Source organism: Magallana gigas, chromosome 9, assembly GCF_963853765.1.
Source record: "Magallana gigas chromosome 9, xbMagGiga1.1, whole genome shotgun sequence".
Lineage (NCBI taxonomy): Eukaryota > Metazoa > Mollusca > Bivalvia > Ostreida > Ostreidae > Magallana > Magallana gigas.
In genome coordinates this window covers 40827517-40890274 of record NC_088861.1, presented here as the reverse complement: position 1 = coordinate 40890274, position 62758 = coordinate 40827517, and the positions used below count along the sequence as shown (strand labels likewise).

Here is a 62758-nt window from a genome sequence, read left to right as displayed (position 1 = left end):
TGTAAAATAAATAATAACTGTAAAGTGTTTTTTTGGTCAGGAGTTATCGTTACGGATAAACTTATAGATACAGATGAAAATGGAAAGAAATGTACAAGTAGATTGCTTTCACAGATACGGAAAGAATGTGTGTGAAAAGTAGCATTGAGTTGTATACAAAAATTTGAGATGGAAATTGAACTTGCAATATTACCCTAGTTATTGAGGAAGAATTTAATAATTGAAAGCTTATCTTGGTCAAGTGATAACAAATATGAGCTTGGTTAACACCAAATGAATATGATAAACTGTGAAATCTTACCCTTCTATGAGATCGTCAAACTACACAGCATTACAGTAGTTCATTACTGCGAACAACAGTAAATCTACCCTAGCAACAATAATTTAGTTTCGTTTTTCATATGATGCCATTGTGAAATTATTGCTAATTATAAAACCATTAATAATTAATAAACGAGGTTAAAAATCCTTGAGCCAGTTATATAAGCAGCGGTGACACTGTATTTGAAAATTAAAACGTTTATTATGTACAAGTACCACTCATGAACTTGCAATTGATTTCTTTCTACGATTTTCAGTGAAACTCTAAAGACCAGCGAAAGACCCCTTTTACCTCAAATCAAAGATAAATCCTATTACCGTAGCCTTACATTGTCTATAATGTGCAGTGTATAAAACATCAAACGCTTATCGAAACTTTTTCCTAAAAAAAACAACAAATGTAAACGTTCAAAATAAATTAAAATCAGGTTAAGAAAAGAGTATCTGCATTGTTCTGCCTAATTGTCTGTTGCCGTTGTCTGTAGCCACTATCTGTAGCCGCTGTCTGTAGCAACTGTCTGGAGCCGCCATCTTTAGCCACTGTCTGAAGCCGCTGTCTGTAGCCACTGTCTAGAGCCACTATCTGTAGCCACTGTCTAGAGCAACTGTCTGTAGCAACTGTCTGGAGCCGCTGTCTGGAGCCACTCTCTGGAGCCGCTGTCTGGAGCCACTATCTTGAGCCACTGTTTAGAAGCCGCGTGGTTCTGTCCTATCAGTAGCCGTTTTATAACACAAATTAAATACATGTATATTTTAGGTATCCTGTGTTACGGCATGTTTTGGTTTTTTTTTACGAATTTACAAACCGTGCGCTGTGAATGGATCGACAATAATCTAAATTATTTTGTATATAATCCTCTATTGGATAATCATGAGATAACCAACGATCAATATTCGACTTTGCTTAACTCGCATTGTTCAATATTTTAACGAGATATGACATTTTTTTGTCTCGATCATAAAATCACGACCATGCAGTTTCCTTCTTCGCAATTTTGTTAAATTATAGTCCTGGCCTGAATTTTAGAATTACTAGTAACTTATCATATACCAGGTCAAGCTGCATAATTGTAAAGAAAAATCATGAATATCAGCAATGTGATATTGTGATATTATTTATATTATTGAAATATATCTGAATATAAACGATACAGGTGTATATATTCAAATATAATTTTTATATATTGTAATCATTTAGAAACAAGACGTATATCGTCACTTTAGGATATGTGAACCTGACATGAAACTAATTGAATAATTGAAAAAATTGTTTAAACAGACTCTAATCGATTTGTTTTTGTCAAAAAAGACATTTTAAGCATATGTTCGTGAGTTCGTTTCCATGGCAACGACCTTCAAACTTACCCATGTTCAAAAAATTAGAACGAGAAAAAAACCCTAAATGCAAATTAAAAATGTCATAAAAGACATATTTACAACTAACTATAAAACTTTTCTCACCAAAATATTAAAAAGGTTAATAAAATACTCTATTTATCTGAAAATGGATAATAAGAATTCCTTTTATTTAATCCGCTATTTTAGTTTGAATTTCCTCTGACCACTAAAATAGTGACATTTTTTGACGTGACCAGAGCTAGAAAAATTGCAAAAAATACTATTTCATATAATTACACTCTTATTTTTTAAATGTAATTTTGAAGAAATGATAAATAGCAAAAAATTAATAATAAATAATTGGCATGTTGGTGAATTAGAAAAAAAGATAATAACGTCTGAATTTCCTCTGACCTCTATTGAAATAGAAGCTACAAACCCTACATGTGTGGTAGTGTTGATTTTGCGTGTGTTTGTTTATTAAATCAAAAGATCAATATGTGTGTTTAAATAAAATAAAATATGTGTTCATGTTCATGTTGTTTTCATCAAATCATCATTTCATTCTATATTCATCTTCTTCTTTTGCATGTTACTATTAATAACTAAACGACCTGATCGACGAGACAGTTGTATGTAAAAATATCAACGCATTTGATTGGCCTAGCCACTTTGGCGGGTCGTGCATTTTATAAAAACCAGTTAACAGGTTCTGAGAGTGACCAGACCAGTTACGACTCAGGGCGTAGGCAGAGCATATTCTAGCCACTACGTACATATAAATAGTTTCATACAGAACGCACAGTAAGTAGTTTTTATCTCCTACTAATATTTCCTCTTTTGAATGAGTGAATGAATGAATAGTTTTATAGTCTGCCAGACGTATATATTAATTTAGTATTCTGATAATTTTACTTTATAAATAATGAAAACGTAATGTTGAAGTTTACTTGTAACGCTGTATTCTATCCTCTAATATTTCATGTACTTTTTAATTGAAATACGGCACTGTTCCAGGTATATGTGACAGCTACATTGCCCAGATATAGTTAGATTAGATTCAGCTCGATTCCATAAATCGGTACGATATCCTTAGATATGCACATTATTACATTTATATTCTATGTAATTCTAGAGTACTATTTTATAGCCAATTATAGCAAGTAACTGAGTATATAGTTGCTGATATCATTTTAAATTATCAAGTTCAATAACATAAACGTAATTATTTTATTACCAATGTTAGAGGCTGTGGGACTGTGTGTTTTACTTATATAACAAATACATGTTAGCGTGCAAATGAAATTATTGTTTGTCATATTGTATATTAATATTTATGTTGACTATTGTAGGGCTGATCCCATATATAATATAGTCCTGGGGTCAGGCAATAAAGTGAGATAACCCACAACCGGACTTGTTTTCCTTTATAAAACACCGGCTACACATGCTGTTAAAAAAGACGTATAATTCAGTTTTAAATGGCAATTTCTTTCAACTAGTTATACTGCGAACCTGCATAAGTTCTTGAAGAAGAAAATCAATGGAAATGTGTTGCAAATACTACAATTAATTGAATAAAAAAGGCTGAAAATCCGAATTTCCTCTGATCTGACTTTTACAAAAAAAACACTCTGCGCGCTTCATGAAAGTCAACACTGCCATAAAAGGTTGTATTTCTAAAAACCAATCATATAAAGAGGAAATGATTCTTTCATTTAACAATTTTTTCACTTCCTAAAGAGTTTATTTCAATGGTAATTAACATTTTTTTCACTTCCTAGAGAGTTTAAACAGAGTGTCATAGTTGTGCATCTGATATAATCCAGAAACTCTAGTTTCTGTACACAAAAAAGAAAAACAAGCATGAAAACTTTAATACACACAATCTTTATGAAGCCTTTGTTGAAAGATTTAAAATACAATCAAACCAAATAAATCACCGGTTTCATAAAAATCATATACTGATTGTAATTAATTTGAATTTCCTCTATCAATCTTTAAAAGTTTTGTCTGATTTGCAAGGTATTGCATTAAAATGGGTGTCGGAAAATAGGAGAATCTTTCAAATGATTACAGATATAAAATGAAATTTGATACTTAATCATTATAATTCTTTAAATCATATTATCTGATATTGGACTTAACAACACTGCAGAACCTGAAATGATTTATGATTTGTCCTTATGTATATACATGATTGTATGCAATCCTATAATTCCTTTGAACTTTGAACCCTTCCTTGGTCCCCATATTGGTCTTGATGCTATTTATAATGTATGATTTAGACTTTATCAAATTGATTATGCAGGGTAATATATTACAATGGTTCAGCCTCAATTTGAACTAAAAAATAGAAAATGTGGAAGGCCACACCAATTAAATTTCTTTTTCATCGGATCCTGCATGCTCGTGTTTAAATAAAACTTTACAAATCATATCATTACAGACCGCCTAAAAATTTCGGCTACAAAAAATAATAATCTTATTATTTTATCGCTCGCCCGCTTGTATCCTTTTCCACTTAATGTCCGACAAGCAAGAAATTATATTGGTGTGGCCTAACTAGGATATGTATATTTTTTTTCATGCAAAAATGATAAAAATATAGATAAGGATAAGTTATAACAAAAATATTCTTATTCACAAAAATCATTTAAAAAAAAATTTAAAATAAAAATTTTACTCAACCATACATTCATAACTCATTCAAAACCTCTGTAATTTAAGAGGACTGATATTTTCTGTGAGGCTTGTTGTATATAAGTGTCATAATGATGATCTCAACTTGATCTACATCAGTAACCTCATCAGGGTTATAAAATAAAACAGACTTCAGACAGATAAATGGATGGACAGACAGACACTAATAGACAGAAATGATGATTTGATATACTATGCAATCATCAAATTAAACATAATTATAAACATAAGACATATATTTTAAAAACCAGTTTCTCCACATGAACAGTATATAGCCATTACAAACTTCATTACTGCACTTGGTCAGTATAAACACCTTTTGATATCTATCAATTGTATTTCTTATAGCATATGCATTATCATAATATATATTCTTTTACAATAGTAATTCTTAATTGTATGCATTATATGTCCAAATTATTCATGACTTTTGGAGTTTCAGAAATGGTTTTCAAATCCAAGTAAATATAATAAATCATAAATGGTAGATTATCACTGGTTTGGTCCAGTTTCATATTTCAGGATATGTTGTGCTGCTTATTAATTGTCTTAGTATTATATCATAAATGTTGAAATAAATATTGTCATCCTTAAATTACCAAATAAATGATCCATGGCATCAATCGGGAAAGGCTTTATCAGGATGTACATAACAGAGACAATAATCTGATTATCAGCTCTTCTCTTCATCACTCATGGTTTCAGTTCTTTACATTAGTCTTATATTTTTCCGCATTGTGTCTTGTATTAGGAATGACCTCGATAACACATACCAGTGATGTTCTCATCTCTTGGAGGTTTGAAAAGTCTGTATAAAAAAAAAAACCCTGATATTACTGGTACTATTACTTATAACATATAAGAAGGACTTATATGAAAGGATGATTTTAAGAAGCTACAAGTAGAAAAATAAAATTCATATAGGCATATTATGAAAGTGTATGCAACATAGACAGACAGAACCTTATATAAATGGATTATTCTATATAAAAATTTGATATCAGGTGAAACTTGTCAACATTTTATTCTAATCTTGAAAATTTAAATTAATGTTATTTAACTTGTCAATTTCATATCTTATATAACTGTGTGTATTTAGAAATCTTGTGTTTTAATGATTTGAAAATAGTGGGGAAAAAATAAGAATTTGTAACAATAATGAACCCAGCACATGAAATCTAAATATGATGTGAGCAATTCTATCAACCGATAAACCATGATATACTAATTTTTCTTTCAACTGTACTTTGATTTTTACAGTTCAATAAAGGTGAATATCAGTCAACTGTTCAAATGTTTTCACAGTACAGAGAATCAACATTATCAGTTATTGTTAGTGAATAAAAGATTAATTCTTCATGTTATGAACTATATGTGCTAAAAAAATCATCAATACAAACATATAACCTTTTCCTTACAAATATACTGTTCAAGCTAATGTGCATGAAAGTGTTGCACTAAAAATATTTTGTGAGTAAATGTTAGTAAATAAGCTTGTCATATGCTAGAGTAAACTCAGGGCCCTATGTTAGTATACTAGTATACGTCCCTGGTTAACCTTACCATTTATCATCAGATGGTTAATTTCATTTAAGAAAATTCGAACTAAAATTGTGATTATTTTCATTACAAACACTGACTGAATTAACAATGAATAATGTTTATGTTTGAACAAATTAGGATTATTGTGTAGCTATTCTGCATATAGGCTAGGCGATATTGTTTTCACGTGGATAATATACGAGCATAATAATCTGTAATGTTAACATAATACAATAGCACACGTCATGATAAGACACCTACCATGCTTACTGCTTGCAAATGGCAGGTTTAGATCACAGGGAACTGGTGTATGGTCTCGTCTTTTTTTCCATTCCCTTTTTATGACACCCGACATCCGTTTGTGTTCGCAATATTCTTCATACACTGATAATATCCATCAGTTTTTGTCATTCCGACTTGTTGTTTACATCGAGATTTGGGAAATTACCGGAAATCGGCGCAAGTATGTCGTAAACTTTAAGTTTGTAAATGATTAAAAAAGTAAAACCTTTTGATGTAAATGTTGATATAAATTATATTTTATGCAAATTCATAAACTTACACATTTTATATCACTGTTTTAAATCTTAAATTAAGCAAATAAACCGTCGATGTGGAAATACGACAGCTCATCGCCAGACAACAGTTCGCGTTGCGCAATGAACTTGTTTTTGTCAGGTTCACATATCCTTAATTTATATCTTTCATTTATTGATTTATTTATTTTGCAACATCAAAGGTTTTGCACTTTTTTTTACACACATACTGTATACAGGGTTATTTTTGCCTTTTCTTTTCTTTTTTGACCTTGTACACTTTTACATGTAACAGGTATTGCCCAGGCTTGAATTTGCCCAGACACAGTTAGAATTATATATTCTTTCTAAAGTTATGCTTAACATGTTTTTAATGCACCCAGACTTAAACTATCTGCTGACAACAAGGGTTAAAAGGGCATAAAAAGGAGCAAATATTTTCCTTTATACAGTGTCAACTTAGTCAACTGAACGGCTTTTTGGTATAAATATATGATGGGATTTTGGAGGGAGGAACATAAATTCTATTGTGAATTTTATAATAAAGAAAAATACGTATCACTATTTATCAAAGTGGTTTATTTAAAACCTCAAACTTAACAGACAACAAATTTACATTAGATATTAGTAAAGCAAATAACACTCAAAATCTGTGGAAATAATAAATAGGGAAATACAAAAAAAGAAAACAGGAACTATGTACACATAATACATTAAAGATAACAAGAAAAATGAAAAAAATTACTGCTATCAAACATTATGTTTATATATATTTAAATGCCATTTAAATTTTGGTTTAATAGATCTAGAATTCGCTTTGCAACTTAAAGAAAACTCACAAGGAGTAAGTGAGTAACACTCAGGCAATAATGCTAAATAATAAGAGCAAACTCTAGAGTCAGTCGATTTAAACGTTCCAAACACTGTCAGTGTTATTATAAAAAATCAAACTCCTCTATAAATCCAGGATTTCCCACAGACCTTTATCTTTAGTTTCTTTGGTATTGTAAGTGCCCGCTATGGAAATACTTCCCAAAAATGATTTCAGGAACAGAAATCGACATGGCCATTTAAGGGGAGACAACACATACTGCGGGGGGCTCTTGTCATTCTCAAACTGGACAATCTTCCACTGTCCCTCAGGTCCCGGCCTGTGTGAGGCGGAAAAACAATTTCCCCCGTCGTGCATGTAAACGTAATGGCCGGGCGACTTTGCTGACCTTATATAAAATACATTGTCCACCCTTCGTTTCTTTAGAGGTTCCATTTGAAACTTACAGTCAGAGGACATATCGCTACCTCCACGAATACGTCCCCCAAGCATTGACGTCCTCTCGAATTTTATCTCCGGCTTTTTTGACGAGCGAATACAATGTGTTTGACGACAGAAGCTTAGATCTTGTCCTATGTTTGGGATCCAGTATTGTTGAATTTGAAGAAAATGCAAGAAATTTTCGTTTTCTGTCGGGTGGAATATTGTGTGAAACACTACCTTTTGGAATCTTGTTTCCGTTACATATCTGACAACTTCCAGGTCTGACTTTTGACCTTCATTTATCATGGCGAGAACCGCTCTAGTACTTGCTTCGTCATAGCCACTTCGCTCTTTGATGCAGAAAACCTGCCACAACACCATCGTACGCAATATTGCCAGTCGGAAATACAGATTGATATAAACCGATGCCCGACGAGCAGATGGTATCTCCGACGTCGTCAGGAGTTCCTGTGCTTTAGCTTTTAATTTTCCCAGGAATCTCACAGTGTCGTTGGTTGGAAACCTTTCTTCCAATCTGATGACAACACTCTCATGGGCATGTTCGTCGATCTCGTTCAAGTAGGCATGAGTTGTGAAAAGTAAATCTTCCAAGCCTACTGCTTCCGCCTTTAGCTCTGAATTTTGATAGCGCAACAAGGCTAAGTAGGTAGCGTCTCTTTCTACAGGGGGAGAGGAAGATTTCAGTTGTGTGCCTAGTATCTTGAACACTACCGATATAGCTGAAAGGGATACATTAAAAGAATTGGGTACAATGGCAGAGCCTTCAGTCAACTTTGATAGCAAATCAACTACATATGTAAGTTTCTGGAAAATGTCCGTAATGTCTGTTCCAGTGAACTCGCTCAGCTCCTTTACGGCTTCTTTCGCTAATTTTTCAGTGTTGCTATTCACAAAAAGCACACGTAGCTCTTTCACTAATTTTTCTTTTGTAGTTTTATCCATTCCTGAATAAAAAAAAAACGACTATAGACTTTTTGCGTTTAAAAAAAAAAAATAATAATAATAATGGTTCGGGATCAAATGACTAAGTTTTCTTTATCTAAGCGTGCCAAGGTAATATTCCCTTTATAGCATATGGACATAATCGTACCTTACGCTTGTATAACAATATCATCTTATCGTGTCAAAACTGGTACCGCTTCGAGGGGCCCTCGTCTCACCAAACCTCATTTTACTGCGTTCTGTAATGAACAAGAAAAAAATTAGATGGATGTAGACTTTTGAAAATGTTCATTATTTACATTAAGCAAACAGGAAGAAAGTTAAATAAACATCTGACAATAATCTATAGCTACAACAATGTGTAATGTAGAACGAATGATCAATATATTGCAATTTAACTTTCTCGTAGCAAGAATGCTCGTTACATAATCAGTTTTCAGTTTCGTTTCATTTACCTATATTTATATCGTAGTTATAATTCCAAAACAGGGCGGGGATCACAAAACAATGGGGTGGGGATGGGGGTGGGGGTTACACAAAACAAGGAGCCAAATTCACATCTAAAAGTATCAATATATACCCCCTCCAAAGAAAACCAAAAAAAAAAAAAAAAATAAATCAAGAAGGAAAACTGGGGGTTTCGCTTCGCTACAAACTTTTATTAAGTGTAAGAGTAGTTCCAGATGTCAAGTTAGACCTAACCATTAAGCACATAGCATCATAGAGGGTTGAGCTCCACACTTTTCTCGCAGGAAAGATATTTGTTGCCAAATTGACCTTCAATGGTATAATAACACCCCCCCCCCCCCCCGGATTAGGATTTTCATGATTTGATTTTTGGAATTACGTTTTTTTAATTTTTTTTTTTGGGGGGGGAGGTTTATTTTGCGTGTCAAGATTTCTGAGGATTAGTCTAGCCCCCCCCCCCCCCCCCCCCCCCACACACACACACACACACACTTTCAATTTGCTACCGACCCCACTGTATTGATTAACAGAGAGAGGGGGGGGGGATTAAGGCACCAACATCGACATTACATAATTTTTTAAAAAGTAACTTACCGGTATGTGTTAATCGTACGTTTAATTATCCCATACTGAATATCTATAGAATGCAGCCTCAATGCAAGGGCGATCGTTTTATCGACGATTTTGTTTTGATGTTTTTACCGGCTTTTCCAGTTCTATAAATAGCTATGGAAAATCTGTTATCGAGTCTGGCTAAATATAGCATGACAGTACTCGGGACTTTGCTTATGCAATAAAATAGATTATTATGAAATAAACAGAAAATAAAGTTGAAATAAGAACAATCCACTATTCCTGACTTTAGTCCCATCTTTCCTAGCCTATGGTTTCTGGGTTTCTGATTCGCTCCGCCGCTTGTCCCACACGATGTGAGGAGTCTTACAGAAACTCTTGACTTGGGACGTACGATGACTCTAACCCCCGCTTACAAGAGATCACCACATGAAATCTAGGATTACAATAAGAGCAGCACAAAAAGAGGGTTCTGAATCAATATGACCCTGGCTCATTTACATAGTTTAATTATTTACACACTCTCTCTCTCTCTCTCTCTCTCTCTCTCTCTCTCTCTCTCTGCTTTACTCATAAAACATGTTGCTAATGGAAAATGACATTAGATTCAATTCATATCAAGTGACTTTCATCTCACAAATACTTCCGCTGCTCTTATTTCCAAAAACAACAGAGTGTGTACATGTATATTCAAAAACCATAATTTACTCATACACCATGCATGTGAATACACGATTCTTAGTTAACAAACTTACACGCACACTTGGGACAAGAAACAGGGATTAACGCTTTGCACATGTTAATTATGCAGATGAAGCTCAAGTTCGATAGTTTACTTAGCAGCCGAGGCCTTCCGAGTGCACTATTTACATGCAATCGTAACTACTCGGTCATTTCCGCTGGCGAAAAAATGAAATGACAGAGTAGTTACGATTGTATTTACATGTAGATCAGCAATTTTTGTGGGTGGATCAAAGAACTTATTTCAATGCGTGGGCTGGTGTGAGGGAATATGTATGATTTTTTATTTTATTACGGCAATCAATAAAGCTTAATGCACTACATTTTATATTTAACATTTTCGCTAAATCGGGATTTTAATAGCATAACGTTAGACTAAGGATTTATAGTTTGGGCCCCTTACCCCCCCCCCCCCCCCCCCCGAAAATATGGTTTTAAAATTTCAAAGAATTGAAGGTTTTGAAAGCATTGTTCTTTAAAAAATTGTGTTGAAAAGGATAGATATCTAACTTTCATAATACAGAATTTGTGTTGGGAAGTGGGTGTTGTAATATCAACTGAGATTTTGCACGGCTTGATATATACATGTATTTATATCAAACAATTAAGCCCATCATTTTACACATATTCCTTATCCTAATATTATATTAAGCACCCTTTTTGCGGTTAAACAAGTTAAGATAAACCACTCCATTTCATTTAATCCGTGTCTATAATTATGAAAAAAAGTTAATGTATATTTTACAAAGAAAAAAAAGGAAAGAATAAATTGACAAAAATTACAGTAATATTTTGTCTGATTTGTAAGGTATTGCATTAAAATGGGTGTCAGAAAATAGGAGAATCTTTCAAATGATTACAGGTATAAAATGAAATTTGATACTTAATCATGATAATTCTTTAAATCATATTATCTGAATGGACTAAACAACACTGCAGATTCTGAAATGATTTATGATTTGTCCTTATGTATATTCATGATTGTATGCAACCCTATAATTCCTTTGAACTTTGAACCCTTCCTTGGTCCCCATATTGGTCTTGATGCTATTTATAATGTATGATTGAGACTTTATCAGAATGATTATGCAGGGTAATATATTACAATGGTTCAGCCTCAATTTGAACTAAAATATAGAAAATGTGGAAGGCCACACCAATTAAATTTCTTTTTTATCGGATCCTGCATGCTCGTGTTTAAATAAAACTTTACAAATCATATCATTATGGACCGCCTCAAAATTTTGGCTACAAAAAATAATAATCTTATTATTTTATCGCTAGCCCGCTTGTATCCTTTTCCACTTAATGTCCGACAAGCAAGAAATTATATTGGTGTGGCCTAACTAGGATATGTATATTTTTTTCATGCAAAAATGATAAAAATATAGATAAGGATAAGTTATAACAAAAATATTCTTATTCACAAAAATCATTTCAAAAAATATTTAAAATAAAAATTTTACTCAACCATACATTCATAACTCATTCAAAAACTCTGTAAGTTAAGAGGACTGATATTTTCTGTGAGGCTTGTTGTATATAAGTGTCATAATGATGATCTCAACTTGATCTACATCAGTAACCTCATCAGGGTTATAAAATAAAACAGACTTCATACAGATAAATGGATGGACAGACAGACACTAATAGACAGAAATGATGATTTGATATACTATGCAATCATCAAATTAAACATAATTATAAACATAAGACATATATTTTAAAAACCAGTTTCTCCACATGAACAGTATATAGCCATTACAAACTTCATTACTGCACTTGGTCAGTATAAACACCTTTTGAATTGATATCTATCAATTGTATTTCTTATAGCATATATGCATTATCATAATATATATTCTTTTACAATACTAATTCTTAATTGTATGCATTATATGTCCAAATTATTCATGACTTTTGGAGTTTCAGAAATGGTTTTCAAATCCAAGTAAATGTAATAAATCATAAATGGTAGGTTTGGTCCAGTTTCATATTTCAGGATATGTTGTGCTGCTTATTAATTGTCTTAATATTATATCATAAATGTTGAAATAAATATTGTCATCCTTAAATTACCAAATAAATGATCCAGGGCATCAATCGGGAAAGGCTTTATCAGGATGAACATAACAGAGAGTCAGAGACAATAATCTGATTATCAGCTCTTCTCTTCATCACTCATGGTTTCAGTTCTTTACATTAGTCTTATATTTTTCCGCATTGTGTCTTGTATTAGGAATGACCTCGTTAACACATACCAGTGATGTTCTCATCTCTTGGAGGTTTGAAAAGTCTGTATTTAAAAAAAAAAAACCCTGATATTACTGGTACTATTACTTTAGTTATAACATATAAAAAGGACTTATATGAAAGGATGATTTTAAGAATCTACATGTAGAAAAATATATAAAATTCATATAGGCATATCATGAAAGTGTATGCAACATAGACAGACAGAACCTTATATAAATGGATTATTCTATATAAAAATTTGATATCAGGTGAAAGTTGTCAACATTTTATTCTAATCTTGAAAATTTAAATTAATGTTACTTAACTTGACAATTTCATATCTTATATAACTGTGTGTATTTAGAAATCTTGCGTTTTAATGATTTGAAAATAATGGGGAAAAAATAAGAATTTGTAACAATAATGAACCCAGCACACAGGGCTCTACATTAACTTTTTTTCCTACTTGTCCATTCGGACAAGTGACCAAAATATTTACTTGTCCGAACTTCAACTTCACTTGTCCAAAAAATTTTCAGTATTAAAGATCAAATATTGTCAACTTGAAAACTACAGTTCTGTATTACTAAAATAAAGTCATTTATCGATTATTCTTGCCATAATTAATAACCTGACTTCTTAAATGGAAACTTAAAGTGTCTTTCCTAAATGTATTGGTTCCATATAACATTAAACATGATTTGTCAGCTGTAGCTTTGTCATGGCAAATTACAAGACATTTTAAATTTTAAAATACATGTAACTCTTAAATTGATTTCTCATCTGTTTTTTAAACTAAACATAAAAAGTCTTCATAGTCTATCAATGATGAATGAAACCTAATATAAATTACATTTCTTTCCATAATCCTTTTAAGTTTATCTTTGCTACCTATTCTTCCTTTCTTTTTGATAACATGTGTGTTTGGTACTGTGTAAGAACTAAGATCTACATCTTTACAGATCAATATTGAAAGTTGTTTGTAATTAGTGAACTTCAATCCCGATCAAGAGTAACTTCAATTGATTCAATTTGAAGTCGGGATCAAATTCAAAATAACTAATCGATAAACTTATAACGGGACTACAGATAAACTTATCACAAAACTTTCTTTACTTTTTAAAATGTTGGAGACTTCTTTACATAAAAATGCACTTGTCCAGTCGGACAAGTGGCAAGCAATATTCACTTGTCCGTATATTTTTTTAACTGGTACCGGACAAGCGGACAAGCGTTAATGTCGAGCCCTGGCACATGAAATCTAAATATGATGTGAGCAATTCTATCAACCGATAAACCATAATATACTAATTTTTCTTTCAACTGTACTTTGATTTTTACAGTTCAATAAAGGTGAATATCAGTCAGCTGTTCAAATGTTTTCACAGTACAGAGAATCAACATTATCAGTTATTGATAGTGAATAAAAGATTAATTCTTCATGTTATGAACTATACTGGCGTGCGACCAGTTCTCGCCGAGTACCATTTCTCGCCAGTATATTGTGACGTCATTTTTCGTCTATAATTTTATGTGTTGATAAAAAATCATCAATACAAACATATAACCTATTCCTTACAAATATACTGTTCAAGCTAATGTGCATGAAAGTGTTAGACTAAAAATATTTTGTGAGTAAATGTTGGTAAATAAGCTTGTCATATGCTAGTGTAAACTCAGGGCCCTCTATGCGGTCAACCTTACCATTTATCATCAGATGGTTAATTTCATTTAAGAAAATTCGAACTAAAATTGTGATTATTTTAATTACAAACACTGACTGAATTAACAATGAATAATTTTTATGTTTGAACAAATTAGGATTATTGTGTAGCTATTCTGCATATAGGCTAGGCGATATTGTTTTCACGTGGATAATATACGAGCATAATAATCTGTAACGTTAACATAATTATACAATATAGCACATGTCATGATAAGACACCTACCATGCTTACTGCTTGCAAATGGCAGGTTTAGATCACAGGGAACTGGTGTATGGTCTCGTCCTTTTTTCCATTCCCTTTTTATGACACCCGACATCAGTTTGTGTTTGCAATATTCGTCATACACTAATAATATCCATCAGTTTTTGTCATTCCGACTTGTTGTTTACATCGAGATTTGGGAAATTACCGGAAATCGGCGCAAGTATGTCGTAAACTTTAAGTTTGTAAATGATTAAAAAAGTAAAACCTTTTGATGTAAATGTTGATATAAATTATATTTTATACAAATTCATAAACTTACACATTTTATATCACTGTTTTAAACCTTAAATTAAGCAAATAAACCGTCGATGTGAAATACGATTGCTTGTCGCCAGACGACAGTTCGCGTTGCGCAATGAACTTGTTTTTGTCAGGTTCAGAAGGATAAAACGTACGCTCAACTAGGACCCCAGGTCACCTGCTTATTCACAACTACCAAATCTGTGCACTCCGCTACAAAATGTAGTGCATTGCAACCGCAAAGTGAAAGTAGAATAACTAGTACCACTACTTAGCATTTAGAAATGATATACAACAAGCAGAAATGTATTTTTATTAAAGAATACCCCTTTAACTTTTGGAAGTACACTATAGAGGATGAAAAATTCAACATTGACTGTTATTTGAAAGATATATGATATACGTTTTATAGACATAAGGTGACCTGTGGTCCCCCTAAGGATATATATAAGTTAAATGTAACACAAAATCCTCCTCATTAAAATATCAAAGTACTTCACCTTCTTACTCTGTATACGTAGGTGTAGCCTGTAGAAAGAAGTAGTTTTGCCCCCCCCCCCCCCAGCCACCCACCCATATACTTTTTACTGATACTTTAATATAATTGTAATGATTTGATAATAAATTACAATAAATGACATCTGGTTTCCGTAATGGATGCATGCCAAAACAGTTTTGTATAAAAAAAATATCTGACATTTTTGAGCCCGTAAGTGATGAGAACTGTGTGATTTTTTTTTCCATACAGAACTGTTTTCGGCATACATCGTACTAAAAACACTGCTATTGAATTTCATTGTTGAATTACCTGAGACAGTCTGATTTTGAAGGATATCAGTACTGTAACCACGAGTAACGGTCTTATTTTAAGAAGCTCACTAATATCGGACTGTACATGTAAAATTTTAGACTGCTGGAACAAAGGAATGACAAAGGCAACCTTATAAACTTAATACTCTAGCTAACATCTGGTCTCTTTATTGTCATTACGGAGTAGGTGTTCCCCTGTCTACAGATGTTGCATGAGGGTTGGAGTTCACCACTCCCCCCCCCCCCCCCCCCTCTCCACCTACCACTTCCCTGGACTGGATTTTCACTCATCAAATTAAAAAAAATATATTTAAATTGCTTTGTGAATTGCATCTAAGAAATAAATGAGGACGAGCAAATCGTCAACCCCTTTACCCCCCCCCCCCCCTCCTAATTTCCTTTGACGACAAAAAATAAGGAATAAATGTGATCGAAATGTGTACCGTTTTTGCTTATTTATAAAATCAAATCTGAACTTTTGTGTTTAGTAGATTAGAGTATAATTTTTCACACACCACATTTTCAACCTGTTGTCCCCTTATAAGTTATGCAATCTCTGGTCTCCCCAATGATGTACAATATATGGCGAACTCTGGTTTACGTATTTATTATCATCTTTATGTGACACATGTTCCCTCTAACAATTATGTTCTTCCTAATAAACAATATAAATATAGCACATGATTTTCGTCTTGTAAAAAGACATAAGATAACCTCTGGTATCCGTATTGATTTTCAAAATATAACATTGATTTAGAAGCTAAGGTGACCTCTGGTCTCCTAATAGACATTGGTTTCTTTACAATGGATGAATTCTGCATGGTAATTCTCCATCTTGTAAAAGAAGGTGGCATCTGGTCTTTGTATTAATGAACAATTTACTACAATGATTTAGGTCTAAAGGTGACCTCTCATCTCCTTATTGATAATTCATAAAATTTTATCCCGTGGATTAATTTGGTCTCTCTACAGTGGATTACTTATCTCCACCTTATAAAATGAAATAAGATGACCTCTGATCTCCTTCTTAATTAACAAAATTATTACGACACATATATATCCAAGACCTAAAACGAACTCTGGTTTACCTACAATAGATGATATTTTATGATTCTTCATCTTGTAAAATAACATTAACGGATCTCTTATCACCGTATTGATTTACAGAATTGATAATTATACTACATCAATTTCGATCATAAGGTGACCTGTGGTCTCCTTTTGGATATTTCACTTAAGGTGACCCTTGGGTCCCCTACAGTAGATGACTTTTTTGAATCTCCATCTTGTAAAATGACTTTATAACTGGTCTTCGTTATTAGTTAACAAAAATATAACGACATAGATTGATTACCAAAGGTGACCTTTGGTTTTCCTACAGTGGAAGGCTTGTTGGGAATCTCCATCTTTTAAAATGACATTATCTGGCCTCTGGTTAACGTATTGATCTTTGAATTAAATCTAAACCTTTTTGAAACTAAGGTGACCTCTAAATTCCTTTTAGATATTCCTCTTATAATGACCACTCGGTTTCTCTAGATCTACAGTAAATGACTTCAGGTAAATGTCTTTCTTGGAAAAGAAGGTGACATCTGGTGTTCGTATTTATGAACAAACTATTACATTGATTTAGGACATATCGAGACCTATCATCTTGAAATTCCATTCAAGCTGACCCATGATCTAACAAATGGATGACATTTAGTGTATATACATCTTGTTTAATGACATTTGGGGACCTCTGGTATCCTATTGATAAACAAAATTATTGCTACATTAATGTAGGACATAAGGGGACCTCAGGGCTCCTCATGGATATTTTACTAAATGTGACCTCTGCTCTCCCTACAATAAATGACTTATTTGAATCTACATCTTGTAAAATGACATTAGGTGACCCCTGATTTCCGTTATTAATGGACAAAATTACAACGACAGACATCGCTTTCCAAAGGTGACCTTTAGTGGATGGCTTCTAGGGATATCCATCTTGTTATGACATTAGCTGACCGTTTCTATATTAAAATTATTTTATTGATGAAGGACCTGAGGTGACCTCTGGTCTCCTTGTGCATATTTTTACTTCAGGTGACCCCTGATCTCCCTACCATGGCTGAATACCTATCATGTAAATGACATAAGGTGACCTCTGGTCTCCCTATAGATAAGGAAAATAATTATTTAATTGATAGGGGACATGAACTGACCTCTGGTCTCCTTATGGGTGTTTTTGTAAATGACATACGTTGACATCTGGACTTCATGTCATTTTAAGAAAATTAAAACTACATTGTCTTTAGACCCAGGTTGACGTCTGGTAGCCTTTTAGATATTCACTTAGGGTAATCCCTGGTCTTCCCACTGTGGATGGTTTTGGTAAATCTTTACCTTGTATCTTGATATTTTGTTAAACCTCAGGTTTCCATATTAAATCAAAGAATTGCAACGTCAATCTAAAACTATTGGTGACCTCTGGTCCCCTTATCGATTTTTTACTTGAGGTGACCCCTGGTCACCCTACCGTGAATAACCTTAGTGAATCTCCATCTTGTAAAATAATCTGAGGTAACACCAGGTAGTCAAAGAATGGATAAAGACTGATTAATCTCCATCTGCAAAATGCATCTGCCGACCTCCAGTTTCCGTATTGATTTACAAAATCACTACGACATTTGTGTAGGAAATACATGTAAATAGGTAACTTCTCTTTCTCTCATGATATTTCAATTACTACAGTGGATGACCGGTAGCTCTCAATCCTGTAAAATAACATAAGGGGACCCCTGGTCACCCTACAATGGATGACCAATGACTTTCCATAGTGTAAAATGACATAAGGTCATGACTGGTGACTCTCTGTCCTGTAAAATGACATAAGTTGACCCCTGGTCACCCTACAGTAAATGACCGGTGACTCTCTGTATTGTAAAATGACATAAGGGGACCCCTAGTCACCCTACAGTGGATGACCGGCCACTCTCCATAGTGTAAAATGACATAAGGTGACCCTTGGGCACCCTTCAGTGGATGACTGGTGACTCTCTATCCTGTAAAATGACATATGGGGACCCCTGGTCACTCTACAATGGATGACCAACATAGTGTAAAATGACAAAAGGTCATGACTGATGACTCTCTGTCCTGTAAAATGACATAAGGTGACCCCTGGTCACCCTACAATAAAAGACCGGTGACTCTCTGTATTGTAAAATGACATAAGGGGACCCCTAGTCACCCTACAGTGGATGACTGGTCACTCTGCATTGTGTAAAATGATATAAGGTGACCTTTGGGACCCTTCAGTGGATGACTGGTGACTCTCTATCCTGTAAAATGACATAAGGTGATCCATGGTCTCCGTATTGATATAAAGAATTAATACAACAGTGATAAAAAAAAAACTTAGGTTATGCTTATTAAGAATGCCTTACTGAAGCATTGTAAATATTAAAATAGGAAAGGTGATTTTTGACCAAAATCGTGACCATGCTAATATAAGGTAACCTCTGGCTTTGGTAAATCTTCACCTTGTATATTAAAATATTTATTAAATCTGGTCTCAATATTGACTCAAAGAATGACAACATCAATCTAAAACCATTGGTGACGTCACTTATTCTTTTTTTTACTTAAGGTGATCTATGGTTATCCTACAGTGAATAACAATACGGAATCTCCATCTTGTAAAATAATCTGAGGTAACACCAGGTAGTCAATGAATGGATGAAGACTGATTAATCTCCAATTTGCAAAATGCATCAAATGGGGACCCCTGGTCACCCTACAATGGATGACCAACATAGTGTAAAATGACAAAAGGTCATGACTGATGACTCTCTGTCCTGTAAAATGACATAAGGTGACCCCTGGTCACCCTACAATAAATGACCGGTGACTCTCTGTATTGTAAAATGACATAAGGGGACCCCTAGTCACCCTACAGTGGATGACTGGTCACTCTGCATTGTGTAAAATGATATAAGGTGACCTTTGGGCACCCTGCAGTGCAAAACTGGTGACTCTCCATCCTGTAATATGACATAAGATGACCCGAGATCTCCGTATTGATATAAAGAATTAATACAACAGTCATAAAAAAAACTTAGGTTACCTCTGGTCCCCCTAGGCATATTTCATTTATTCATTGTGTAAAATGACATACGGGGACCCCAGGTCACCCTACAGTGGTTGTCCGGTGACTCTCCATTGTGTAAAATGATATAAGGTGACCTGTGGGCACCCTGCAGTGCATAACTGGTGACTCTCCATCCTGTTATATGACATAAGATGACCCGAGATCTCCGTATTGATATAAAGAATTAATACAACAGTGAAAAAAACCTTAGGTTACCTCTGGTCCCCCTAGGCATATTTCATTTATTCATTGTGTAAAATGACATACGGGGACCCCAGGTCACCCTACAGTGGTTGAGCAAAATTGAGCTGAGAATGATTAAATGAAATTTGAGAGTCATTCGTGGAGTTGAAAGCAAGATACAGAGCTGAGAATTCTTTGTAATGTACACAACACTCGTGCTCTGTTTTTTGTTTACCTAGGTTCAATATACGAGTAAAAAAATTGTAAACCTGATTTGTCTATCTTTTAACTTATTTTAGGCATAAACAGTTTCTAACGTTTAACACATTCATTTGAGGCCTAAAATTGGAATTTTCACTTTAACATTTAAAATATAAACAAACGCTTTGTTTACTTTGCAAAGAAGTTCAAGCTCTGTAACTTGTTCACAATTCAACAAATTACACTCAAATTTCGGTTACTTATTAAGAATGCCTTACTGAAGCATTGTAAATATTAAAATAGGAAAGGTGATTTTTGACCAAAATCGTGACCATGCCAATATAAGGTAACCTCTGGCTTTGGTAAATCTTCACCTTGTATATTAAAATATTTATTAAATCTGGTCTCAATATTGACTCAAAGAATGACAACATCAATCTAAAACCATTGGTGACGTCACTTATTCTTTTTTTTACTTAAGGTGATCTATGGTTATCCTACAGTGAATAACAATACGGAATCTCCATCTTGTAAAATAATCTGAGGTAACACCAGGTAGTCAATGAATGGATGAAGACTGATTAATCTCCAATTTGCAAAATGCATCAAATGACCGGTGACTCTCCATACTATAAAATGACATAAGGTGACCTCTGGTCTCCCTAAAGATAAAAATTATTACTCCATTGATTTCAGACCCAGGTTGACCTCTAGTCTCCTTGTGAATGTAATTTGATATTTAGCCTTCTTACAGTGATTGACTTTTGGTGAATATCCATCTTCAAAACTACATTAAGGTGACCTTTGGTCTCTCTATAGATTTACAAATTATTACCTCATTGATCTAGGACCTAAGATGGCCTCTGGTGTAATTTTGAATAGTTTACTTAAAGTGACCCATACTCTTTAGACTAACAATATTATTTTATTGGTTAAAGACCTAAGGTTACCTCTGGTCTCCTAATGGATATTCCACTTAAGAGGGCCCCTTGTCTTCCTACAGTGGCTGAATTATGTTGAAGCTCTCCACCTTGTAAAATCTTGTAAAATGACATAAGATGAACTCTGATCTCCCTATAGGTGAACAACATTTTTATTTGATTGATTTAATACCAAAGGTGACCTCTAGGCTCCTTACAGTGGCTGACTTCTGGTGAACCTCCATCTTCAAAAATGACAAAATGTGATCCCTGGTCTTCTTATAAATTATCAAAATTATAACAACATTGATAACGGACCTATAGTGACCTCTGGTCTTCCTTTGGATAATCTATTTAAAGTGACCCCTGAATTCTCTACAGTGGATGCCTTCTGGTGCAGCCTCCTTTACACATTTTTTTAAAGATAGAGTTTGGTGGTGAACGTTAAAGCATCAGGTCTACCTCAAATTTTAGAAATTATGTTTTAAGCTATAAACTATATCTTTTTTGCAGAATTTTATTATAAAGGAGATCAATATAATGTAAAAATGGTCACGATCATCGAACCTCCTTAATACATGTATGTGACCTCCGGTCTCCCTAAAGATTAACAAAAAATTATCACTTCAGTGATCTAAGACCAAAGATGAACTCTGGTGTCATTATAAATGGTTCATTTTAGATTAACAAAATTATTTAATTGGTTACCTAAGGTAACCTCTGTTCTCTTTATTGGTGTTCAAAGTAAGGTGACCACTAGTCTCCCTACAGTTGCTTCTGGTGAATTAATCTCTATCTTCAAAAATACATAAAGGTCAGACCTCTGGCCTTTTTTTGGATATTTCACTTAATGTGATCAATGGTCTCCCTATATAGATTAATAAGGTTATCATTTCATTGATTTAGGACCTTGGGTGACGTTGGGTCTCCTTATTAAAGTTCCACCTAAGGTTAAGGTAGTCTCCTACAGTGGCGAACTTTAAGTGGCATTAGGTGAACTTGGTCTTCCAATATATTACCAAAATAATAACAAGGACCTACGGTGATCTCTATTGATATCGTTTTTATAATGATCCCTTGTTTCTCTACAGTGAATGGCTTCTGGTGAATCTGTATCCTTAAAAATCTATAAATCTCTAGGCACGTAGCATCGTTTTTGAAAGTGGGGGGGGGGGGCAGAGTCATCCAAAAAATCTTAAAACTCTTGACGAGCAAAAAAAAAAGTTCCCCAAAGTCTTCAAAATCCTAATCCGTGGGGGACTGGGGGGGGGGGGCAGCCCCCCCCCCCCCCACTGATTATACGTGCCTGGACCTCTAATTTCCCTATAGATTAATAGAATTCATAGGTCCTAATATAATATTACTTCTAGGCATATTATGAATATTTCACTTAAAGTGACACCTGCTCTATTAATTACCGAATTATTTTTCTCTCGTCATATTAAGGACCTAAGGTAACCTCTGGTCTCAAACGAACATTCCACTTAATTTAACCCCCGGTCTCTCTAAAATGACTGACTTCCAGTAAATATTAATCTTGTAAATTGTCATAAGATGACCGGATAACATCTCCCCATTGATATTACACATTAGGTGACCCCTGGTCCCTACAGTGGATCACTTCTGACGAATCTCAATATTGTAACTTTTGATTCCGTATTGATTAACAAAATGATTACGACATTGTTTTAGGACGTAAGGTGACCTGTGGTCTCCCTATTGATATAGAAAAAAAGAAAGTAGATTTACATTCTTATCTTCACTTGTAAAAGAGTTCCATTAGTGCTCATTAATACACTCATTTTGGAGAACTATTTTCGGGGGACCCAAGGTCCTAGTTGAGCGTACGTTTTATCCTTCTGCATGTGGCAGCGGTTCACATATCCTTAACAAATGAAAACAAGCTACTGACAAACAAGTTGATAAAACAAGTTCATAAAACAGAACTAATAAAAATCGTGTTTGAAGTCATCTTTTCGTAATTTCTATGGTCGATACAAGGACCTTTATTTAAGCAAATACAATCTTCAACTGGGTCGTATGGTGGCATATATCTACCCCTTGTGTGCAAGTTATTTTTCTATTAATTATGTCGACATGCAAGATAACTATGTTGACATGCAAGATAGTTATGTCAACATGCAACAAAACTATGATGAGATGCAAGAAAATTACAATCAAATAAGAGTTATAAAAAATTTAAAATATCGCCAACATGTGACATCCAAGATACTAGATACGCTACCTATAAATGTCAACATGCAACTTATCTATGTAAACATGCAACTTTTTTATGTCGACATGTAACTTAGTTATGTCGTCATGTAACTTAGTTATGTTAACATGCAAGATAATTATGTTGACATGCAATATATATATGTCGACATGCAACTTAGTTATGTTGACATAAAACTTAAAAGTTGCATGTGAACATATTTATGCATGTCAACATATTCATCTCACATGTCAACATAAGTAAGTTACATGTTGACATAAATAAGTTGCATGTCGACATAAGTAAGTTGCATGTTGACATAAATAAGTTGCATGTCAGCATATCTATCTTGCATGTTAACATAAATAAGTTGCATGTCGACATAAAAAGGTAGTAATATCTAATATCTTGGATGTCACAGGTGGGCGATATTTCGGATTTTTTTTAGATTTTGTATAATTCTTATCTGATTGCAATTTTCTTGCATGTCAACATAATTATGTTGCATGTTGATATAATTATCTTGCATGTCAACATATTTATCTTGCATGTCGACATATTTGATAGAAAAATAACTTGTACACAAGGGGCAGAGATATGCCACCATAGGGTTGCATGCTGACTGACGTTTTTCATACTAATTGTTAGACCAAAAATAATCGCCTAATTGTCTACGGACTTTTCCGTTTTTCGCAATTACAACAAAGAGTACACGGCAGGTGTGACCGGTCAGCAGATGATGCTCACTCCTCCTAGGCACCTGATCCTACCTCTATCTTTTTAAAGGTCCGTGTTGCTCTGCTTTGAATTTGTGCTTCGTTTTTTGGATTTTTAAGATGGTCGACAGTTTGTAATTCTCATTTTTTTTCCCACTCAAATCAAGCAATATACATTATGATTCCTTTTAAAAGTGTTTAATTGTGTTTCTCTGAATGCAGCATTTTTGTTCAGTCTGTAGAATCAGTTGCAATGGGAACACATAACAAAATTAAATGGTGTCAAGGTTTTGTACTTATCAAAGTCTGCACAGCTACATGTACAAAGTGTGAGAAAAATTATTGATTACGAATGACCTTTGTCTTTAAACATAATGAAAATGAAAAAAAAAGAAAAGAATTGTAATCTTTGTATTTACCGTTGAGGGCAATATTATAAAAACTGAATTAATATTTTCTTAATATCCCCATTGCAAAAATGCTCTACACGTGATATATTCAGTTTCTTTTTGATTTACTATTAATATCTTTATTCAGTAGCTAGTCATTGAGCTGATAAGAGAGCAGAAACTCCATCTTAACATAATCAGTTAAAGTACGCAATAAACCTATGATGGTAACAGAACATTTCCTTAGGTGGTTTCCCTGACAAGAACTGTCTTTATGTCCTCACTTCAGCTGTTTGTTATCTGATATTTTTCAACAGGAAATATTACTGTTATCGTAAAATCATATTTTGTTTAGTTATGCTTTTAAAATTGCGTAGGATAAACAATTTAACTACATGTAAAGTAAATGAGGAAATATAGTAAAAAATTCTTACTTAAAATGTTTGTCATTGTGATTCGACAACCACCAAGTTGTCCTCTATGCCATAAGTTTAATTGCATTTGAAACATATCTAATATCTTCGTTTTTTATGAAAGTTTTATTTGAATTCTTTAAGCAAAGGAAAATTTCCGAAATATTCCGAATAAAATCATGAATATTCATAAACATATCATTAAATGTTAGTTGCAACGTATTTTTTAATAGGCTGTATGTATTGATCTTTTTCGTATAGCATACCTTGCCTGGATCGCAGTACATCGCGCGTGCAATATAATTATATTTACTCTGACTTATAACTTGTTGGATACATGAATAATTATATTAATTTGAACTTTTCCGGATTGATTGTTTGTATCGGTATAATAAAACAGTTACAGTTTACCACTGAGGGAGTCAGCAAGATTCCAGTTCCCCTCAAGCTTGCCTATTTTCCTCGGCTTCGCCTCGGGAAATAGACTTGCTCTCGGGGAACTGGAATCTTGCTGACTCCCTCAATGGTATACTTTAATTGTATACTGTACATGATTAAATGAAATCCAAATGAAAGTAGTCAGTTTTATATGTAAAGATATTTATTAAATCGGTGCGATAAAACGAATAGGATAATCAGTCCTTCGTTCTTCAAAATACAAACGTTTAAACAAAATAAAAGACACAAAAGGAACTAAATAAAAAAAGAACCAACTTTTCAAGAGTTTGATTGGAAGTGTAGTCCAACTAAAATAAGTCATCCTTGACTCTCATATGTGCATTCATTTCATTAATATGGAACTAAATTTTGTTTTAGAAACTATTTTTAGCAACCTATCACATAATGTATTCCAATTTTTAAAGACAATGAAATGGCACTGCTTATCTCTATAAAGGATATATTGTTAATATGTGATATATTTTTTTCTTGGCTATAGAAATAAACAAATTGCATATAGAATATTTTAAATTCTGTTTAATTAAGCTAATGCACCAGAAGAAAAATTTCAAACAATTTTGCAACAACCGTTGACATTATGAATTACGTTTAAGTAATGTTCGATTACATGATAAGCTCTTAACACAACCGTTTCCCGTGCTGTCATAAAACCAAAAATACTTGTGAGAGAGATAAAGTGTGTAATTTTTATATGTTTTAATTAAGTCTGAACCAGAAATATACAAAAATGTTTCTATTAACGCAATCAAAGCATTAAATTAACTCATGTTGAATCATTTTAACACATTCAGACAACATTTACAATAAGTATTTACTTCTTTGCTATCATTTTTGATGCCACTCGAAGCTCTAGTTATATTACCACACCCCACTAGTATACATTTTTAACACATATACATTATAACAATATTAACAAAGTATCTCAGGAAAGAAAAGTTTGGGACATAAAAATTAAATGATCAAGTTTAAGACATAAAATGCAAACAGCAAACGATTATCAAGCTTGTCTCTTTAGCTTTATCAAAATATAATATAAATTTACATCTCAAATTGATTTTCAAATCAGATCGCTGTTAACATATTTTCAAACGTTTACTCACAGTAATTACATTATATAGGTACAACCTTTATTATGTAACTCTCACGAATCTGAAACTCCTAGAACACACGACAAAGACATGTATATCAGTATAATCTTTGGTATCCTTTCCATTTGCAGATATTCTAATCTTTGCAAACGATGAGCGATAATAAATAATGCCAAGTAATCCCTTTATGATTAAAACAAATTCTATGGGTGTCTATAGGTCAAGAATTTCCCATAAACAGCTTTCCTTCGATGCTTTCAAATTTTCCGTGCCCTCTATAGAAAAGGTTCTCCAACAGGATTTCAAGAACAGAAATTTACAGGGCCATTTAAGGGTGGAAAATAAGAACTGCGGCAGGAGCTCTTCGTTGCCCAAACGGACGACCTTCCATTGCCCTTCGGACCCCGGTTTGTCTGAAACAGAAACACACTTTCCATCTTTGTCCATAGAAACGTAGGAGTCTGACCACTTCACTGATCTCATGTAAAATATACCGTCCAACTTCCGATTTCGCACCGGTTCCAAATAAAATTTACAAGCAAAAGACGAGTTTTGGCTTCCACCAATAAAATCCCTATTAGGTGACATCATTTCAAATCTATTGTCCGGCAATTTTGAAGAGCGAATGAAATGTTTCCGACGACAGAACTTTTTATCATGTCCTAAGCTTGGAATTTGTATTCTATGAATGCAAATAAAATTCATGAAATTTTCGTTTTCTGTCGGGTGGAATATTGTATGAAACACTGCTTTTTGGAAACTTGTTTCCGTTACATATCTGATGACATCCATGTCTGATTTTTTACCTTCATTTATCATGGCGAGAACCCCTCGAGTACTTTGTTGATCATAGTTGCTTCGCTGTTTAATGCAGACAATTTGCCACAACACTAATGTACGAAGATTTGCCAGACGGAAATACAGATTCACATAGACCGAAGCCCGACGAGCAGAATGTGGATCCGACGTCGTCAGTAGTTTGTGCGTTTTCGCTTTCAGTTTGCCCATGAACTTCACTATGTCGTTGGTCGGAAATTTGTCTTCCAGTCTGTTAACAACACTTTCGTGGGCTTGTTCGTTAATCTCACCCAAATAAGCATTGACAAAAAAAAGCAAATCAACTAAACTAGCTGCTTCTGCTGTTAACTCTGAATTTCCATAGCGTTCTAATGCTACAGAAATACTATCTTCTTCTACAGGGGCATCAGCAGACTTTAGATTTGATCCTATTTTCTTGAACATCGAAGACAGAGCTGACAAGGAAAGTGTAAACGATAATACGGGTACAGTAGAACATCCAGTCAATTTAGACAGTATATCAACTCCATATGCTAGCTTCTGGAAAACGTCTGCGACGTCAGTTCCTGTTAAGTCAGTTAATTTCTTTGCGGCACATTTTACGTAATCATCAGGGGTGCCGCCGGCGAAAAGCTTTTGTAGTTCTTTTCCTAATCCTTCCATTGATATTTGATCCATCCCTGATGAAATAAAGTAAATGGTGGTTCTTTTCTTCAGAATAAGAAATCTTTAATCTTCTTTTGTCTTTAATACGACGTATTTTTTGTCGAATAAAAGAGAAAAAATGTCAATGGTTCTAAACAGATGACTGACCTTATCGTTATCTAAGTGTGTCAAAGGATTGTATATGAAAAGCATGTACGATACAAGGGTTTATAGTCATATAATGTAAACAGATGTAATCTATTGTTCAATCACCTGCAATTTTACCAGTGTGTTGTTTACCTTTAAACGAATTTAACTGGTCACACCTGATTTCGTATCGTCTCACTATATACAAAAACCCTAATATATTGACATAATTATGATGAAAAAAAATGTTTAAGGAAGCGAAATGCATGCGTACCGGTTTTTTTATAGGTACAAATCATATACATATACATGTTACATGTATTAACATGCATAGAGAGATATCACTGGCACTGTTATTCTTAATGATTAAACTAAGTTCAATTTAAAACAAAGATTAGGAATATGCAAATTCTACTAAAACAAAACTCTTGAAGAATTTTATTTTCAAAAGTATTTTTATACGCTCGACTATCTGTGACAATTTTATTTATCTTAAAAAAGAAACTCTGCACCAGCAGGTTAATATTTTTACTTTGCAATGCCCCCAACCCAATTAAACAAAACAAAGATCGATAAACTCTAATGTTTTTTCTATATCGGTTTTTAAAACACATACCGCTATTATCTGTAGCTAAAATTGAATTAACATGGACTGATTAATTCCAAGTCCTACATCTATAATCAGTATCGAGCAGTGCAAGATAAAGTGCATAATCGATATATTGAATTATAACAATGACGTTTTATCTATATCATTATGTGTTGATTTACCGATGTTGAAGCTAGTGACGAATCCAAAGTAGAAAAAAACCACGTCTGACGTCTTGTGTTTTATTTTATAAAATGGGCACCGGACACTTATTAAAAATAAAACTGATGTGTAAATCATTGCATCATTTAATTTAAAGTTCTTTTTTTCTAAAGTTTCCTAAAATTGAAGACAGTAAGGTTAATCTAACTCTTTGTACTAGAGTGCGACTCATAAGTGTCTCACACATGAGAGAGAGAGAGAGAGAGAGAGAGAGAGAGAGAGAGAGAGAGAGAGAGAGAGAGAGAGAGAGAGAGAGAGAGAGATCCATCATAAGATTTGAATTTGTCAGAAAAAAAAGAAACAACTTTTTAGATAAAAAACCTTACCGATATGTGCTTTGTGTCAGATTAGTCCATACTGAAAGTTGGTGCTATGGAGAGTGGCGATATATTTCAATGGCTTATCAATGAATACACCATAGCGACGATTGTTTATTCGTGTTGCGCAACTTTTGTTATTGTTCTTAATATAAATGCTGGAATTTCCTCCTCTTTCAATAGTCTTGCAATAAAGCAGCTTTCTAAATTTAGCACCTATAGTACATGTATTGAACTAAAGGAAAGAGCGGATTGAACAAGGGGTTTCCTAAATTAAGTAGGCTTAGAGAATGTTCATTATATCTATAGCAAAAAACGAAAAAGAAACTAGAAGAATCAGGAAAAGATTTCATCATTTCCCATTATAAATCTCCGTAAATAATTGTTTTGTTCGAGTGAAAAATGACATTATGCCAATGAAAATACCTTAGATTTTTTCCTTTCATCGGTTTCAATTCCACTTTTTTTCACAGGTCTGTGTATTTTGATGATCGTCCAAATACCTTGAGACTTAATAGATTTCATTTAAATTTCGATTTAATGGGACGAGTAGACAAAAGAATTTATTTACGATTCATTAGACAAATGCCTAATTTCGGACATTAATTATTTCTAATTTTTATCACCAAAGTCAAAAGCTCGTGTCATGTTAACTACGCTTGAAAATTTAAAATATAAAAAAAACATATAAGCTAGCTGTAACAGTATATATACATGTACAATATCTGTAAACAAAAACATAATGCAAGCTTTGTCTATTTTACTTGACAATTAAATTTGATCTCTTATTTCGCTTAAAACTTCACAATTTTGGCTGACCTTTATAAATACTTGAGAACAACTCGCCTTGTTAAATAGTTTTTTTTTTTAAATTACTATCAAATTAATATTATTTACATACCTAAGATACAAAACATACGCTGAACAAATTTACTTAATCTTTGAGAACACACTTTTTATAGTTTTAATAAAGTGGCGTTCGTTGCAGATTTATTTACAATCCATATGACGTTTCCCAAACTTCTTTGTCTTCAATGTTTCTCTCAGATCAGTGGTAATCTTTAACAATCTCATGAAATTTATAAACTGATCTAGAAATCGTCAGTACATCTATTTAAACAAATTGAATGATTTACTATATAAAGATTTGATTGTTTTAACTTTACTCCATATGAAATCAAATGTACATGTTATGTAGTAAATTGAGTGCCCTAAGCTTGAATCATATATTATGCAATATTATGTAAGGTTGTGAGACCAGGGCCCCAACTACGGTACTACTTGTACTTATCGCTTGAATATAAAATATGAGCAGAATTTTGCTTTCCTTTTGATATTGTATGTTTACATAATAAAGAATTTTGAGATCTGTATCTCGCTGATATCCCGACATGCAGCTGACACTCAAATTTTGGTTTACTATTAATAAAGCCTTACTGATGCATTTTTACATTAAAATCGGGTAAATAAAAGTTGACCATAACCGTGATCATGTGCTTCTTAAAAGGATATTTCAAATTACTTTTTATGTCACATAAGTAAATTTAATGTCACATAAGAAAATTTGATGGTGCTTCAAATTTAATCTGGCAAGTATATGAAAAATTGTAAAGTCGTAAAAAAAAGAAGTGTAAATATGTATATGCTGTATATGTATGTATAATATACATGTATATATAAAAGGATAAGAATATTATTCATTTATTATTTTGTCAGGGAAATATTCTACTTCAAATTAAGCACAGACACCTGACGTTATATCTTTTTGTCTTTATATAGATATACATACCCTTTACCAAATAAAAGTGTATAGAGGTTATATATTTTCAATAATTAGAGAAATATTCGTCAGGTGCTTGTCGAATAGAGCTCTGTTGGATTGCCTGAAAAGTAACGATAACGGGCTATATATTTGTTAGATATATTTATCAGAGATTATGACAAGTGTCTTTCCACAAATTTATTTAAAAATTAAATTTGTTGTTATTACTGAAGTAGTCATAACAACAAATTTAATTTTTAAATAAATTTGTGGAAAGACACAAGTTTAAATTCTGTCACACGAGGGAATGAAAGTCAATTCTATGTTAAAAAGTATTCTAGCCCGACTCGCCTGTTCCATTCCGAAGGAAACTGTCACCTTCTTAGCTTTATTTACGTACAGAGTATTGTAAAAATAAATGAATATCATATTTTCAGTCTCAAAATTAAATGATAAATCGTACATATCAACCTAAAAGAAATCAGCCACGTCCGCATATGTATCGGAAAGTATGAAAATTTTATAACTGAAATTTTCAGATATATGCATGATTGTACATTTAAACCGTGTAGAGTAAGTTCCAGTTCAGATCAAAACTCTGAGGTTGGGGTCAATTCTCAACAGGATCAATTTTCAACGTGTCGAGGTCATCAGAGTTGAGAAAAATCTATCTCATACCGTTGAAAAATGACGCCGGGTATAAATTTCACGACTTTGGTCTCAATTTTCAACGTTGATAAATGACCCCCCGGACCAATATTCAATGTTGAAAAAATGACCCCGGGTCAATTTTCAACCCGGGTCAATATTCGTCGTTACACCTGAGATGACTTTATCAGGCTAATATTCAAGTCATAATATCACAGCAAGGTTTTTCGGGTTTTGTTGTCATATACCTTTGGTGCAAGTGCAGCGCGTAAAAAATACAATCTTTTGATTTAAACTATTGAAAATTCCGTTGTCAAAAATTTAATTCTCTGATAGAACAGTAACGCCAGTAATTTTAAAATTATTGTGACATTTCTGATTTATATTAATTGTTTCTTAATCGGGGTACAGCAAATATGGATTTTATTTTATCGGATTCCAGAATCAATTTGAAACCATCCTCTGAGAGTTTAATTCTAAGTATGTTCAATAAATGATCCCTGGGGTAGGACGAGGCTGCAATGCGGGATTGAATTTGACATGAGACTATAAAAATCTTTTTTAATTGTTTTTTAATTATATCGTCTTCAAGGTATACACTATTTGAATGTATTGTTAAAATGTTCGGCATCCCTTTTGTCACGGTATGTATGGTACATACATACATTGGGCAAATGTTCAATTATGTTTTTCCAAAAGAAGTTGCATAAAGAGTGGAATTTGCAAAAGAATACATATGTTTGCAACTTGCAAGTGGTTTATCAATTTCATCAATTAAAGTATTTTTTACCATTTGATCAGTAAAGTAGAAGCACCCTCTGGACGTAAAAGAGACTCGAAACTTTCTGGGAGGTACATGTATTAAACACTTTTGTTTTATTGAATTTATTAGTTATGGTTGAATTTTTTGCATCTATAACCGTGTTCAGAAAATAAGACTATATTGTTTTGAAAAATGACGTTGAATTGTACACTTCAAGCGGATTAATACGTTTTGCAAGAGAGTCACATTGTGACATAACGTGTGCAAGTTCTGTGGTACCTAAAGTTGCGGGATTTAACTGTTTGTGTTTTGACAGGTGGCATCTGGCACCGGTATTTCGGTTGTGCAGGGGCCTCAGAGGTGGACGAACCAGGCTGGGGTTGCGGCTGTTTTCTCTGGCCACCTCCCAATCTTGAGGCCGCTGGATTGGAGGCAGTGATGTTTTCTACAAAGTTAACTTACGAACTGTGTTAGTACTTGGTTAGGTTGAAGGATAGATAATTCCTGATCGTTGGGAATCGGAATGATCAAACTATTTGCTTGAAGGCGAAGTCCAAAAAAGGAAGCTGGTTGTTGCACATGATTGTGCAAATTATTAACCAGGAACGATAACTCTAAATTGTACATGTATATGAGACTAATGGAGGTAATTGAGAGTAATCTTTCGTGGATCACCCAGTTATCTATTTGTCTCAATACCTATGCATCTCATATCAAGTTAAGTATGATTTTTAAACTATGAAGTAATTTGAACTAATGATAAAGTTATCGGACCGTGATAATCCCTACGTATCCAGGTAAGGATTCTCATGCACTCTCTAACCCAGATACTGTAAAGATTTAGTTATAAGATAATATTAGCAAGACTTACTTGTGTAGCAAACTAAAATTGAAATATAAGGCAAACATACATCTTATTACTCTGCATTTGAGAAGTGCAGGTGTTGCAAAAATGTTCCGTTAATATTCATTACAAATTAGGGTGTCTTTATTCAATAAAGTATATAAACTATGAAAATCCTCAAATGCATCAAAGATACATTAAAGAGAAGTTTTGAACAGATGTATTTTGTAAATTAAATATTCTTTGCCATTTTTCTTTTGCTAACATTAAGGGTATCAAGACCAAATTTCAATTCGCCAAACCCTAAATGTTTGTAATTTAAAACATATTTACTTCTCTGCCTACATGGTATTTTTGGTCGTATATAATAGCTGTTGTTGATTAATACCGTACTTCATGTACCTGCAAAAAGACGACAAGTGTGCTAGGCAGACAGTTTTTCTTGATTGTCTCCTTCATGAGGAGATACAATTTTATTTGTTTGTTAAACGATGACTTCTGAGAAGGATTACGGTAATCACGATACCAACTGTGGCGAAAATGACAATTGCGCAGCTAATTGTGAAAAATGATTTTTACGATTTTCCTCTTCCATATACCACTGCTAAAAGCGCCATGGATGTTTGGGTAAGTATCAGAGAGAGAGAGAGAGAGAGAGAGAGAGAGAGAGAGAGAGAGAGAGAGAGAGAGAGAGAGAGAGAGAGTGGCGGGTAATGTCAATTTTAAATTAGCTTATTGTAACAAATTTTATTACTTTTTCACGTCGCAGATTAACTGAATTTAGGCGAGTGTAATGATTTCGGAGAACCGACCACAACGAGTGCAAAACGTAATGTGTGTTCACTTAGTAAGAATATGGAAAATGTGTATGCCCTGCGGAAACCTACGGGCCACCTTCATGTCTCGGTAACATATATTTTCTCTTCTTTTTTTTTTTCAAAGTACAACACATCCTGTTCAGTAAAATAATATCCATTAATTGTACTGATTTAGATGATTGTGAATCGAATGTACAATGCAGTTACCGCAATGATTGCCAGAATGGCGATTGGAAGTGTTTCCTCGGCATGAAGGAAAATATTGTGAGGGTGATTTTAGAACAAGACTAAGGCCGAAATGTAAAATCTCATCATTATTTCTTATGTACAACTATATATCTGATTTGTGCAATTTGTGGTAAGAAATTGATATATCGATCTTTAGTTATTTTACAACGCTGGTGGAGATGGTACATCAATTTCTTAAAACCGTTACAACAGTGTACATCCAAACTGTAATATATATGTGCTATGCAATAATAAGTATTCCTTTTTACAGTTATCTCTGATTCAAAGGAAACCCTTACAGAGAGACCAGAGATAAATTTGGCTCTGTTGTTGGGAGCCGGGGTACTTCCTCTGCCGCTTCTTGTGCCCACCATTTTCCTGAGCCCCCTAACATCAGGCTGACACAGTGCACTGTTGTATGAAGCCCTTTGTTCAATGTTATGTCCTTGAAATAGATGAAGAAAACGCTTTGTTATAGTCATTCTGATTATATTGCTTCAAAGTGGAAACAAAATAAGTAAAGTGAAATAAAAAAAAATAGTTTAGAATTGCACCTGATCAGAATTAAAATATCTCTTTAATTATCATATAACAAAAAATATTTCAATAAAAAAAAACTGTTGTAAAGGTCCAACCATTTTGAGTGTGACCGTACCATAAGTTTACTATAAAGTTTTTGCAATCTGCCATTTTTGTCATATCAAGCTTTAAAAAAGCATTTGATATTTGTCCTCTTGGGATAAGGGACGATACACGAGGAACTGCGTTTATTACAAGACAGTTGTTGTCTTTTATTGCTGCATTCACATATTCTTACAACACAACACTATCTTAGTATTCTTGTTTTAATTACCATTATGAAACATAAAATCACAATAAAAAAAAATCTGATTTTATTGAAATGATTTGAAAATATTGTGGAAGGTACTTTCATATTTTTACAGACTTGTTAATGATGTATGTTGGAACCTTTTTTATAAGATAATAAAACAACCTTACAAACAAATTTTGTTTTACATATCCTAACTTATTATTAATATATATAAAAGATTTCAGAGAGTATTTTAATTGCCCCTCAGATAGGGTACTTTAGTTTCTTATACATGTCTTTAAGCTAGCATAAACATTTCCTATGTAAAACTGCTCTTTAGTGTAAATGAAGGACGTTTATTTTTGTACAGTCACAATTAAAGAAAATTAACTTTATCTTCCATTGTTAAATATCTATTTTTTTTTACCTTTTCAAAACAAGATTCGAAGAACGAACACAACTTCTTTTTGTCACCCGTCACAAATAACGCTTTATTAATTAAATATTAATTAATATTTATGTAACTTACAATTTTGTAATCGATATGATTGCATTGCATAATTGACCTACTGTGGGATCATTTATATTTGTGGGGTCAATTTTCGTGGGTATTCAAAACTGTGCCGCTTAGTGGGAACCTTATTTCGTTAGTATTAAAAAAAGGCTTGTATATACTTTCAAGGGGGTGTAATAAATTAGTTGACAATGGTTACCCACGAAGTTGGTCACTTTAGAACATAAGTGTCCCACGAGTAATGATAATTCTACAGTAATGAGTGGATTAGATGTGTTACACTCCACTTAATGTATTAGTATTCAGTGTACATAATGTATCCTCGTGTATGTAAATTGGGTACCTTATACGATTATGCATGTTGGCTACGATGATAGTAACATGTACGTACATAATTTGTGTTCCTATTTTGTTTTTTATCCGTATTTGTAATATAAACGAGGTGAAATCTAAATTATTTAAATACTATGAAGACGAATTGAAATCGAAAACAAGGTCTCTACCGAAACTTAGGACATACGTAACGTTTAAACAAAACGTCCAATTAGAACCCTATGTAACGATGAACATAACCATACAGGAACGGTCTCGGATGGCACAATTTAGATGTGGAATCCTTCCTCTAGGAGTCGAAACTGGTCGTAATCGAAATGAACCTCTTCAAGAACGTTATTGTGTTCTGTGTAAAAGCAATTCGATTGAAGATGAAAAACATTTTATGTTTCAATGCAAATTTTATGAAAATAATAGAATCTCTTTCTTTCATTGTATAAACTTAGAAAAAAATCTAGATGAAACTGTCAATTTAAATATCATTATGAAAAATAATCAAAGACAGACTGCCAAATATCTCAATTTGATTAATTCAGTTAGACAAAGTTATCTGTACAAATCAAAGTAAACTCATGCGCTCAGAAATGTATATTTGTATATTATAAGATTTCAAAGTGACATATAGGTCCAATGGGCCGGGTGTAATTCGATAGTGTATATTCTCGCATTATCACCGGTGTGAGATCGGTTTGTCCGGTGTGAGACAGCAGTGTGAGATTTTTCTGTCTTACACTGTGTATTACTACGCCGTTTTAAAACATAAACAAACGTTGTCTGCTGTAGGGAAATGCAAAATGGTGCATTGAGATTATCCATTAAGTAATTGTGTTGCTTAATTAATTACAATTTATCATATTTTAAATTAAAAAACTGTCGTATGCTCTCATTTTGACTTGCACTGTTTGAAGCACGCGGAGGAATAAACTGAAAGTAATCTTTTGAACGTCATAACAGAAAGTTGTCAAACATCATTTTTTAAGGTAATATAATGCGAGAAAAATAATCATTCATTATATACTCGTGTGGGATAGTGAAATTCCACCTCGGGGCCAAGATTCACGGTCTAGGACTCGGCAAAGCCTCGTCCTAGACCGTGAATCTTGTCCCCTCGGTGGAATTTCACTATCCCACACTCGTAATAATGAATGATTCTATTAATATTGTATTGTTGTACTATACTTATGACATACACATGTCACTATAATAAAATATTTACTTACTTACTTACTTACTTACTAATCGAATTTCAAAAAACACGTAAACAATTTGTATTTTTCTCACTATTAATCATTTTTTAAAAATGGGAAAGTGTATTTAAACAATCTAAATATTAAGTACTTTTGACTAAGTGAAGAAGGCGTAGAGTTATTCAGTGTCGAAGCACCGCAGTGGACAATGCACTCGCTTTTCACCCCTGCGACCCGAGTTCGATCCCCGTAATCGACAGTGATTGTATGTGACAGGGTTTGGCGGTCGCCCGCTTTGACACGTTGGTTTTTCGGGGTACTCCCGCTTTTTTCCGCATCAATGAACCCCTCGAGCTAAGTTGTCGAACTTATTTGTAAATCGTTGTAAAATAACTAAATAAATTTCAGTTCATATTTAATGAGCTCAGAGGCAGATAACATCCTATTGATAGTGATGGAAAATGTCATTTGGGGAGTGAATGAAATGCATATCTTAGCCTCTCAGTTACCTGTTTCAGCCCATTAGATAATACCTACAAAACTGAATGACATTCCATCACCCGGTGTAGCATTATTATAAGTTATACCATCATTTTGCTAAAAAAGAATAAACAAAGTTAGTTGAATTTTAAAAAAATAATTACATTTTACTTAATCATTACAGAAAAAAAGGTACTCATATATATTCAATTGTTTTAATTCAGATTAAGTATAGATACATCCAAGTCCTAGCCCGCGATTAAAAATTGTGAATGTGATTGCATAAATAGATAAATGCTTATAAATGATTAGATCGTTGTACCTATGATATCGGTCATTTTTAATTATAGGAATTGTAGGAAATAAATCATGATTTTGATAAATTTCAAACAAAAGTGAATCAAACTTAAATTTTCTTACTTGTTTTAATAGCTCTGAATAATTTTTTATTGTAAGGATTGGCATATAGATTTTAAACTATAGAACAGAAAATTATACTCTGGTTTGTACATACACAACCCTCATGTTTGAATTAAATAAAAATGAACAGAGTGGCTGGGCCTTTTGCGTAATAGATATAATATATAAGAAAGAATATGTATACATATAACCTGACATTGTTAATTTGCCCTAAATCTTTATATAACCGATCCAAAACTTAGTTATCAGAAACAAGATAATTGATTTGTGCATCTTTGAATAATCTGATAATAAAGGTTTAATAACTAAATCACCAAAATGTTTTTAATTTTTTTCTAGTATTTTAAGGGTTTTCAGCGCGAAACTATTTGTCTATATGCAAACTGTCAACAATGTGATCCTATCATAATGATCTATATACTTATTCTATCTGGTCGTTTTCGTATTGGACATTGAATGTGATGGGTATTTATTAAGTTGTTATTTTTGTAAATTTAACTGGGTAATAAATTACATGTAATAATTAGTTTAAGAAATTTAATCTAAAAGATTTTCTTTAATTTAACAAGAAGATACCAAGTCCCCTGTAATAGTTATCGTATTAGAATAATATCCACTTTCTTTATCAAACGATTACATGTAAACATGATTGTCATAAATGAAATATTCCTCAAAAGTTTTGCTAGTTGTATATGAAGTAATCAAACATTTCTATCAGCATTTTCCGTACAGTTGTGCAATTATGTATTAAACAATAAATAGTTTTTAGTAAGTAACAAAGGGTGACTCCGCATCTGCGATTTTTATTTGCAATGTTAAGTACTCCGGGATCCTCGGCAGTCATTTATTGTAAACATTTTATTGAAAGCAATGTTTGCAAGAGGGATGGATGATTGTTGCCATTTTAGACTGTATTGATCTCTTTAAGATGAACAGTTTTGAATAGAGGTAATGACAAATACTTAAAAGCTAAAATCTAGAGAATTTTTTCTGTATCTAATATTTCTTTTAGAGTAACAAAACATACCTGCATGTTGAAGGTTGATCTGATGGAAATCATTTTGACGACCCAGCCTATTAAGTTGTTTGCAAGAAAAGTTATCAACGAAAACTGACATAATTAGATAATTTTCCAACGATCGAGGTTCAATTATGTTGATAGACTGACCCAATTGTTATCACTTACGTTCTAAATAAACATCCACATTCAATACACTATCATAATGTAATCCCCCCACCTCAAATAAAGTGTATACAAATATCAATGTATGATCTTTTATTGATAAGATTAAGGGTAACTTTAAGGTCGGATGGATACCAAATGAACGAGTACTGTAGGGTGTCTTATCATAAATATTTGTTATGTTTAAAATTTACAACGTCAACATCTGACAAAACAAGTGCCAGTAATATCTATAAGTCTGTGCTTCTATCTTTTGATGAAAACGTAGTACTCCATAATTGAAACAATAATAAAATGTAACAGGTAACCATCCAGGAACACAAAACATAACAATGTTTCACATTATTATTTTTTTATAATATTTCAAAATGTAAAGGTCCATTTACATGTAAAATGGAAATTATACCTATACATAATTATCATTACCTATTTTGAAATATACACGGAATATTAAAACCAAACTCTAATTAACTACTCTTCAACTATTTCTTTATCCAATCCTAATATAAAAAAAAAACAAACCATGTTTTAAAATAAATGTACAAGTCATTTTTAATTATTAAATATACATGTCCAAGTAATTCGTAATTTTTAAATATACGTGTACAAGTAATTTGTAATCATTCATTCATTCAATCTTTATTTGCACAAGACATACATCTTATGGCATAGGTTATTACATATTATTAATAGCAATATTGAAATAATAGTATGGTACATGTACATGTACATGTAAAGTACATTAACAATATATATAAAATAAAATTTTACTAACAGGCGAAAAAACCAGAGAATTTTTCTTAATTATTATGATTATTGAAAGGTAATTTGAGATACTTCCCCAAATTACACAGTTCTTTAAAATTTTGAACACTGAATGATTATATAAATTTGTATACAGAAGTTTTTTTCCAATAATATTTCTTAATATATTTTACTCGGATTTCTCTATACTGCTGACATTTCAAAACAAAATGGAATTCATCTTCAATATCTGAACAAAATTTACATAAGTGTCTTTCTTTTGGTACATTAGTGTGTCGTCCACTTTCAATTGCAAGTCTATGAGATGACAATCTATTTCTTGTAATTTGTTTCTTATATGTAGAAGGTATTGATTTTGTTAAATAATATTGTAATGAAAACTGGTCAATAATATGCTTGTAAAAATAACATCGAGATGAGGAATTAATCTGTTCTACAAGATGTTGAGTAAAGTGATCAATGATTCTTTGCTTAATTAAAGGAAAATAGGTTGCACAATGTATATACTCCTGTTCATACCATATATGTCCTAAACCTATTTCAAAAAGTTTATTTTTAATTACAGTAACCCAATTTTCAGCAGGTGCCAAAGACGATTCACAGTCATCATACAGCATTTTGTAACAGGACTGCAAAATACAATTCTGACTTTGTAACAATTTGAACCAAAATTTGAATATTCTAAACATTCGTATAGTTTTCATAGGTAGCCTCCCAGTTTCAAAATATACAATTGCAGTGTTTGTATTTCTCTTCACACTTAACACAAATTTAATATATTCTAAATGCACTTTTTCTATATCATTTGCAGCATGCATGCCCCATATCTCACAGCCATAATTTAATATACTAGCAATATAAGTATCAAAAATTGACAGCATTGTTTCAGTGTTCAGATACAATTGACTTGTTTTTTACTTTAAAGAAAACATGGGTTTTCTCCCTTGGCTCACCAACTGCTTCTGTGTATTGTTAAACTTTCCATTATATTGTAACAAAAGGCCCAGATATGTAAAGCTATCGACAACCTCAATTGGCTCGCCATTTAAATGCCACCTTTCATTATTGTGAATTTTACCACCATTTCTAAAAATGACAATTTTGGTTTTTTGTAAATTTAAAGTAAGATCCCAGACAGATGTATAAGAATACAATGTATCTAACATTTCTTGAAGCTCATGTGCAGTTTCGGAGAAAATTACCATGTCATCTGCGTACATTTAAACAAAAAGATTTAACTCTTGAATTTGTATTGGTATGTTACCTTTACACAAAAATTCCATTTCAAAATCATTCACATATAATGAAAACAATATTGGAGTTAGCACTTCTCCCTGCAAAAGTCCTTTGTTATTTTTAAAAAACTCAGATAACTTTCCTGCTGAATTAACACATGATTTCATATTATTATACATACTACGAATGAAATTCAACAATTTTCCTCTAATACCAATGTTAGACAATTTTTCCCATAATTTCAATCTTTCAACAGTGTCAAATGCTTTCTTAAAGTCAACAAAATAACAATACAATCTTTTTTTACTTTCTTATTGACATATTAATAATATTTGAAAGGCTAAATATAGCCTCAGCTGTACCTCGTTTGGGTTGAAATCCAAACTGTGCATCAGTGATTACATCATTTGCGTCAGACCATGTTAACAATCTTTGATTCAAAATAGATGTGAATAATTTACAAAAGCAACTGACAAGACTAATGCCTCTATAATTATTGGGGTCTAATGCACCACATATTAGGGGAAAAACCAGAAGACAATTTTCTATTGAATAATCTTAGTATAATTGGAACAAGATAATCTTTAAACTCAATGAAATATTCATTAGTTAACAAATCAGTACATATACATGTACAAGTAATTTGTAATTATTAAATATACATGAACACGTAATTTGTAATGAATAATGTGATATTCTACTATTGTCCTTTCTTTACTGCACTGTACTTGGGTGATGTAACACAGATTACTCCATAGCAATTTTTGATGAACATGACAGTGATTGCAGTGTGTAAAAAAAATATTATGTAGACTGTTTTACCGTACATGTATCACTAGGTGAGATCCCTTCTCATTTACAGCATATTACACTAACATGCAGAATAAACTCTACGCACTGACATGCATATTTCGGTATTTATATTTTTATGTTAAGGCATTCATCATATGTACATTTGAAAATAAGATAACGTATGGTACAAATCGTAAACTTTGACATTGATATGATTTATTATGTAAGTGTCATTTTAATACAATATTAAGTTGGTAAGATGAATACAATGAATTCAATCACGCTTGAATATAATCTTACAGATTTTAATGATGGAAACCATGCTTGTTGCTCCGAGGTACATGTGACGTATCATTTTCTCGCGTTGTGCACACTACATGTATTTACATCATAAAGGGGACGCAAAACAATCAGGTAAATGTTTTAAAGTGGTCCATTATCAGCCATTTATCAAATTTGATTAAAAGTTTAATCAGAAAGACTTTGAAAATGTTAACATGATAAGAAACAATGTGAGCTTGTAGACATATTTTGGCCCGTGGTCGATCAGAAGTGTATATGAAACATTGAAATGCTTATTAATAACTTTCTTATTAAATATTAGGTACCTGAGTTAATATTGGTCGCTACATACATTGATTCACTACGTATATAAATATGTTTTAAGTTATAAGGACACCGATACATGGCTCCTGGTAGGTACACGGCTCCTGGTGTAGGTACATGCTGCCCACCCAGGCATCCAATACGATCAGTGTTCCGTCTCCGAGCGTCAGACATCTACCGCCTGATGTATTAAAACAAGCCAATAGGAAAACGCCAGGTATCGAGGGCATCAAGCAGCTAAATGTTATTTGAGTCTGTACGCACCAATCGCACTAGATTACGTAGTTATCATTAATCTTCTGGCAGATGAGAGTCACGAAGCCCGTTGATGCAGACAGCCAATAAAGAGAATGAAAACACGGTCGCCGTACTTATGCAGGTTAAACGAACATATTTATTTACTTAATGGTTGAAAATAAAATCTTCACCAAAAATGATGAAACATACACTTTTTTCTGGTGCAAGTGTTCGTTATATTTCCTATGCCATTTTAAAAGCTATCTTCATTTCCTGGACATAGTCAACATGGGACAAATGCTATCCTGAACCGCAATTATATTCCTGCAGCAGCTTTAAAAGTTGCAAAATCAGAAAATGGAATTCGAGAAGAGCGGAGATAATTTTGTTTTTGGGATCACGATTTCTTTTAAAGATCAACATTAGAAGTAGGGTTAAAAGCATTTGTCCATATTATACCAATGTACTTTAATATGGAACGCCTCAACTGCCTCATGTAGGTAATCTTCATAATATGATGATACTTCAACATAAAATGATGGTACTTCAACATTACATACTGATATTTCAACATTACATGATGGTACTTTAACATTACGTACTGATACTTCAACATTACACGATGGTACTTTAACATTACATGCTGATACTTTAACATTACATGCTGATACTTTAACATTACATGATGGTACTTTAACATTACATGCTGATAGTTCAACATTACATGCTGATACTTCATTATATGATGATACTTCACTATGCGGTGGTTCTAAAAATAGGGAAGTTTTAACATTGGGCTGTTCTCTGTTTCAGAGATTGATCATATAGGACTAAGGTCCACTGAGACTAGTTTGGATCATGTCAAAAAGCTGGAACTACAAATAATAAAAAACAGGATTCTGATTGAAAATATATGTTATTGAAAAACTGTAGATACTCAAATTATGAAAACCACTGGCAAACAATTTGTGAGAAATTATAACAAGTTTTATGACATATGTGATTGCTTAAACTATTCTCTTTTTTAAAAATTATATTGAATTGTGAACAACTATTTTGATACATGTACCCCCTTTTCTATTGTATCTTTTTTATCTTCTATATCTCCCTTTTTCTCTTTTCATTTACTGCTATTTTTTTTATCCACAGTTATACTAGTATTTTTTTTGCAAGAAAACACGTTTTCACACTACACGGATAATCTATTTCCTTTAGATTAATAAGATATTACAATATGTAGAATCTTGAAATGTATGAAATATGTGTGTATGTGGATTTATGTGTAAACAAAAAAAAAATACAAAAAAAAGCTGGAACTGAAGAAGTACACAATACACTACAGCTCACGAGAGAGGATCTCTGCTGAATATAAATATTGTCGAAACATACGATTTGTTTTGGTGCAATGTATTTAGGCAAACGACAACCACACATGCCACTTATAAGATCATGCAAAGGATAAAGCATTGTATTGCTGTTGAATCTGATTTTAGCAGTAACTGTACTGTTGAACAAATCAGTGCTTTCATTGCCCACTCTTTCACGTGGATCTCCAGGATGAACCCATTAATCCCCATAAGTCCAATCTACATGTAACATCAATGACAGAAGTATTTGTTTAGATGCTTTTTAAAAAAAAATTAGCTGTTCGCTCTGACTAAGCGCCAAAAGATTGGGTTCTGAATGCACATTTTTAGACCAAAATTCCCTGAAGAACTTTTGGTACCCCCTGGTTTTTATGCGCTGAGCCCCAATGAACTCACAATGCAGCCATTCTTTAAAATTTAAAATGACCCATTTAAAGGACAACACTTAATCAAATAGTAGCAAGCATTTATTGAGTATCTCGATCTAAACTAGTCTTGGTGGACCTTAGTCCAATCTGATCAATCTCTGAAACAGAGAAACAGCCCAGTGTTAAAAACTTAACAGGCATCCACGTGTTCTGAGTTTTAGCGTTTTTCGTTCCCTAGGCGACACTTCCCTAATTCTATTTTTAGAACCACCGCAAAGTGAAGTACCATCATATAATGAAGTATCAGCATGTAATGTTAAAGTATCGGCATGTAATGTTGAAGTATCAGCATGTAATGTTAAAGTACCATCATGTAATGTTAAAGTATCAGCATGTAATGTTGAAGTATCAGCACGTAATGTTAAAGTACCATCATGTAATGTTAAAGTATCAGCATGTAATGTTGAAGTATCAGCATGTAATGTTAAAGTACCATCATGTAATGTTAAAGTATCAGCATGTAATGTTGAAGTATCAGCATGTAATGTTAAAGTACCATCATGTAATGTTAAAGTATCAGCACGTAATGTCAAAGTACCATCACGTAATGTTAAAGTATCAGCATGTAATGTTGAAGTATCATCATATTATGAAGGTTATCTACATAAGGCAGTTGAGGCGTTCCATACTTTAACATTGTGCTTTTAATATCAACTAGCAACTATTTTTTCCGTGTAATTTCCAAAAAGAGAAATGGTGCAATATTTTTATTTAATCTTGATTAGCTGTAATTAAGTATTAATTATTTGAACCTTTCTAATGTGTGATTGCTTTGACTGTGTTATTCAGTACCCTTCTGTTTCATCATCTGACTCCTTCCAATCTTAAACAATGTGGTAAAATGTTTGGCCGTATTTGTACGTCTTACAATAGTTGCAGAACAAGAAATATAAAAATCAATTGTTTATAAGCTATTTGTAAAAATGAATTGCTGAGAGATCGGTTCTTCTATTGACTGGTTGTTTTAACATCATTTTTGGGGGGTTCACTGGGCAAAAGGATGTTATCGCACGAATAAAGAAATGATTAAACCCTCTGTATTAATCATATACATGTAATCGATTATAATCCTGTCAATTCACGTATAAGCATGTTTATGTTAATTATCTGGCTGCAAGCTCTGTACGCATTACACTTAAAGTTCTGTTTACATTCATTTCTGCAGCAAAAATAAAGAAGACGTTGTCTTTTACAAAAAGGAAGATTTCGTTGATTCCTTTGCTAACATTTTTTTTAACATAATTGCATAAAAAAAATTGTATTCGTTCATAGAACCCTTTTTATGAGAAGGTAAAAATTTTAAATAGATCTTGAACAATGGAAGATCAAGTTTTAAAGAGTTTACTTTAGTGATTGTACACATATAAACATCCTTTATCTATAATAAAGATCAGTTTTAGAAAAGAATTGTTTATAGATACATGCATAAGAAACGAATGTACCCTAACTAAAAAAGCAATTGAAATACTCTCTGGATTCTAGTATGCATACTGTATTGTAAGGATATGTAAAGCTAAATCGTTCGTAACTTGAAGGTTGTTTTATCACGTGTTTGTGGATTACTATGTTACTTACCATGGTCAGGTCTTTTTTTATTCTTTTAATTTTTTTAAATATGATTTAAATATGTTTGCTATTAACATTGACAACCAGGTGTTTATGGGTTTACTAGAAATATGTTATTTAAAATGGTCAGGTTTTTAAAAAGTATTTTATGTTTAATATATATAAATGCTTTTGAAACACCAATACTAAGAAAGTGTAAGTTGTGATGTAAAAATACATGAATGCAGCAATAAAAGACAACAATTGTCTTGTAAAAAAAACCGCAATTCCTCACTTATTGTCCATGATAGGCCATATATTAAAAGGTTCTTTTTAAAGTTATATTTGACTAAAATAGTAGATTGCTCAAGATTTATGGTAAACTTATAGTAAAGGCATACCCACAATATTTAGACCAGTACAACAGTTTTTTCGGTTGAAATATTTCACCCCTGCGAATGTTTTTGTCATTTAAATTTAGACCACGTGGTTTTACTTGACCCTTTCAGTTTCTATTTCCTAGAATCAAGATACATGTACTTGCAGTCAAATATAAAATATAGACTTTTTTTTAATTTTAAACTTTTTATCCATTTATTGGTGGATACGCTGTACAATGAGTTCTAGAAATAAATGGGACAATAGAAATAGGTTTTTATGATCTTGCAACAATTAACATGCTTAGAAGCGACCCCCCCCCCCCGGATTAATTTTCAATCCGCGCCTGACCTAGTCATAGCACCAGTAGAGAAACAGACTATACTATTTTATGAAGGATGTTCCTTGAAATTGGCTCGATAAACTATGTTTTAATTCAAAACAGACATTCTTTATTTTTTTTAAAGGCATGGTAATGCACACATAAGCATCAACCATGGCTATGATTTTATTATTAAAAGCAACCCAATGTTTATATTTTCAACCACTCTACACGTGGTTGAAGACGAACGATAACTCTGTTCTAAATACCATCGTTTAGTTTAAATAACTGAGAGATGATGAAATAAGACATATATCTTAATATATTTTCATGTTTTAACATAAATCAAAGTAGGATATGATATGAAAAAAAGATCAGTTCTTACATATTTTAAGAATATCTTCCGAACACTTATACTTCCGCTAAAAAATTCACAGGAACTGAACAAATCTCGGGGAAGTCTCGAGAGCTTTCATTCGAGCACCTCTGGATTTATTACATACTAAGCAACGATAAGGAAAACATTCCGAACACATTCGCAGGGGTGTATTTGTTGACAGTTATATATATTTTTAAACCGATCTGGTGCATTTCAAAAGTAGAACTTTCTATTTCTCATTAACTTACTTTGTTTCACGTTTGACGCAATTTATAATTATATGAACTCTAACAATGCAATTTTTTTTTATTTCAAGACATGCCATTATCAATGGGCTTCATACAACAGTGCACTGTGTCAGCCTGATGTTAAGGCGCTCACGAGACCGGCTGATACAAGAAGCAGTAAAGGAAGTACCGAGGCTCCCAACAACAGAGCCAAATTTATCCCTGGTCTCTCTGTTGTAGTTGTTGTAGTTTCGATCACTGTTAAAAGGAATACTGAATTATTACATAGCACTATATATATATATATATATATATATATATATATATATATATATATATATATATATATATATATATATATATATATATATATATATATATATATATATATATATATATATCAGTTTGCTTGAGGATTGTTGTAACGTTAAATATAATATTGATGTTCAATTGCAATCCCCACCAAACATCGCAGAATAGTGCACAATAATACTAATTTGAATGAATAGAACCCACTTCCACCAACGTTATAAAATAACTAAATATATATATAGGATCTCTCGTGATTTGCGATGGTATATGATTTTTATCCAACGAGTTGTGTGTTTTCTATCCCCGAGCCTTGGCGAGGGGATAGAAAACACACAAGGAGTTGGATAAAAATCATATACCATCGCAAATCATGAGAGATTCTTTTTATCACATGTTTTACCAAATATTTTGTTAATCCCAACTTTTTCTGTAAAAATTGTGATTGTGAGCCGCACAACACATTATTTTCAACACGTCAACAACGTTACGCATGGAAAAAAAGTTCCTTGAAGTTTAACAAACAGACATTTATTTTGGATCAATTTTTTATGAATTTATGACAAACAACTGAAACAACATTAAATGTTTCAAATTTATATCTCAACACCCCTCAACTGAATTAATTATTTACTTTTTCATTCTACGTCAATCAACCGTCTAAACCTACGTAATGATTAACTATGACGTCACGTGGCGTAAGAACACACAGTGGAATATCAAAATTTTATCCCATGAGTGATATCCACCGTATATTGGGATAAACATGTGATAAATGAACTTTTCATTACAAATTTTAACCAAACATCGAACCAATATGCTATAAAATTGTAGATGCGCGTCTTAGTCTTGTTCTCAAATTACCTTCACAGTATTTTCCTTCATACCCCGGGAAACAAACACATTCGCCATTCTGACAGTCACCGCGATAACTGCATTGTACATTCGATTCACAATCATCTAAATAATAAAATTGATGACTACAAATTTATTCAACAGGATTCATTGCACTTTAACATAAATCAAAGTAGGATATGATATGAAAAAAAGATCAGTTCTTACATATTTTAAGAATATCTTCCGAACACTTATACTTCCGCTATATATATATATATATATATATATATATATATATATATATATATATATATATATATATATATATATATATATATATATATATATATTTATATCAGTTTGCTTGAGGATTGTTGTAACGTTAAATATAATATTGATGTTCAATTGCAATCCCCACCAAACATCGCAGAATAGTGCACAATAATACTAATTTGAATGAATAGAACCCACTTCCACCAACGTTATAAAATAACTAAATATATATGAACTTTTCATTACAAATTTTAACCAAACATCGAACCAATATGCTATAAAATTGTAGATGAGCGCCTTAGTCTTGTTCTCAAATTACCTTCACAGTATTTTCCTTCATACCCCGGGAAACAAACACATTCGCCATTCTGACAGTCACCGCGATAACTGCATTGTACATTCGATTCACAATCATCTAAATAATAAAATTGATGACTACAATTTTATTCAACAGGATTCATTGCACTTTGAAAAAAAAAGAAAGAGAAAATATGTTACCGAGACATTCAGGAGGCCCGAAGGTTTCCGCAGGACATACGCATTTTCCGTATCCTTGCGTAGTCAACTCACACTGTGTATTTCCTTTGCACTGATCAGTCTCTCCCACATCATTACACTCACCTAAATCAGTAAAACTGCGACGTGAAATAATAACAAAATTTATATTTATTAATCAACTAATTCAAAATCGTCATTAGCCGCCAGTCTCTCTCTGTTTCTGCTACTTACCCAGACAGCCCTGGTTTTCAGCAGTAGTGAATGGAGGAAAGTCGTAAAACCCACTTTCACATTCACATTCAGTATTGTACATGACAGTTTTGCAAATGGCATTCTTGCGACAGTCGGTATTGCCCGTACAACCTACCTCCATAGTCATCTTTCCCCCAAACAAACAAATTGAAAATGCTAATGAAGGAGAAAATCAAACAATACTGCATCCCTAGCACACTTGTCGTCTCTTTGCGGTGCACTGGTATATGAAGAACGAATTATTCAACAGCAACTTTTATATATAACGAAAAATAACCTTAAGGCAGAAAGGTAAATCTGTTGACTACTACTGTAATAATCATTTTGAGTTAAGGCGTGCATACTGGTACTGTACCAGTTATCGGCTAAAATTTAACGTTTTCTTTTCGTAATTCCTTATTTCTTGATATTTTTGGATAAAACTTGGCATACTTTAAAAAGGGAACTCCTTATTTATTAATCTGTTAGTTTATATCTTGTTTTGTGCTTTTAAGTACGACCCGAATTTGCCGAGTGTTTACGATTTACTGTACCAGTTATCGGCTTCGTGATAATAACATAGTAAAAATCCGTGTTCATGTTGATTTTATACTCTGCTAAATGTAGTTTGAATTGTGCCCCTTGTGAGGTCATACTAACGTATTCGGGGTCATGTTACATTATAAACAAAACTCATAAAATAATTCGTTTATTACCATACGGTAATACACCAAATCGTATACTATTCAATACATAATTGTGCAATCAGGGGTTCAATTACGCTACGAATCTCTCGGAAATTCGTGAATTCCTTTTGTTTATACATGTTAAATATATTGATTTTATATGTCAAATCAAAGAAGGGATATAATAACGTATCACACAGAGGTAATATTCTATTTTTAACTTATTATGTCACTTCCCCCACTGCTGAAAGTGCAAAGATGTAAAATCAGCGGTAAACGATGATCGTTTAAGCTCATGTATAAAACATATTCAAAAAAGTTTTCAAGCAAATACTTACTTTTCTTTATTCGAAAAAGACGACTGAATTAAAAAATATTGGATTTTCGCGTGCTATAAACCCGAACTCTCAATTTAGCCGATAACTGGTCTTAGCCGATAACTGGTACAGTACCAGTACTCTTTATGTTATAATCGAAGTATTATTAAAATGTGTTAAATTTATTCTGTTTAAAACTTCTCTTTATTGCATTTTTGGTGAATCTGAAGATTTTTATAGAATATATACTACATTGATCAAAGACATCCTAATTTGTGTTGGATATCAGCGGAACAGTTTTGAGACGCGTGTTCTTCTTAAATGCAGAGTAATAAAATGAATGTTTGCCTTCTATTTCAATTTTAGTTTGTATTACATAGACACACAAGTTTGCAAGCTATACATTAACGATATTTTTAACATGTAGGTATATTATCATCCACCCAGACACCTACAGTCAAGGTATATTCTATTGGATAACTACGTGTACCCACGTGCTTGTGCTTCACAATTAAATAAATCTTGCAAAACTTCTGTAATACTTAGTAAAGTTGTGTAGTATCTGGATTAGAGAGTGCACGAGAATCCTTATATCTATATCTGTAGGGATTATTATGGTCCAACAACTTTATTATTAATTAGATTTATCATTACTTCATTGCAAAATAATCTTATTCTGTTTTTTGACTGGTTGAATAATTAGTTATCTATAATGAATAACAAACGAAATGAATGTGTATCGAGCGTGATCGTTGGTGTATCAATACAATAACAATAACGTTAAGGGTCCTCAACACACCTGGGAAAAGTTCTGCATACAAGTCCATTCTTCTAAATTACTTAAAGATATGGATTTCTAGCATGTGTTGGAATTGAAAATGACAGGAAAAAATTCAAATGGGGTGGGGGGGGGGTCAACTTTTTAAAATTTTACCGCTATTCAAGAAAATAAAAATACTTCAAAATAATGTGAACTAGTCGAGGTCTTTGGCCTCATGCTCGATCACGCATTTTACCAGGCTATTTGTGTTACTTACTCTCAGCAAAATTCTGAATATTAGACACATACATAGAACATCTTTTTCGTATTTTAACAGAGGACATTGATAACTTGCGACGTTGTTTTGAGCGAGCTACGTCTATCTTTTTTGTGAGCGCACATGTATATTATTAATCATTAATTTATGAGGATGTCAATACGAGTTTCCTGGTACATGTAGGTAAATCCTACCCATCCTGGCTAGGAATAGATCTGTGTTCGTTTCCGAACATCAGGTTTGTATCACCTTGTCAATAAAGAATAAATAAGGGAATTTCAGGTATTGAGATCATCATGCAACTGAGTGTTTTTGAATATCTGAATCGCGCAATAGATTACAAATAACTTTCTATATCCTCGGACAGATAAGATTCGGGATGCCCGTTAAAGCAAGCAGCCAATAAAAGGAAAGTTGCATATGAGACGTCGTAGGCCGCTGTCATAGGTTCTCTACAATCAAACTGAACATGTCGTTTTGAGCACAATATGTATTTTAAACATAACTATGTGAAACATACTGTCCATCCTGGCTATTATAAAATAATTGTTCGATGTCCGAGATTCAGACTTATATCAACTGATTTGTAAAGAAAAAAAATTTCTTAATCGGGAGGGAATGTCAACAAGGCCAGCGATATGAATCATATGAACAAACATTAAATCTACTTAATGATGATTAAAAATAACATCCTTAACCAAAACGTAAAAAATATTTGCACTATAATCGAAGCAGTTAAAAGTACAAGGTAAATTATTTTTAGTGTCGAAGAAATAAAAGAAGAGACCAATGGGCCACATCGGTCACCTGAGGGTCTATATCTACCTTTGGCCACCGTAGCTTTTTTTAAACCAAAGATTCTCGTTTTCATACTTCTCCAGTTGAGGGTAGGTCACATCCATACATTATCTTGCAGCAGTTTCTCTTTTCCAAAAAATTTCCCCAGGATTGTTTTAAACGGTTTTCTATACCATGATTCCTATTCATTATACATTACAGCAACTCAATGGCCCTTCTACGATTTTTTGAAATTCTGTATAATACTATTTTATTTTTTTTTACTGATGGCATGATTTTTTTTCAGTGTCACATATAACCAAAATGGCAAAATGGCTTCCAAAAAGTAATGATTTAAAGTGCCATGGTTGCAATTTAGACACAATTTTTCAAAAACGCAGGCAATTGCAAATGTTTTCCCATATATAACACCCTTTGCCAGCTGTTTACGCTGTTATTTAAAAAATAAAGTAAGGGTTTTCGTTAATGTTGCAGAATAACCTAGCTCCGAGGTCTAGAAATGTTCTTTTGAAATATAAAAGCCGAGGCGTTATTAAGCCGAGGCTTTAATATTTCAAACAATATTTCGAGACCGAGGAGGTTATCCTGCAACATTAACGATAACAAGAACTTTATTTCTACTCTACTAACAGCCCAATATTTCTCTTATAGAGAGACGATATAGGTCATTTTGACGGGGCTGTTCCGTGTAACCCCAACGGGTTTGTTAGTAATGTTTACATGTGTATCGATCAAAGGAATATCACATGCAGACGACAGAATTGTTCTTTGGATTTTTAATACTTTTCACTTATCTATAAAATACGTTTGAATCATATTCCTAATATTTTAAGGGCAATTTAATACGATTATTACTATTACACGTTATATATTTTATAACACTGTGCCGGATAATTATGCCAGTGCCAAGTACGTGGCATTTTTGCGCCCGCTCAAGGCGAAGCGGTTTATAAAAAAAAGCGTAAACTGTTTCAAACCATTTTATATTGACGAGTATAAAACTAATAAATATTGAATTCATTGCTTATGATTTAATTTTTTTACTCTTCATCGCAGATAAAAACGGTCATTTGACTTAAATAAAAGCACTTATTGATACCATTAAGGGCTGACAAATACATTTTTTAAGCACTTGCCCTCGGCCAAGTGGCTGGGTAAAATTTACTTGCCCTACCTCAATATCTACTAGCCCTACCAAATTCTTTAATGTGATTAAAAATAAACAATACATATACTGTACGATGTTTTTGCCCTTTATTTTAAATTTTCCCACTTTTAATACTCTTTATGAAATATATATGGTTTGTATTTAACATCTCTTCCTCTTCGGTTTTCTCGAGAATGTGTTAAAAAAATCAACACTTTACATATTGATATTTAATTAGATTTGTTCTAAAGGTAAAATAAAAAGAAAATAAACATTTTTATTAACAATGTTGGTTGTTTTGATCATTTCTTTCACCTTAGGTGAATGTCCGAGATAATAGGTGACAAGCGCACACGCATTCACAACCGTGGTTTCAATAAGGCCACAGAGGTGTTAAAAATAAAGGTGAAATGAATCTTCAGTGAGTTGTTTAATTTAGACTTATGATATCTAAATCATATTAAGCCTGATATTTAAATTTTTAAAAAGCTTTAGCGAGTGATAACAGGCACATATCCATTTTTAGCATCAGTTATGGCGGCGTACATGGAGACGGTGAACAAACTTCAATGGTGAAGTTAAACATAGAATAAAGTTAAACAGCTCAAATTTTTGTTAAATTGCCATTTTATAAGTATTTATCTGTTAACATATTATAATCAAAACAGTTTTTGGAATTAAAAGGCTTATTAGACTTCTGGGCTGCGTTCAAGATCGTAGCTGCTACGTAGGGCTATCATATGTTACAAACATATTTACTTATTGATAGCGAGCGCAGCTCGCCGGTTCACAGCGCCGGCGCGAAGCGAGCTCTACCGGCAAGGCGTGTGTGAATAGAAAATTCGGACTAGTTGCACATTCATTCAACGGATTTTTTTAGCGTCAGAAATCGGACCAGTAATGCATTGTTTTAATCGTCCCAGTAGTTCCCTGTAATCATGGCAATTTTTATCACTTCACACTCTCACGAGAATCAGCAAGACAACTAGAGCAAAGCTCGTTGCAAAGCAACGAGTGGGTCTTCCGTTAATGTAGGAAGCAAAGCTTGAAGTTCCTGTATGAAGCAGAGCTCTTAAACAAATAACAAGAGTAAATTAAATAAAAAGATGAAAAAAATCGAATTATTCCTGGTACGACTTAACAAAACCCGAATGATTATAAGTACGAATTAACAAAAACCTTTTCGATTTCAAAAACGACTTAGCAAAAAAAATCCGAATGTGTTCAAGTACGACTTAACAATTATTTTTGGTACGAGTTAATTTAACTTTTAACTTTATGCTATTTTTTAAACCAAGAACGTGGAATCAAAATTTCCGGAAAAATCAATGTTTAAACCCCAATATCTCTGTTATAAATCATCCGATTAAAAAACGGTTTTCAGTGTTATATTCAGCTTACTAAGCTCTACAAAATACATATACGTTTTTTATTTGATCAAAAATTCTCGAAAAATTTTATTTTATTTGATCAAAAATTTTCGAAAAATTTGATTTACTTCCGGTTTCGACCGGAAGTGACGGATTTTCATTTCCAGCCTGATTACAGAGGCAAAACGATCAATATATAAGCTCGAAAAATTTCAACTTTCCATCTTGAGTCGTTTTTGAAAAAAGCCGCGGACAAAATGACTTTTTGAAATTTTTAAAAATGACGTAACGTAAAAACGGACGTGACCTTGCTATAGAAACTTTAACATCTTTGAGCCATTATAATTTCACATTATCTCTGAAAGTTTCATAAAAATCGGTCAAAAACTTTTTGAGTTATGAAGCCGAAAAGAAGTCAGAAAAAAAAGAAAAAGTATAATAATAGAAAGAAACCGAAGAATAACAAGAGGGTCTTCCGTTGAAAACGGAAGACCCTAATAAAACCAATAACGATGTATACGACATAACGTTACAGTCAATGGTACCTCTAAAGTTCACATCAGTACACTCTCAATAAAAAAATAATCGAATGACGTCACAAAGGTTTACACATTGATCCGGTAGCTAGATTTTCTCGGCGTCAGTAAATTTTGACCCACAATTCATAGTACCAATGGTTTCCAACCTCACGTTCTCGCGAGAATCAAAGTACATATCAGAAGTGTAATTTTAAGAGCATCATGCTTTTTAAGTAAATAAAACAGTATACTTCGCCAGGGACGTATAACATTTCCCAAACTCCTTTTCTTTAATGTTTCTCTCAGATCAGTGGTAATCTTTAACAATCTCGTGAAATTTATTAACTGATCTAGAAATCGTCGGTACATCAAAACGATAACTCCAAATTGTACATGTATATGAGACCAATGGAGGTAATTGAGAGTAATCTTTCGTGGATCAGATAGCCACCCATTTATCTCAATAACTGGATATCTCATATCAAGTTAAGTCCGATTAAGTCTAAGTAATTTGAACTAATGAAAAAGTTATCTGACAAGAAAATCCCTACGTGTACGGATAAGGATCCCCATGCACTCTCTAACCCAGATACTGCAAAGATCTAGTTATAAGATAATATTTGCAAGACTTACTTGTGTAGCAAACAAAATTGAAATATAAGGCAAACATACATTTTATTACTCTGAATTTGAGAAGTGCAGGTGTTGCAAAAATGTTCAGTTAATATCCAGTACAAATAAGGCTTTCTTTAATCAATAAAGTATATAAACTATGAAAATCCTCAAATGCACCAATACAATGCAATAAAGAGAAGTTTTGAACAGAATAAACTAAATATTTTTTGCCATCTCAATTTGCCAAACCCTAGCGTTTTCCAATTTTTTGTTTGTTAAACGATGGCTTCTGAGGAGGATTATGGTAATCACGATACCAAGTGTGGCGAAAAAGACAATTGCGCAGCTAATTGTGAAGGTTAAAGTAGATTTTACGACTTATCTCCAGTACTACTAAAAGCGATGGATGTTTGGGTAAGTATCAGGAGCAGAGAGAGAGAGAGAGAGAGAGAGAGAGAGAGAGAGAGAGAGAGAGAGAGAGAGAGAGAGAGAGAGAGAGAGAGAGCGAGAGAGAAATTTGCGGGTAATGGCAATTTTAAATTAGCTAATTGTTTAATACAAATTTTATTACTTTTTCACGTCGCAGATTAACTGAATTTAGGCGAGAGTAATGATTTGGGAGAAACTGACCACAACGAGTGCAAAACGTAATGTGTGTTCACGTAGTAAGAAAATGGAAAATGTGTATGTCCTGCGCACACCTACGGACCACCTCCATGTCTCGGTAACATATATTTTCTCTCTTTTTTTTCAAAATACAACACATCCTGTTCAGTGAAATAATATCTATTAATTGTACTGATTTAGATGATTGTGAATCGAATGTACAATGCAGTTACCGCGGTGACTGTCAGAATGGTGACTGGAAGGGTTTCCTAGGCATGAAGAAAAATATTGTGAGGGTGATTTTAGAACAAGACTAAGGCCTAAATGTAAAGTGTCATCATTATTTCTTATCTACAACTATATATCTGATTTGTGCAATTTGTGGAAAGAAATTGATATATCGATCTTTAGTTATTTTACAATGCTTGTGGAGATGGTGCATACATTTCTTAAAATCGTTACAACAGTGTAGATCCAAACTGTTATATGCTTGCAAAAATAAGTATTCCTTTTTACAGTTATCTCTGAATCAAAGGAAACCCTTACACAGAGACCAGGGATAAATTTGGCTCTGTTGTTTGGAGCCGGGGTACTTTCTCTACCGCTTCTTGTGCCCACCATTTTCCTGAGCGCCCTAACATCAGGCTGACACAGTGCACTGTTGTATGAAGCCCATTGGTCAATGTTATGTCCTTAATCGATGAAGAAAACGCTTTGTTATAGTTATTTTGATTTTATTGCTTCAAACGTGAAACAAAATAAGTAAAGTGAAATAAAAATTTTTAGTTTAGAATTGCACCTGATCAGAATTAAAATATCTCTTTAATTATCATATAACAAAAAATATTTCAATTAAAAAAACTGTTGTAAAGGTCCAACTATTTTGAGTGTGACCGTACCAAAGTTTACCATAACGTTTTTGCAATCTGCCATTTTTGTCATACCAAGCTTTAAAAAAGCATTTAATATTTGTCCTCTTGTGATAAGGGACGATAAACGAGGAACTGCGTTTATTACAAGACAATTGTTGTCTTTTATTGCTGCATTCACATATTCTTGCAACACAACACTATCTTAGTATTGTTGTTTTAATTACCTTTATGAAACATAAAATCACAATAAAAAAAATCTGACCATCTTAAAAGACATGAATTTCTAGTTTACCACTAGCAAACACATCTAATGGGCACCTTGTATCATTTTACATTCCACATGGACTTCAGATAATTTTTAAATATTGTGGAAGGTACTTTCATATTTTTACAGACTTGTTAATGATGTATGTTGGAACCTTTTTTATAAGATAATAAAACAACCTTACAAACAATTTTTGTTTTACATATCCTAACTTACTATTAATATATATGAAAGATTTCAGAGAGTATTTTAATTGCCCCTCAGATAGGGTACTTTAGTTTCTTACACATGTCTTTAAGCTAGCATAAACAATTCCTATGTAAAACTGCTCTTTAGTGTAAATGAAGGACGTTTATTTTTGTACAATCACAATTAAAGAAAATTAACTTTATCTTCCATTGTTAAATATCTATTTTTTTTTTTTACCTTTTACCTTTAAACTATAGAACAGAAAATTATACTCTGGTTTGTACATACACAACCCTCTTGTTTTAATTAAATAAAAATGAACAGAGTGGCTGGGCCTTTTGCGTATTGATATAATATATAAGAAAGAATATGTATACATATAACCTGATCTTGTTAATTTGCCCTCAATCTTTATATAACCGATCCAAAAATTAGTTATCAGAAACAAGATACATGTATGTTGAAAATACAGTTTGCAAGCAATACAATATATTTGAATAAATGAAGAGAAATGGAATATGCAGTCACGTCGATCATGTTTTCAAAAATGCATATTACGTGATACACTTGGCAAGCACATGAAGCATTATATCAAACTAAGAGCAAGTTAACCCCTGGCAAACAACATCCGTAACAAGCAAAATTGATTTGTGCATCTTTGAATAATCTGATAATAAACGTTTAATAACTTAATCACCAAAATGTTTTTAATTTTTTTCTAGTATTTTAAGGGTTTTCAAATGCAGCGCGAAACTATTTGTCTATATGCAAACTGTATGTCAACAATGTGATCCTATCATAATGATCTATATACTTATTCTATCTGGTCGTTTTCGTATTGGACATTGAATGTGATGGGTATTTATTAAATTGTTATTTTTGTAAATTTAACTGGGTAATAAATTACATGTAATAATTAGTTTAAGAAATTTAATCTAAAAGATTTTCTTTAATTTAACAAGAAGATACCAAGTCCCCTGAAGTAGTTATCGTATTAGAATAATATCCACTTTCTTTATCAAACGATTACATGTAAACATGATTGTCATAAATGAAATATTCCTCAAAAGTTTTGCTAGTTGTATATGAAGTAATCAAACATTTCTATCAGCACTTTCCGTACAGTTGTGCAATTATGTATTAAACAATAAATAGTTTTTAGTAAGTAACAAAAGGTGACTCCGCATCTGCGATTTTTATTTGCAATGTTAAGTACTCCGGGATCCTCGGCAGTCATTTATTGTAAACATTTTATTGAAAGCAATGTTTGCAAGAGGGATGGATGATTGTTGCCATTTTAGACTGTATTGATCTCTTTAAGATGAACAGTTTTGAATAGAGGTAATGAAAAATACTTAAAAGCTAAAATCTAGAGAATTTTTTCTGTATCTAATATTTCTTTTAGAGTAACAAAACATACCTGCATGTTGAAGGTTGAACTGATGGAAATCATTTTGACGACCCAGCCTATTAAGTTGTTTGCAAGAAAAGTTATCAACGAAAACTGACATAATTAGATAATTTTCCAACGATCGAGGTTCAATTATGTTGATAGACTGACCCAGTTGTTATCACTTACGTTCTAAATAAACATTCAATACACTATCATAATGTAATCCCCCCCCCCCCCCCTCAAATAAAGTGTATACAAATATCAATGTATGATCTTTTATTGATAAGATTAAGGGTAACTTTAAGGTCGGATGGATACCAAATGAACGAGTACTGTAGGGTGTCTTATCATAAATATGTGTTATGTTTAAAATTTACAACGTCAACATCTGACAAAACAAGTGCCAGTAATATCTATAAGTCTGTGCTTCTATCTTTTGATGAAAACGTAGTACTCCATAATTGAAACAATAATAAGATGTAACAGGTATCCATCCAGGAACACAAAACATAACAATGTTTCACATTATTATTTTTTATAATATTTCAAAATGTAAAGGTCCATTTACATGTAAAATGGAAATTATACATATACATAATTATCATTACCTATTTTGAAATATACACGGAATATTAAAACCAAACTCTAATTAACTACTCTTCGACTATTTCTTTATCCAATCCTAATATAAAAAAAACAAACCATGTTTTAAATACATGTACAAGTCATTTATAATTATTAAATATACATGTCCAAGTAATTTGTAATTTTTAAATATACGTGTACAAGTAATTTGTAATCATTCATTCATTCATTCTTTATTTGCACAAGACATACATCTGATGGCATAGGTTATTACATATTATTAATAGCAATATTGAAATAATGGTATGGTACATGTACATGTAAAGTACATTAACAATATATATAAAATAAAATTTTGCTAACAGGCGAAAAAACCAGAGAATTTTTCTTAATTATCATGATTATTGAATGCTAATTTGAATTACTTCCCCAAATTACACAGTTCTTTAAAATTTTGAACACTGAATGATTGTATAAATTTGTATACAGAAGTTTTTTCCAATAATATTTCTTAATATATTTTACTCGGATTTCTCTATACTGCTGACATTTCAAAACAAAATGGAATTCATCTTCAATATCTGAACAAAATTTACATAAGTGTCTTTCTTTTGGTACATTAGTGTGTCGTCCACTTTCAATTGCAAGTCTATGAGATGACAATCTAATTCTTGTAATGTGTTTCTTATATGTAGAAGGTATTGATTTTGTTAAATAATATTGTAATGAAAACTGGTCAATAATATGCTTGTAAAAATAACATCGAGATGAAGGAATTAATCTGTTCTACAAGATGTTGAGTAAAGTGATCAATGATTCTTTGCTTAATTAAAGGAAAATAGGTTGCACAATGTATATACTCCTGTTCATACCATATATGTCCTAAACCTATTTCAAAAAGTTTATTTTTAATTACAGTAACCCAATTTTCAGCAGGTGCCAAAGGCGATTCACAGTCATCATACAGCATTTTGTAACAGGACTGCAAAATACAATTCTGACTTTGTAACAATTTGAACCAAAATTTGAATATTCTAAACATTCGTATAGTTTTCATAGGTAGCCTCCCAGTTTCAAAATATACAATTGCAGTGTTTGTATTTCTCTTCACACTTAACACAAATTTAATATATTCTAAATGCACTTTTTCTATATCATTTGCAGCATGCATGCCCCATATCTCACAGCCATAATTTAATATACTAGCAATATAAGTATCAAAAATTGACAGCATTGTTTCAGTGTTCAGATACAATTGACTTGTTTTTTACTTTAAAGAAAACATGGCTTTTCTCCCTTGGCTCACCAACTGTTTCTGTGTATTGTTAAACTTTCCATTATATTGTAACAAAAGGCCCAGATATGTAAAGCTATCGACAACCTCAATTGGCTCGCCATTTAAATGCCACCTTTCATTATTGTGAATTTTACCACCATTTCTAAAAATGACAATTTTGGTTTTTTGTACATTTACAGTAAGATCCCAGACAGATGTGTAAGAATACAATGTATCTAACATTTCTTGAAGCTCATGTGCAGTTTCGGAGAAAATTACCATGTCCTCTGCGTACATTTAAACAAAAAGATTTAACTCTTGAATTTGTATTGGTATGTTACCTTTACACAAAAATTTCATTTCAAAATCATTCACATATAATGAAAACAATATTGGAGTTAGCACTTCTCCATGCAAAAGTCCTTTGTTATTTTTAAAAAACTCAGATAACTTTCCTGCTGAATTAACACATGATTTCATATTATTATACATACTACGAATGAAATTCAACAATGTTCCTCTAATACCAACGTTAGACAATTTTTCCCATAATTTCAATCTTTCAACAGTGTCAAATGCTTTCTTAAAGTCAACAAAATAACAATACAATCCTTTTTTACTTTCTTATTGACATATTAATAATATTTGAAAGGCTAAATATAGCCTCAGCTGTACCTCGTTTGGGTTGAAATCCAAACTGTGCATCAGTGATTACATCATTTGCGTCAGACCATGTTAACAATCTTTGATTCAAAATAGATGTAAATAATTTACAAAAGCAACTGACAAGACTAATGCCTCTATAATTAGTGGGGTCTAATGCATCATCCTTTTTAAAAACTGGTATTATAATACACTGTGCCCACATATTAGGGGAAAAACCAGAAGACAATTTTCTATTGAATAATCTTAGTATAATTGGAACAAGATAATCTTTAAACTCAATGAAATATTCATTAGTTAACAAATCAGTACATATACATGTACAAGTAATTTGTAATTATTAAATATACATGAACACGTAATTTGTAATGAATGATGTGATGTTCTACTATTGTCCTTTATTTACTGCACTGTACTTGGGTGATGTAACACAGATTACTCCATAGCAATTTTTGATGAACATGACAGTGATTGCAGTGTGTAAAAAAAATATTATGTAGACTGTTTTACCGTACATGTATCACTAGGTGAGATCCCTTTTCATTTACAGCATATTACACTAACATGCAGAATAAACTCTACGCACTGACATGCATATTTCGGTATTTATATTTTTATGTTAAGGCATTCATCATACGGTATGTACATTTGAAAATAAGATAACGTATGGTACAAATCGTAAACTTTGACATTGATATGATTTATTATATAAGTGTCATTTTGATACAATATTAAGTTGGTAAGATGAATACAATGAATTCAATCACGCTTGAATATAATTTTACAGATTTTAATGATGGAAACCATGCTTGTTGCTCCGAGGTACATGTGACGTATCATTTTCTCG

The 62758-nt window shown here is 32.6% G+C and overlaps 3 protein-coding genes across 5 annotated transcripts; all 3 read right to left on the bottom strand.

Annotated features, from left to right (window-relative positions):
- Nucleotides 1-7000: 7000 nt before the first annotated feature.
- On the bottom strand, nt 7001-10590 carry LOC105320503 (toxin CfTX-B). 3 transcript variants are annotated; one of them, XM_011418463.4, is made up of 3 exons: nt 10455-10590; nt 8807-8897; nt 7001-8660 (listed from the first exon to the last, which is right to left on the bottom strand). In XM_011418463.4, the coding sequence occupies exon 3, from the start codon at nt 8656-8658 to the stop codon at nt 7396-7398; it is 1263 nt and encodes a 420-aa protein (XP_011416765.3). In that variant the 5' UTR covers nt 8659-8660; nt 8807-8897; nt 10455-10590; the 3' UTR covers nt 7001-7395. The 3 variants fall into 3 exon arrangements, with proteins under 3 accessions (XP_011416765.3, XP_065927078.1, XP_034334377.2); XM_066071006.1 differs by lacking the exon at nt 10455-10590 and adding an exon at nt 10264-10390 and having other exon boundaries at nt 8807-8900; XM_034478486.2 differs by lacking the exon at nt 10455-10590 and adding an exon at nt 9721-10097.
- A 15438-nt stretch (nt 10591-26028) lies between these two features.
- LOC117691782 (uncharacterized) lies at nt 26029-39055 on the bottom strand. Its single transcript, XM_066071797.1, has 2 exons — nt 38989-39055; nt 26029-27913 (listed from the first exon to the last, which is right to left on the bottom strand). The coding sequence occupies exon 2, from the start codon at nt 27909-27911 to the stop codon at nt 26649-26651; it is 1263 nt and encodes a 420-aa protein (XP_065927869.1). The 5' UTR covers nt 27912-27913; nt 38989-39055; the 3' UTR covers nt 26029-26648.
- Nucleotides 39056-47493: 8438 nt separating this feature from the next.
- Nucleotides 47494-50049, bottom strand: LOC105348698 (integrin beta-6). Its single transcript, XM_034478479.2, has 5 exons — nt 49575-50049; nt 49344-49466; nt 49165-49260; nt 48600-48695; nt 47494-47684 (listed from the first exon to the last, which is right to left on the bottom strand). The coding sequence occupies exons 1-5, from the start codon at nt 49720-49722 to the stop codon at nt 47557-47559; spliced, it is 591 nt and encodes a 196-aa protein (XP_034334370.2). The 5' UTR covers nt 49723-50049; the 3' UTR covers nt 47494-47556.
- Nucleotides 50050-62758: the final 12709 nt, after the last annotated feature.

What these genes read in the sequence shown, in the direction of transcription:
- LOC117691782 (XM_066071797.1), bottom strand. Translation starts at nt 27,911, where the DNA reads ATGGATCAAATATCAATGGAAGGATTAGGAAAAGAACTACAAAAGCTT.
- LOC105348698 (XM_034478479.2), bottom strand. Translation starts at nt 49,722, where the DNA reads ATGACTATGGAGGTAGGTTGTACGGGCAATACCGACTGTCGCAAGAAT. An exon ending in CGGGCCTCCTGAATGTCTCG is followed by an intron (nt 49,261 to 49,343) that starts GTAACATATTTT and finishes TTTATTATTTAG; the next exon opens with ATGATTGTGAATCGAATGTA. An exon ending in TGAAGGAAAATACTGTGAAG is followed by an intron (nt 47,685 to 48,599) that starts GTAATTTGAGAA and finishes TCCTTTTAACAG; the next exon opens with TGATCGAAACTACAACAACT.
- LOC105320503 (XM_011418463.4), bottom strand. Translation starts at nt 8,658, where the DNA reads ATGGATAAAACTACAAAAGAAAAATTAGTGAAAGAGCTACGTGTGCTT.